We start from the raw sequence: 72,089 nt of genomic DNA, 5'->3' as shown, positions 1-72,089 counted from the left end.
CCACCACTGGCGAGGGTTGAGCCCGCGCCAGGGTGCGGATCAGCTTCGCGTCAACCTTGTGACTCCATAGCTACTACTCGCGGACGCTCTACCGCTCTCTTTCTACCTCAGCCGCACAAATGGCGGACGGCCGCATCGGTCGCCCGAAGACCGGGCACGAGGGCTCGGTAGAGCGTGAACCAGCAGGTCCGGGAGGTTGGGAAGAAGTGGGGATCATGGTGCTCACATCACCACGGCGGGAGAAGCAGTAGAAGGGCTTGGCGACGGTGGTCGTCCGGTCGGGCGGGTGCTCCGGCTCCGGCGAGGTCGTTCCGGTGGTCCTGTTCACGTCCAGGGAGAAAGAGCGAGCGCATGAGCATCGTGGAAACGAGAAGAGCTTGAAACGACCGCTGGCAAGGCGTGGTACCGACTGGAGCAGCGTGTCCACGTGAAGGGTTCCACGGCGGCGATGCCGCCGGAGATGGAGAAGAGGGAGAATCTCTGGCGTTTGAGGGGGTTAGGGAGTGAGCTCGGGGGTGCACTGGATTCGCAAGGAGGTGGCGAACATAGTGGACTGCTTAATTTGGCTCGAGGGGGACCTAGTACGGTGAATTTGAGAGAGGGAGGCGTCGGGTTTCTTCGGCCGTGGACAGCGAAATCGAGCGGCGTCGTCCACGCTGGTGCTCAAAGGGAGGAGGAAGCGAGCCCGGGGCGTCCACGTCGCCTGGCGACGCAGGCAAGCAAGCAGCTGCGTGCCTGCACGCGCATACGCGGTGCTGCGCGCGCGGCGGCCGCGCTGGACAGGGGCGCCGTGATCCATATCGGATCACTGTAGCCGACCCTTATCCCCCCCTTCTCTGCCTTTTGTAAAATTTGGCCAAAATTTGAACTAAAGTCAAAGTGCCACCAAAACAAAAGTTGTGCAAAATTTTGTGAGCTACAAAACATGTTTTGGTGACCAAAGCCAATTTTGAGTGGAACATGGTGATTTTTGACCAAACAGTTTGAAATTCAAAATCCAATTTGGGGAAATCCAAATTTTTTAATTGGGGCAGATCAGAGTTTCCAAAATTACTTTTGTTTTTCCTAAACAACATGAAAAACTCCCAACATGAATGTTGTTCAACTTTTTGAGCTCTACAACTTTTATGTTAGTCACTTTTCAAAATTCCAAACAGATTTTGAATTGGAGATTCAAATTAGAAAAGGGGACACTTTCTGGAAATCTTTATTTTCAAAATTACTTTGAATTTTATATTGAAACTTCAAAAACTCAAAACACCAAAGTTGTACATCTTGACAAGATCTACAACTTTGCTTTTGAACGCAACCTCAAATTTTGCTTAGTTTTTGAATTGTGCAAAAGGGGGCAATTCTAGGGTTCAAAAATTAGGGTTTTCCTCCCTAAGCCTTTCGGAAACCTTTCACCCTAGGGTTTTAGCAACCAACTCAAGCATCAATAAACAAGATAAACACACTTTAATTCCCTAAGAACATTCAACCAAATTAAACTCATTTTAAGTTGATGCATCAAGGTGTGCTTAACAACTATGCTGTGCAATGCTGATGATGCCATGATCCGAATTTTAGTAACCGTAACATCAGGGATGTTACAGTTACGAACCGTTGAATATTCGTAAAATGGAATGACCTGCATGTTATGATGGGAACTATATGATATTCTATGAACTTCTAATATGGACAAGTTGTGAACTGAACTATATAAATATGCAACATAAATTTGGTGAACTCGAACATGTTAGACGGGAACGAGCGGGGGTAAATCATGTGGTATGATTTACCTTGGCAGGATCGCCTAGAGAGGGTTCCTGTTGGAGATGCTCGTTTCGGTCATGTAAGGACCGGTTCATAGGCAATCTCACCTAGTGTGATATGCGTACAACCACATGTCTATATGGGTAGACTTGATCTCACACCCCGTTGGGTAGAAATATAATTGTTACTAGGAGGCCGGGGTGGCAACGGACTATCAGGAAAGGACATGGTTGATGTGTGATCTCCATGGTCTGGTCGGCATGGTTGCAATGTGATCTTCCATGTGAAATTATTGTTGGGCCGGGTGCGAGCCCCTTTTTTAATTGGATGTTGTGTGATCATCCAAACGCTGATAGGATGTCATGTGACCATCCAAACGCTTTGTGGTTACCGACCCCTGAATAGGCCGCAGTAGAATTATATGGAAACCCAAGGTCGCGTCAACCGGGAACGGGATCTCGTTAGGTTAATTCTACGACTGATCATGGTTGGGATTGTGCCTATCATGTGGGGAAAGTGTACACCCTCTGCAAAGAGTAATAAACCTATTCGAATAGCCACGTCCTTGGAATGGGCAACCACTAGGATGAGGTCTCTTATGATTAGTTATCTTTTATGTGAAATGGGACTGTGCTAACATAATTATTTCAATATTTGTGAAACTAACTTGGAAACTGGCGAGAAGAGTAATTCTCTCCCAAGGCCCAATCATTATTTAATTGTACTATACCACCATTCCTTTACCATCTCCACCATCCACTCCACCGTACCCCAAGGTTAGGGCTTGCTGAGTACTGTATGTACTCACCTGTTGATGACTCACAGATATCAACCCCGAGGAGGACTACAACGTCGACGAGGAGGCGGACCACGAGGACTAGGAGCCACACGAAGGTCTACGGATATGCTAGGAGTCTCTAGGGCATAGGGTTTCGGCCGCGCTCAAGCTTGCCTGTGGTTTAGATTATCGCTATGCTATAGAATCCGCTGTAGTATCTACCATCCTGTTGTAATAAATTGTTGCTTTACGACAGCAAAATCTCGCTAGCTATGTAATGCCTATGGCTATACCATCTGAACCATGACTATTGTAAGACCATATATTTTTTTTAATATATCAATAAAGCTCGGTATTTTATATTAAATCTGAGTGCCAATTCTGTTATCTCATGCGTATTTGTGCTCGATCCTAGCACAAATATGTGTACACTTGGACTCTCAAATTGAGGGCCCGACAGCTAGACCAAAATGTTCAAGGGTTTTAGAGAAAGAACAAAGCATGCTGCCGATGAAAAGCTTATGCACTCAGAGGGGCTTGAATTGCCGATATAGCACGCAGTCGAATTTGATCAGCTTCTTCTATCTCCCTGATGTCTTCATCGGTAGAACCTTCCACTGGTTTCAGCTTCTTCTTCAACTGCAGCGCCTTGCGAGCTTAGACATTTCGCTCTTGTTCGAGAGTCTTGATCGTTTCGGGCAGCTGGCTTTCTTCCTGTTGAACTTGGGACAAAGCTTCTTCTACTTGTTTAAGTTCTGCCAACAGAACTTCTCTTTTCGTCGATAGGTCATAAATCTTTTATTTCAGTGAGTCTCCAGAGGCTTTCAGAATGCCGATGCTCTTGTGTTTCTCATCAGCAAGATGCTTTACTTTCATTACCTCCTGTGAAAGTTGAGCATGAGTGGCTCTATCGGCAAGACGCTGAGTGGCTTTTTTTTACTGGAGCTGTCGACTCTCCAAGTGTGCGGCCTTGAAAAGAATCTCCTCAGCATCGGCGGGGATTTGGCCTCTGAAAACTTTGAACGGAGCCTTGGCTGGTTCGGAGTCATCAACCAGTTGGGCTGTATCCTGGTGAAGCAGGGCCAACAAATCTTCCAGCTTCGCTCTGATTTCTGCTGATGAGATCCCGATTGCTTGAGAAGAGCTTGCTTCTTCGCCTTCATCATCAGAGATTTCGATGGCAAAGGAGAACAGGCTGTCGGGAGAATCTTGTTCCTGAAAAAAGAAAAGAAGATAGGTTATTTGATAATAAAATGATTGGTGAAATAAAGGATGATAATCAAATAGCTTACTTGTTTCAAAGCTATCTCTCGCCTCTAGCTAGTTGAGGCCGATGGTGCAACAGGATGATCGGCCGGAGTTGCCGATGGGACGATGTCAGCTAAAAGAAATTAACAGGAATAATTATTGGGTAGAAAGATAAGTCCATCGGTAATGATTTTATGGACAGAACTTTACCTTGAGGGGATGCAATGCTTGTCTGGATTGAGGAGACTACCGATGCTATAATTGGACCCACTGGGTCGACGGTCTGCTCAGGTACATCGGTTGATATCTCCTCTGGCTGAGGTTCTTCTTGTGGCTGAGGTGGAGATGGTACTTGTTGTGTCTGAGCTTCTGGCGAAGAAGGGAATGATTCCACATGAATCGGTGACCCTAGAGGAGGAGGAGGAGGTGATGCTGTCCTTTGACGCTTGGCTTGTGACTTGGTACTCTTGGGACCCTTTCTCTTGGCTTGGCTAGCTTGGGGGGCATCGGCGCTTGCCTTGGCACTTCTGGTCTTTGCCGATTTGCCAGTTTGCTGATACAACAATAAAGGTTTCATGAGTACAAGTGTAACAGAGTATTAATGGAATGATGGTTGAGAAAGTTACCAATGAGGTGCCCATGGCTGCCGATGTATCCTGAAAAAGCCGTATAAGTATGGAGTGGGATCGATATAAATTGAAGAGATAAAAACTTTCTTCCTTGAAAACTTGCGCCAGAGCAGCAGCAGCGACCGATGGAGATGTCTTGGTCCGCTTGGTGGTGATTTTCTTAAAACGCGCGCCCCGGTGCATTAGGGCCATCAGACTTGGAACGTTATTGCCGATCAAAGAAATCAGGCCCGATGGAAGAAGTTCGATCGACCTACCACTTCTACTGACTGACGGTGGTGTATCATCGACCTGTGTAAAATAGAGGAAGTAAGTTGCCGATGAAAGCAAAAATAATAAGATTGAAGCATCGGTTGAAGACTTACAGTGTTATCAGGGACCTTGTACGCGGAGTCGATCATACCGCGGTATGTGAGAGCCGATCTGCAGAACAAATGCTCCTTCCATTCTACCCACCATTGTTTGTACGCCTGGGTGATGAAGAGGGCTAGAATCCAGGCCGATAGATCGATATCTGACGTGTCGGCATTTGGTGGGAGTTGGGCAATTCTGATCCACTCAAGACCACTGGTGATGATCTCCCTTGGTTTCACCACATCAGCATAACAGAGTGCAATCGGCAGCTGTCCAAAAGCCAATTGACGGGCCAATGCCAATGGATTGTAGAACTCATAGGTAAGGTTGGAAGTTTTCCCACTGCCAAAAAAATTCACCAGTATAGCTCTCGAAGTGATGATTGCCATCATCAGATCAAGGTCTTTGTTGAGAGCATTATCAAAAGGATGAAAAGTCAGGGGAAATCTGGTATCTGGATCTTCATAAGGCATCCATGCCTGTTGTTCTTTGGTCAGACCCTCATAAAGAGTCTGAAAGAATCGACTAACCTGGTCTTGATTGCCACCGGTACCAGGCAGAACTATCGCAGCTTCACCGTAGTTCAGAGGGGGACGAGTTGCCGATTCTTCTTCATCCAACTCGTGATCTTCGGCTATGTCTCTAGGGAAGCGCTGTACAAAGAGGTTGAATTCAAGGCGCTTGTGCATATGGACACTGAGCCACATGTTGATAAACCACCAGGGTCCCACTAGATTGCCGATGGACTGGCCCAGCAGGAGTTTCTTAGCTACCTGATGAAGGAGGTGATAAACAGCACAGAGCAAATATCGGCCAAGAGGAAATCAGCCACCTTTGGCTAGTTTCTCTGCTGCCGATAAATAGACAGAGGTTGGTCCCGCCGATCGGCCACAGAACACAAACTTATCCAACCACATGTTTAGGAAAATTGTCTGCTCCCTCTCCCTGACAGGTCCTGTCTTTCGGTACTTCTGAATATATCCAGACCAACCGCCGATAGCGCGAGTTTCTACTTTAGCACTGGGCTTGGTATCAAACAGGTGACTACTATCGGCAGTGGATATGTCTAAGCCGGTGAGCATGAGTACATCGGCAAGAGTGGGTGAAGTAGGGTCATGACCCAATACAAAAGCATTGTGCGTGTCTGACCAAAAATACGAGGCAGCTATCAGCAATGACTCATTTCTCTCCATATTGGCAAGAGATAATCTGATGCACTGGTCTAATTTCCACTCACCCCACTGGACCTCATTTGAATGGCTGACTCTCAGGAACCAATCTTTCCATCTCTTGGTGGGACTGGGCTAGGAACGAAAGGCATCTTTCCACAGATCTAAGGAAAAGTTTTTGGCTCTGAAGGGGATTCTATTTGTCTCTGCGTTTATTAGATCGGTGGGATCTGGATTTCCTAGCGGGCCGAGACATTGCAAGCGGGGTTGATCGGTAGAGATTACAATCTTATCGGCCAAATCCTAAAAGTTTTGAGGATGAAAGAACAAAAAAAAGAAGAAAGAGGGTACTCAGTAAAAGGAATCGCAGATGAACAGGAGTATAGCAAAAGTGCAAAAAGAAAAAGGATGATAGACTGACCTCAGGAACGACGAAGTTGATGGCCATTTCTTCGCAAGGAAGAGGAACGCGGACTTGAAGGATAGATGAAGGAGACTCTTGCTGAAGTTCTTGGGGCTCTCGGGCAATGCCGCTGCCAGGAAAGTAGATTTTGGGCTGTAGAATGATAAGATGGAGGAGTACCGGAGAAGGAAGTATTTATAGGACAAAACGGGCAGGGGCAAATCTGACTTATCTCTTTGCTGCATCTGTGAAATCCGAGGGTGTTCAGGTGGATATGGTAACTGTTCGCACGGTAATCAAGGGATTGTGCAGGTGATTTGACAGCAAGCGGTCATGATTTTGAAGATATTTCACTGTACAAGATCGCATGGTCGGTCCATCGGCAGTTTTCTCTAACGGTAATGTTGCCGATGGGCGCATAAAGTGGGGAGATTTGATTGAGAAGTTGAGAGATTCGAGGAATCTGCAGGAGAATCGGGCCGAGGTTGTTTAGATTTAGCGATTGATTACCAGGTTGGGAGAAATAATTGCGGAAAGGCATCATTACTGCAGAGAATTTTGGAGCATTAATGATTTATACTTCGAAATTGGGGGGCATGTGTTGACACCGTTTTTGGACACGTATCGTTTGATACGCATCTGGAGTTAATGAGATGTAGATCGGCAGATGGAGCAGTGGTGACCAGTCTGCAGGGAGGTTGCCGATGAAGGTGGTTGCCGATGGGGAGACAACCGAATATGACCATGTCCAGAAGTGATGGTATATTCGTGCCGATGACCAGTGCCAGTATTTGCCGATGGCCGTAATAGGTAGTCTGTCGATGACTCTTGAGGAAAGCATGAAAGTTGCCGATTGATTCGTGGCGGTGTCCCGTTCGGTTACGGGGGGTAGTTTAATGTTTTCCTTAGTTATTAGAATTCGTTTTGTATACGATTTCCGTTTAATTTGGAATTTGAGTCCTAGTCGTGTCTGGTTGTAGCTCTTTGGACAGGGTATAAATGTAGACCCTAGGGCAATGTAATGAGGCATCTATCAATCAATCAAACACAAGTTTTTACTCATATTCCAGCATCTACTTTTTGACGATTTCGTCATATTTTCCTTTTTACTACGAGTTCTTAGGAATTCGTCGACTTGAGCTCGGCGTGTTCTCAAGTTCTGCGTGAGCACCTCTTGGCCGTGACATCCGGGCGCATCGCTGTTGTCGGGACCAAAGTGTTCGAGTTACCACCATTGTCGATTGTAAGGTCAAATCGGCTTGTACACCTTAACGTTTGAATCGAGTATTAGCCCTTTGTGTTTGCAAACCAGTTTTTGCACCAACAGATCCCTTTGATGACAATGGTGCCACACACCTCCAGAAACCGCTGGAGATGTGCATTCACATCCTCGTGTGGCTTTCCTTCAAATGTATTGGCTTGCACCATTGAGATAAGTGATGGCTTAATCTCAAACATGGCTTCCCCTACATCCACTCTTGGTCCTCTCATTATACGAGTGACCGAGGGAGTATAGTAGTCAGAGATTGAGGTGGCCATCAACTTTTCGACTGTTGGTGCTGAGCCTCCTTCCTTGAGTGATCCTGAGTAAGATGTGGTAGGTTCGGATTGGATCTCACTCATTCAATGCCTGGCTTCACTAATATAGAGAAGCAAAGGCAATGGGTAAACCTCCTTAAAACTATTTGACACAAAGATTAAGATAGTTTTCTAAATTCATTCCAATTAAAATTTCTAGGCTATGCTTTTGCCGGCAACGGCGCCAGAAATGCTTGTTGGTGTTTCTTAGCAGCACCGCAAAAATAGCGATGTCACTAGAGATGCCAAGTATGTGGTAATTCAAATGTCTGTTGGATGATTTCGCAAGCGCATAGAATGTACCATTGTAGCACTTCACCCGGGAGTAGTCCAAGGTATCGTAATTTATATTTATCCCAAAGGAAAGCAGTAGATAGAAATGGTTCAAGAGGAAAGATATCCCTATCATAATCTAATGGCAACAAGAGCAAGGAAAGGTGATGATGATTTGGATGGAAGGTTGATGATGCTGATCCTAAGACAACTAAAGATAACTAACGTAGAGCTGCTAGGTGGGAGGACAACGAGTGAGTTAAGGACTCCTATGGATTCTACCTCTACTTTTGTGTTCTAGTGTAATTAGATAGAAGATACAAGCTAGGATTGCTACCTCACTAACTTAGTTGCTAGGAGGAAATGAGAGAGAAGGAGACAGAACCCCTGCTCAAGCGAGACCAAACTTATGTACGCCCTGCAGTCTTAATTACTACCCTCTACGTGGTGGGATCTAATGCCAAGCCCAAACTATCACTTCAAGCCAGTGAGCCCATAGACCTTCTGTGAAGACTAGTGGCCTCCAACGATGAGACTTAGTCTAGGCACCGCGCCTACACTAACTCTCACTACTCTGACTAAGAATACGTCCTAGCTAGAGCAACTTGTAAAGATGTTGGTAACAACTAAGGAGTGGTAATAGGATCACAATCTACCTTGTACTACTAGCAAACTAGGCTAAGACACAACAACACTGTTGTAGGAATAATATTGCACTAAGTAAATACTCAGGAAAGTAGAAGAGAAATATAAATTAATGTATTGCAAAAGGAAAGTACAAGAGGAATATCAGACTCTCCACAAGACGACTCTAGAGACCCGGAGCTTCGCTCGACTCGACTCTAACTCCCACACAAGACTACAACTACTAAAGAAACTAGACTTGTAGTCTTGAAAACTATCACATCATGCCTTGAGAGGGTGAATACAGCAGGTATTTATAAGGAGAGGTGGAGTAGGGGCTACTCCATCGCCATGTCATCGATCCACGTGACGTTGCTTTATGGCCATTGGATCAAACCAACCTTGAAACCGCCTTTAATCCAACGTCTTGTATCAAATTAACATGTGCTCAATGTGGGGAAGTCGATGGTGGGCCAACCGACCTGGCTGGCGCTAGGGGGGATCGGCCGATCCCCTTATGACTGGTGGGGCCAGCCAGAGTCAGTTGGTTGGTGTCCCCACTGGTCATAGGCACTAGTTCACCCACTTGTTGCACGTTGTCACCGGTTCTTCTAACATGTGGACCCATGAATCCCTGTGCTCTTGATTTCAGCCGTTGAGAGAAAGCACACTCTGATACGAAGGCAAAAAATTGCTTCTAGGAGGTTGCCCTGGATCATGCCTACGTGGCACCTTGAGGAGGTGGCATAGGGGGATCGGCCGATCCCCCATGTGGGCCCACTTCAGCTCTATTTTGTGCCATTTTGCTAAGTCCTGCATTCACAAGCTCAAGGTACATCTGGAACCAATTATTTATAAAATATGTCTATGTCATGTGATTCTTCCTTGAAACCGAGGTTGTTGACGGTGTTTTGGATGTGCATTTTATGCTATAATTTCCGTCAACACCAGGTTCCTCACAAGTTTTTGATCATCAAGTCATATTTCCGTATAGTGAAGGGACTTTGACAATTTCATCATCGGCAAAAAAACAGAGTGGAGAGGAGAGGGGAGAGTTGTCAAAAAAAAGTAACAGATACTTAACAATCATATATAGAGAGGTGCAATAAAAGCAGCGGCTGCTTCCCAAACATAAAGGATAGAAAGGTGGCACAAAAGCAAGAGCTTCTTATAACTAGAAGGTAGTAGAGACCAACAACTGCAAACATGTAGTTGCATATAAAGATGGTACTAGTAGTATAAACAGAATGGGACAGAATCAAGGTCATATGCATTTTAAGTGTTAATTAATCTCAAACTGATTATGAGCATAAAAAGAAGGTAGTAGAAGAATATGAGCAGCAATATATGAGCAGTAGCAGTAGTACAGGAGTAGTTTAGAATATGAGCATATGTGTTGGACAGAATCAAAAAGCATATACAACCATACAAATACAAGAATTTGACCATGGAGTAGAGCATTAGTAAGTAAAATAGATATTGAGCTTGGAGTGACATAGTGTGCATTAAGTAGAGAAATAGGCAGCAGCACCACCAAATTATCTCAAATTTGTCAAAATTGTTGTAGAGTGACCAATTCCTCTCAAACGGATCCCAATGCATGAGTACAACATATAAGCAGCTAGCAGGAGTAGTAGCAATAAGCATGAGCAGAAAGTTCATAGTTCAGAGTTCAGCATAAGTTCAGAGTTCTACTCCAATTCTTATATAGAGGCATTTCTCTTTTCAAAACTCAGTACATGTGAGAGTGGAAAATGCTAAGTTAAGTTTAGGCATCATTTGATCATGAACTTGGAGCATAAGAATATACTCTAAAAACCAAGTAGTAGAAGTAGTGGTGGCCTCAAAAACATGTCTAGCATCATTTGATCATGAACTTGGAGCATCAAGGCATCAAAATATATAACAGAGGAGAGGAGAGAGGAGAGTTGGTGTTGACACTTCTTAACGACATTATAATTAATGAGGCTAAAGAAATGTAAGGTATGTAAATTACTTGTCATTAGCAACTAGCCACTCATCTACCAATATCCCTAAGCATGAACAAGTTTGTCATCCATCCCTATATGCTATGGAATCAATACAGGCTTATATATAATTCAATTAATGTGACTAGGCAGAAATAAGTAAAGATGAATATGAAATAGATCAAGCAGACAGATAATTATACCATTGTAGCATTTTATATATCTAGAGTATTACTAGGCTGTCGATTTATATTTATACCACTGGGAAGGTCTAGCGGCAATGGGTGTTCTTGATGGTGACTCGAAATTATCCCTTACCTCAACAAACTTCCTCCTTCTTAGGATCTTCTCTAGATCGTCAGTGAAATTATTCGGAAGAGAAAAACAATTCATTCATCACACTGCATAAAATAAACAATGATAAAAACAAGGGTGTGCCTATTTGAATAGAAATCAAATTTGAAATATAATCTTATTCATAATATATAGGTTATCAATATTTTATAAGTCTAATGTGCCTTCCCTAGTAACGGCGCCAAAAATGGTTGTTGACACTTCTTAACGACATTATAATTAATGAGGCTAAAGAAATGTAAGGTATGTAAAATACTTGTCATTAGCAACTAGCCACTCATCTACCAATATCCTTAAGCATGAACAAGGTTGTCATCCCTATATGCTATGGAATCAATACATTATATATAATTCAATTCATGTCAGTAGGCAGAAATAAATAAAGATGAATATGAAATAAGATCAATTCTGCAAGTGGAAAGATAATTATACCACTGTAGCATTTTACCTAGAGTATTACCAAGTTGTCGATTTATATTTATACCACTGGGAAGGTCTAGCTAAACTTCAGTCTATTATATTATATTGATAGAAACTATATACTAAAACAAGCAATCTATTCTACTCTTAACAGACAGGTGTCACAATAGATAAAGATAGATAAATGTATGTGATAACTATAGCCAATCATCATTAAAGATAAACATCAAAGCATCATTCTAGTCATGTTACTAGCTAGCCAATATTAAGATAAGAAAATAAATGTCTAAGGTATTCTATAACTACATCAATGAATAACTCTTAGTGCAATTACATCTAGCAATCATCGTTAGCTTGGTTCCTACATCATCATCACATGCAAAGGACATCATCTAGCAGGGATATTAAGACACGAGGGCCGCCCCATTCGTGACCGTGTCAGCTGGCCTATGTACGGGGGATGGACTACAAAGGAACCAATGCAGCTATCAGTGTGGACTACGTCTACATATTGCCTACCATCTACCCAACAGCTGCTCAAGACCATAATCTCGATTGGGCAGACTCTATATGAGCAATTACACGAATTCAATAAGATCAAACCAACTAAACTAGACATATAATTAAAGTAGACAAAGATTGCAATTAAGAACATATGATCTATTAAGAATAAAGTCTACCTAATCATAATGATGAATACAATAATGTAGAAGAAAGAACTACATCTATTCCTAGACTAAGCTCCAGACAGACGCTAGAAGCTCTGGATCCCGATGAAGAACTAGATCTCCTCTACTTCTAATCTAACTAGACTAGAACTAAGAACTAGAAGGCTCTTGATGAACTTGAAGGCTTCTTGATGATGACTTTATGAATGACTGAATGAACTGGTTATGCCTCCAGGGAGGGGGGTCTGCCTCTCTATTTATAGTCCGATGGGGTGAACGTGTGCCAGAGGATCAAACCGACATAAACACACGGCTTAGATGCATCCTCTAGATGGTAGTAGAAGACTCTAGAAGGCGGAGGACGTTTTCCCTAGGGGGGCACCGGCTGGCGCCATGGTGGGGCTAGGCTGCCCCACCTAGCAGCCCTCAGGCCCGCCTTCTCTGGTGGCTTCTAGATGCTTCCCCCGATCTGATAGTTGTCGCTTTCGTCGTGGATAAGTTTCGTGGTTTTCTTGCATTCTAATCCTCCATTTGCTCCTTTTCTGGATCACTCCCTAGAAAATACATAAACTCCAAAACTCATGGAAATTGTTAGATAAACCCTAGACTAGCAGGTATTTATGTTTCTTTTCATGTCTAGAGTTCTTATAAAAGTTGACATTAATGGCCGTCAACAGTTGGCAAACAACAATGCCAGGTTCCTCACAAGTTTTGATCATCAGCTCATATTTCCATATAATAAATGATCATCGGCAAAAATAGAGAGGAGAGGAGAGGGAGAGTTGGCCAAAAAAGCACCAGCTGCTTAACAATCATATATAGAGAGGGGTCGAAAAAAGCAGTGGCTGCTTCCCAAACATAGAGGATAGAAAGGTGGTGAAAAAAGCAACAGTTGCTTATAACTAGACGGTAGTAGAGACCAACATATGAACATCAATATATGAGCAGCAGAGTGGAGACCAACTTAGAAGGTAGTATAGGAGTAGTTCAAAGTAGCTTGGTTTCAGGACCTAGATTTAGTTTTAGGATATATGAGCAGCAACTGTTTTAAGAATATGAGCAGTAAGTAAAATAGATATTGAGCTTGGAGTGACATAGAGTGGATGAAGTAGAGAAACAGGCAGTAGCCCTACCAAATAATCTCAAATTTGCCAAAATTGCTGCAGAGTGACCAATTCCACTCAAACGAAGAGGAGAGGGGAGAGTTGGCAATAAAAAGCAGTAGATGCTTAAAAACATATATAGAGAGGGGTCGAAAAAAGCAGCGGCTGCTTCCCAAACATAGAGGATAGAAAGGTGAAAAAAAAAGCAACAGCTGCTTATAACTAGAAGGTAGCAGAGACCAACATATGAGCAGCAATATATGAGCAGCAGAGTGGAGACCATGTAGTACAAGAGTAGTTCATAGCTCGGTTTTAGGACCCAGATTTAGTTTTAGGATATATGAGCAGCAATATATGAGCAGCAGTAGTTTTAAGAATATGAGCAGTAAGTAAAATAGATATTGAGCTTGGAGTGACATAGAGTGGATGAAGTAGAGAAATAGGTAGCAACCCTACCAAATAATCTCAAATTTGCCAAAATTGCTGCAGAATGACCAATTCCACTCAAACGAAGATGAGAGGAGAGGTTGGCAATAAAAAGCAGCTGCTGCTCATATAATTTGTGAGCAAAAACACAAAGAACTTCCCATCTACTAGCAACTTCATTGACCAGAGATATAATATGATTCACTATCATTACAATAATCTAAAACTCATAGTAAATGATCACTAACAAGCTGAAAGGCCAGAAAGGTGGGACAGTGTCTCCTGTGAGATCAAGTAAGAGGACGGCCGCAACATCAGATCAAGACTCGGTAGAGAAGGCAACAAAGTTGAAAGCGCGCCACAACCTAGAGATCTCTAATGATAAAGGTAAAAATCTCCTTACACTTTCTTTTATTTCCCGGGATGACACTAGTCTTTTACATTCAGTCAATTCTATAGGGGTTCGGTTAGGGGATGATACTGCTCAGATTCATAATTCATTAGAAAATTTAAGAAATTTAGAATTACAACGTATAGCTGAATTTAAAACAATTGATACTTCGAATAAAGAAATTTTGGATGATGCTTCAGCTTGTTCTTTCGAAGATTCTCTGGATTTGGATGCACTTAATTTAATTTGCTCTGAGATAGCAGAGGGTTTAGGTGATGGAGGTTGTGACCCTAAGGGTCTTCAAACCCCCTTATCATCTGTAAAAGGCTCTAGGAAGAAGAATCACAAATCACAAAGTCGGTCGCAATGAAGGGTATTTTTTGGAATTGTAATGGATTTGCGCTGTAAAAAGTATAGATTTTTTAATGAGTTAACAAAAGAGAAGAACCTAGATTTCATTGCCTTGTCGGAAACTGGTAGAGCAAATTTTCCACAATCCACTTTAAATAATATTTGTGCTGGCAGAGATTATTTATGGCATTGTATGGCTCCGCGGGGACGGTCTGGGGGTATGTTACTAGGTATTAATCTTCTTAACTTTGATATAGGGGAGATTGAGGAAGGAGATTTTTTTTGTTCGCTTTAAGATCAGGCGGAGAGAGGATGACTTTAAGTTTAATTGGATTTAAGTTTATGGCCCGGCGCAAGCAGAACATAAATCTTTGTTCTTATCTGAAATAGTCAATGTATGTTCTAAAGAAGCTTTACCTATAATTATAGGAGGCGACTCTAATATCATACGGCGACCACAAGAGAAAAATAATGCTAATTTTAATAATAGGTGGCCTTTTTTATTCAATGCGGTGATTGACTCTTTAAACTTGAGAGAGATTGAGATGTCCGGGCGTAATTTCACTTGGGCAAATAATTTACCAATTCAGACTTTTGAATAGATAGAGTTCTAGTTTGTACAGATTTTGAATCTAAGTTTCCGCATACCACTGTTCAAGCACTGACTAGGGAAATTTCGGATCACACACCCCTGCTATTTTCTACAAATAATCCGTCCTCAAATTATCAGCCTCAATTCAAATTAGAATTGGGTTGGTTGCTGAGGGAAGGATTTTGTGAGATGGTTAAGGATGTGTGGCAAAGTACAATAGTCAGTGGCTCGCCTATAGAACGGTGGCAAGCCAAAATAAGCAGGCTTCGTCAATATCTAAGAGGATGGGAAAGAAATGTCAGTGGCGTGTATAAAAAGGAAAAAAAAACAATTCTGAATAAACTAGATGCCCTCGATAAAAAAGCGGAAATAATGCTCCTTACTCAGCAGGAGGTGGATTTAAAACATGTACTCAACGAACGATTGTCTGAGCTGTTGAGGGAAGAGGAGATAAAGTGGTACCAAAGAGCAAAATTAAAACACCTTCTAGAAGGAGATGCAAACACAAAATATTATCATTTACTGGCTAATGGCAGGCATCGAAAAACTCAAATTTTTCGGTTGGAGGATGGGGTTAATTTAATAACTGGTGATGCACAACTAAAAGCGCATATTACTAGTTATTATAAGAATTTGTTTGGTCCACCAGAGATCACTCCGATCGAGCTGGATGAGACTCAAACCGGTGATATTCCACAAGTCTCCGAACTGGAAAATGAGTTTTTAACCCAACCTTTTTTGGAAGAAGAAGTGCGGGTTGCGATTTTCCAGATGGAACATAATAAGGCGCCTGGCCCAGATGGCTTTCCTCCAGAGTTTTATCAGGTTTTCTGGTCTGTTATAAAGGATGATCTGATGGCTTTGTTCTCGAAATTCCATCAAGGTAATTTGCATTTGAATCGCCTTAATTTTGGAACTATAATTTTGTTGCCAAAAAAGAAGGATGCAAGAGTCATTCAGCAATACAGACCTATTTGTTTACTGAATGTATCTTTCAAAATCTTCACTAAAGTCGCAACCAACAGATTGACTTCCATAGCTCAGAAAATAATTAGACCTACTCAGACAGCCTTTCTGCCAGGAAGGAATATTATGGAGGGAGCGGTAATTTTGCATGAAACAATACACGAGCTACACTCAAAAAAGAAGAATGGCGTGATTTTCAAAATAGACTTTGAAAAAGCCTATGATAAGATTATGGAGTTTTTTACAATAAACTTTGAGAATGAAAGGTTTTTCACAAAAATGGTGTAAGTGGGTACAGAGGTTTACTGAAGGGGGCAATGTTAACATTAAGGTGAATGATCAATTAGGTTCTTACTTCCAGACCAAAAAAGGCCTTAGACAAGATGATCCTATGTCGCCTATACTATTTAATATAGTAGTCAACATGTTAGCCATTCTAATTGCCAGAGCGAAAGAGGAAGGTTTGGTCGAGGGGGTTATTCTTGATTTACTCGAGGATGGTTTGTCAATCCTTCAGTATGCGGATGACACAGTCATCTTTATGAGCCATGATATTGAGAAGGCAGTCAATATGAAACTGTTATTGAGAACCTTTGAGCAATTATCGGGCCTAAAGATAAACTTTCATAAAAGTGAAATCTTTTGCTTTGGTGAAGCAAAAGACTACGAGGAGTTCGATTCGCAGTTGTTTGGTTGTGTGGTCGGTAATTACCCATTCCATTATCTGGGACTTCCTATGAACACTAGAAAGTTAAATAATAAAGATTGGAAGATTATCGAAGATAGAATTGAGAAGAGACTGAGTGGCTGGAAAGAGAAAATGTTATCTGTAGGAGGGCGACTGGTTCTTATAAACTCGGTGCTTTCTAGTTTACCGATGTTTATGATGTCGTTTTTCGAAGTTTCATGTGGTGTGTTAGAAAAAATAGATTGCTTCAGATCTCGATTCTATTGGCAAAATGATCAGCATAAAAGAAAATATAGGTTGGCAAAGTGGGAGGTGTTATGTCAGCCAAAGAGTCAAGGTGGGGTTGGCATTCAAAATCTGGATACGCAAAATAAGTGTTTATTAAGTAAGTGGTTATTCAAATTCTTGAACGAGGACGGCATGTGGTAGGAATTATTAAAAAAAGTATATTAAAAACAAGACTTTAGGAAGTTATGTTAAAAAACCATTGGATTTGCATTTTTGAAAAAGCCTAATGAATGTCAAAGATTCTTTTTTGGAACTCGGCTCATTTAAGATTAAAGATGGATCTCAAACCAGGTTCTGGAGTGATACTTGGTTGGGAAATAAACCCCTTAAGGATAAATTTCCTTCATTGTTTAATATTGTACGGAGAAAGGATGATTCTGTTGCACAAGTGCTCGGTTCAACTCCATTTAATATTTCTTTTAGACGAAATCTAGTGGGTGCAAATCTATTGGCTTGGCACTGTAGTGACTGTACAGGATCTTCACTTGGTAAACCAGAAGGATGTATTTGTCTAGGGGTTGAATGCGTGTGGGATCTTTACAGTCAAGTCTATGTATGCTGCGTTGATTAACAATGGGGTTCGGGTGTCACAAGATATCTGGCAAACTAAGTTACCAATGAAAATTAAAATTTTTCTTTTGTATTTAAAAAAAAAGTGGTTTTAACTAAGGATAACTTAGTTAGATGTAACTCGAATGGTGACAGAGGTTGTTGTTTTTGTCACTTTCCGGAAACAATTAATCATCTCTTTTTTATTGTGTTTATGCCAAATTCTTATGGCGCGCTGTTCATATAATTTTTGCATTGCCACCGCCAACAAATATAAATGATCTGTTTTTAAGATGGACAAAATTAGGCACTAAAAAGTATAATTCATTGTTATTAACGGCAGGTGCATCGCTCTATTGGGCAATTTGGATAACCCGAAACGAGGTGGTTTTTGACAGATGCAGACCAAAATCTTTCTTGCAGGTACTCTTCAGGGGAACACACCGGCTTCGACAGTGGGCACACTTGCAGCGGCATGACGATCAACGGGAGCAGTTAAATCTCGTGGGGCAGGTCCTAGAAACGTCGGCCTTGCATTTTTTAGTTCCAATGGGTGGTTATCGTCAAGTTACATTGGTCATGCTTAGTTTCAAACTTTACTTCGAATGTTTCCTTTTCCTTCTGGTGGGCTGCAATTCAGTCGTAGCTTTTACTTTTGTCCTTTGTGGAAGTTTTGTAATAATTGGTCTGATTCTATCTTTGGATAGATGAAGCCGGATGTTTCATCCATTATCTAAAAAATATATATCTGACTAAAACATCAATTTTGGTATATAGAGTACAAATGAATAATGAAGCAAACGGACCAACATTAATTGTCATATCATTGCAAAGTGCCATTGGTCTCAGTGCTTATTGCACAAATTCAGCAATGCTACTTATCAGTACAGATTAGAGAATGCAAGCAATAGTTTAGCCATCACAAGATAAACAAGGCACGGCTGCTAGACTCAAAGGGGTGCTCCTTGAGTGTCTACGATTAGACAGATTCACATCATCAACCTAGGCACTTTGCTCAGTTTGTAATAAATCAAAGCATCATCATGTGCAAGCGCAAGAGCAAACCATATGTCCAAAGCTCCAACTGGGGGAGAAAACTGGGGGAGAAGGGGGTGGGCATACTTGTAGAGGAACTAGTAGAGAGGGCTCAGGCGGTGGTGTGCAGGGATCCGGCGATGGTGCGTAGGGATCCGGCTGCAGGACAACCGCCGAGGATGAAGAGAAGGACCAACGATGGTGGAGCACGAATGTTGAGGAAGGAGAGAAGGGCAGGGAAACCCTAGCCACCGTGGTCGGTGCCAGAGATGGAGGTGAGACGAAGATGGGCAGCAACCCTCACCGCGGCGCCCCTGCGTGGTGTCCTTCACAGGTCGTCGACTTCCTCCACCGTGACGCGTCTGACTTCCTTCATAGGCGACCGCAAACCCTAACTGTGACGCGGCCTGCGCTAGAGATGGGGCAGGGTAGGCAGGGTCAGGAGTGGGAGGAGGCAGCGAGCGATGGGTGAGGGCAGAGGGAGGTTGCAGCGGCGGAGGGGTGCCGGAGGGGGAGTTGGCGGTGATGTACGGTACGGTGGTAAAATCCGGCAGCCTACCAGCATCGAAGGGAGTGAGGCGCACGCTCGTGAGAAGGGAGCCACGATCGACTTGTTATATACCTAGAGCATTTGTAAGGGCGGGTGAAGAAGGGAGCCACCCCTATAGTTCCATTTGCAGGGGCGGTTCATGATTAAGCCGCCCCTACAAATGTTTTTTTATTTGATTTTTTAATTTAGAAAATCAATCAACAAGCTTGATAATATTTTTGAGGCACTATAAAAGAGGTCAAATGAAAATGATATGAATACAATGTTTGTTAAGATAATCAAGATCTACAATTATTATATTGGTCCGTTTTGCATTTGAGAAAGTTTGGATAAGGGAAATTTGAATTTCAAAAAAACTTCAACTTAAAACTAGTTTTTGAAACCCTAAATGGTTTCAACTAGAAAAGTTATGAATACCAATTTTGTTACACTCATAAAGATCTACATTTGTTATTTTGGTCAAATTGTCATTTGACTAAGTTTAAATAATTCAAATTTTGAATTTTCAAAAATGATAACTTAAAACCAGGTTTTGAAGCTCTAAATGGTTTCAACTAGAAAAGTCATGAATACCAGGTTTGTTAAACTCATCAAGATGTACTTTGTTATTTTTGTCCACTTTTCATTTGACAAAGTTTGAATGATTCAAATATTGAATTTCAAAAAATGATAACTTCAAACCAATTTTTCAAACCCTAAGTGGTTTCAACTAGAAAAGTCATAAATACCAAGTTTGTTAAACTCATGAAGATATACATTTGTTATTTTGGTTATTTTTGCATTTGAGATATTGTTAGAAAAGTTTAGTTGTAAATTGACAAGTCTCTCATATAGTTTTATAAATTATATGTGAGATTCATAATTTTATGACTAGTGTTTACTAAGATTTCTCAAATGAAAAATGATATATATAACAATTGTAGATCTTGATGAGTTCTAAAACTTTTCTATTCAAAAGTCTTTCATCTAGAGTAACTTTGTGCCTTGAAATCTTGTTCGAAGATGTATAAATTCAAATTTTAAATTGGTTATGAACAAGTGTGATTTGTTTTTTAATCTCTGGCTGGAACTTGTAACAGGTTTTTGTCCCTCATACTAACTTCAAATCTGATGATTCTTTTTCCTAAATGTTTCTAAAATCAAGACCTATTATTTTAGTCAGTTCATCTATCCATGTGAGTAAACTTAAAAGAATTTAAATTGTGAATTTCAAAAAATGACACCTTCAAACTACTTTTTCAAACCCTAAATGGTTTCAACTAGAAAAGACATGAGTACTAAGTTTGTTAAACTCATCAAGATGTATTTGTTATTTTGGTCCACTTTTCATTTGACAAAGTTTGAATGATTCAAATTTTGAATTTCAAAAAATAACGACTTCAAACCATTTTTTCAAACCCTAAATGGTTTCACCTAGAAAAGTCATGAATACCAAGTTTATTAAACTCATCAAGATATACATCTGTTGTTTTGGTCATTTTGGCATTTGAGATAGTGTTAGAAAAGTTTGGTTGTAAATTGATAAGTCTCTCATAAACACTTACACATGACACATAAAAAAGTCATAAATACATAAACATTAGACACATACATGAAATATAGTCTCACACACATACATAAATGTAGTCTCGCACACATACATAAACATAGTCTCACACACATACATAAATATAGTCTCAGACACACACTTACACAAACTAGCTAGGCCCCACCGTAACAAGTTTCCCCTTGCCACCTTTTCATTCCCATGGCAGTATGTCTTTGGATAGGTTCCTTTCCACTGCACTGATCTTGCTACTAAAGTATGTGAATAGTGGCATCTCATCATAGTCATTGTAAGCTCCAACATCATCCACGCCATCAACTCTGATAATGTGTTGTTTCCTGGAGGCAACCATGTGCTCAGTCCTCTTCTTTGGGGGGAGGTTACTTAGTGGGTCAGACATATAGAAAACTTGTGCAACACATGAAGCGAGCACCCAAGGGTCATCATGGTAGCCTACATTCTGGAGGTCCACGACTCTCAACCCAATCTCATTGACTTCATGTTGCTTGATCTAGCAGCATCAAAATAGGGCCACCTTTAGATTCCTTCCATAGTCAAGCTCCCATATATCTTCAATTATGCCAAAAAATGGGACCTTTCGCCCCAGTCCATCGAGAGCCTCTACTCGAACGTTGTTGTTTTGGTTTACACTTTTACTATCCTTTGTGTGGGTATAGTATGAGTACCCATTACTGTCATAAGAATTCCAAGATGTTACTTGTCTCGATGGGCCCTTTGCCAATCTACTGATGGTAGTAGAATCTTCACTTTCTCTAAGCGGTATGTTCTGGTCCCTCAACCATTGAGTCAGGCGTCGCCTATGCTGTCTTATGACCCAATCATCTGAATGACCATTCCTCTCCTCCATAATGAGAGCCACGTGTTCATCAATATACCATTGCATCAGTTTTGTGCTCTACAAAACACAACAATGCGCCTGACTTACTTCTTCATATTCATAGTTGATGAATGTTTTTCTACCACTGTGCGCTTTCTAGCTAGCCTACCCATGTGACGAGAATCGGGATTGCCAATCCCTCTTTGTACTTTCAAGTACTCTTGATAGCATTCGATGAATTCTTCAGTACTATAATCCTCTATCATGGAACCCTCTAGGTATGCTCGATTATGCACGTATCGGCTTAGGACCAACATGGACCACTTGGAGGACCACATTTTATGCAAGTAGCAAGGGCTCAACGCCTCTATCTAATGAACCATGTGAATAATGAGATGTACCATTATATCAAAAAAAAGTAGGAGGTAAACACATCTCAAGTTGGTTCTGGGTCTCCACCATGAAATCATGTAGGTCTCTCAGCTCTGTCCTACGAAACATCCTCTAGAGATATTTGAAGAGAAGTAGCACATGTGGGTGATGGACATCTTCAAGAACTCTGACTTTACAGTCCCGATGACAATTGGTAGGTACACTGTCAGCATCATGTGACAATCGTGAGCCTTGCAGTAGTGAAATGAGAGGTCCTTCATTGACACTAGCTTCTTCGGGTTAGCCAAAAACCTAGTTGGGACTTTGATCCCCCTCATGGATGTGAGTACAGATCTCTTCTCTTCTATGTCTAGGTTGTAGGTAGCCGTTGGCAGAGTGTATTTTCCATTATCTTCAAGTACCAGGTGAAGCTCTGGCATCACCTTTAGTTGCTCCATGTCCCTTCATGCTTTCAGACCATCCTTTGACTTGGTTGTGTCCATCAAGGTATCGATGAGACTCTCGAAGACATTCTTCTCCACATGTATAGCATCAATGGCATGGGGACCGCCAATTCTAGCCAATAAGGCAGATACCAAAAGAAGATCGATTGTTTCTTAAAAGGTACGCCTTTGATAGGAGGTCTGCTTCTATCTTTGATTGTTCCATCTAGATTCTTCTTTCCATATATGATGCATATGGTTTTCACCATTTTGTACACATGTTGTCCATTATGACATCTCTCCGGAGGGGGTTCATCCTCCTAGATGTTGCATAGTATCTTAAGTATAAATTGTTTTGGTACTTGTGACCTACCTTTAAGAAGCTATGATTCCTTAGGTAAACAATCTTCTTGGATCCATCTAGGTATACCCATTTAGTATCATCCAAATAGACTTAGCATCCCATCTTGCCTTTGATTTGTCCAGACATAGCAAACAACATGGGGTGATCATTGATAGTCACAAATATTATTGCTCTTAGTGCGATGTCCTCATGTCGGAATGCATCATACATTGGCTCCCCAAACCTCCATATTCTCTCAAATTCTTGCATGATAGGCTCAAGGAACACGTCTATATCAATTCCTGGTTGTTTAGGGCCAGAAACAAGAACGGTGAGGAAAAGGTGCTTTATCTTCTAACACAAGTACGTTGGGATGTTGTACATGGTTAGGATCATTGGAGAAGTGTTGTGGTCAGTCATCCTCTCATTGAAGGGATTCATTCCATTGGTGCTCAAGGCAAACCATACATTCCTTGGGTCTGAACTAAATAGTTTGTTGTTCTTATTGAAGTCTTTCCACTGACTACCATCAGCTGGGTGTGCAATCACATCGTCATCGACCTTGCGCTCATCACCCCACCATGTCATGAGCATGGCTTCCATAGGGTTCAAGAAAATATGTCTCAAGCTGTCAGTCACTGGCAAGTACCACATTACCAAGGCTGGAACTTCTCTCTTATTTTCATCGTTGCCTAATGGAGTGTCCTCTAGTGGTTGAGATTCTTGTACCGTCTTTTTCCACACCCTTCTTATTCCTCTTGTTCCCCGTGGAGGCTTCTTCCCCACTATAAAAGTCATTTTCCTTGTACCGACTGGTCCCACACCGAGGACATTTGTCCAAACCTTTGAACATATCACCACAAAAAAGGATACAATGGTTGGGGCATGCATGAATTTTTTCAACATCCATTGCGAGTGGACTTATAACCTTCTTCGCATGGTATGTGTTGACAGGAACTAAGTTTGGTTGTGGCAGCACCCATGATAGGAGATGCAACAGATCATCAAAACTGCAGTCGGACCAACCGTACTTAGCCTTAAGGATGAGTAGCTCAAGCACAAAATGGAGCAATGTCTAGTGTGTCCGACAACCCTTCTCAACACCATAAACAGTCTCCTTCGACGCTGTTTTCACCTACTCTAAATTTTCTAGACCTTTCTTTTGTAGTAATATTTCTGGTCCAATGGCCCGAAGCATGTCCTCCAAATTGTCACTGTCATCTTTATCCCCCTCATGTGCTCCACCATTTGTGCCGGCACCACCAACATCATTAGCACCATGTTTATTGCCAAAGTCACCACCTTGTTCATTGCCAAAGTTATAGCCCATGTCTTCATTGTTGTCGTATTGGTGCAGATACTTCAGGGTTTCGGCATCAAGTTCTTGATCATTGTTGTTGTCATCAACAACTATTGTCTCACCATGTTGAATCCACATTGTGTACTCCGGAACAAATCCTCGCATAACCAAGTGTGATTTGATGGTATCCACATCTGCAAATGCCATATTTTTGCAATCTTTGCAGGGACAAATAGTTGTATTTTTGTTATATGTCAATGTTGATGCATGCTTATCAGCGGCTACAATAAATTTGTCCACCTCTTCGCGAAAACCTTCATCGATCCTTGACCAACCATACATCCAAGAGTTCATGTACTCCATCTTTTAAAAACAAAACAACAAAAGAAGATACATCAAATGAATCGAATCAATGATTAATTAACTAATTAACTAATTGCCTATTAATGCATATAAATATTCAACATTATATATTAAATGGCTAAAATATAAAATTTCATTGACACAAATTAGCAACAATTATTATTTTACCCACTACCTTTCATACCAACCCCATTCCAATTTCATGAAACACAAATTAAAAAATTAAAAAACAAGCCCTATATATAGAACTAGATGAAGCATACATGAAACTAAGGTGTAATCTCCACTAAAATCAAGCAAAATCGACTAATAATGGGTGCAAGCTCATTTCTCTATCTAATTTAAACTAATAGCTTCAAAACTAGGGTTTAATTTGCTCCATACAAAGCTCAACCACCATGGAAGTGAGAGAAAAGCAAAACTCAAATTACACACTAGCCAACCATTATAACTTCAATTAAAGGCTTGAAATAGCATTTTCTTACCTTATACAAGCTTTCTACCAAAGGATTTGAGACCAAAACCTCCCCCCTTACTAGAACAATTTTTGGGAGGAGCCCAAGACCTCCCAACCTTTTTTCCTCGGGTTGGAGTGAGTGACCCGAGGAGAAAGAAAGTGGTGGCTGCCACTTATACAACCGTCATTTGTTGGGGTGGCTGGTGATCCAGCCACCCCAACAAATGCTTAGTAAGGGCGGCTGGTGATCTAGCCGCCCCTACAAATGGGTTGATTTGTAGGGGCGGCTGGTAACACCAGTCACCCTTATTGAAGCATTTGTAGGGGCGCTAGTTTACTGGTACCTGGGAAGCCCACAGTAGGGGCGGCTCAATCACCAACCGCCCCTACTATCCCAAGCCCCTAGCACTTATAAATCCTTTTCACGTAGTGGCCGTGTTCGATGCTGAGCACAATGAGTTTGATCCTCATAACCACAACAAAGGTGAAGTAGATTACGAACAAGGGAGACAAGTCGCTGCATGCTAGAAAAATATTCTGTATTAGATATTCAAAGAGCACTAATCGACAACACAGCTAAGAATGACTCACCTGGTCGAGTAGGTATTAAAGATCGCCATCAAGCTCGCTTGAGGATCAAGCACACATCACTACTTGACATGCCAACTATCGACTAAAGATGCTCGGTAGTTCACTAGGCCTAGATGATTTCAATGGTCTTTTTTCCTAAAAAATGTTGGCACATTATCAAAGGCAGCTTCTACAATCTTTGTGATGAGTTTTATAGTGGCATGGCTAATCTGGAATGCATCAAGACCTTGTGCCGAAGTCCAGACTTCAGGCTGATTTTCTTATTGAATAGAAGTCTCAAAGTCCTGGCTAAGATCCTTGCTGATAGATTACAAGAGGTGATTCTCAGTCTTATACATAAGAACCAATATGACTTCATTCGTTCTCGCTCTATCTAGGATTGTTTGGTATGGTCGTTCAAATACATACACCAATGCCACTGTCATTGTGAAACCATCATCCTAAAGCTAGATTTGAAAAGGCGTTTGACACTCCCAAGCACGTAGCCATCATCCTGATGATGCAGTACATGGGTTTTTTGAGCGGATGGATGTTGTGGACCTAGTGTATCCTCGGCTCGTCAGTGGTACTCCTCAATGGTGTACCGAAAAAAGTTTTAAGTGCAAGCTTGGTGTCCAACAGAGCGACCCACTATCCCCTCTTCTATTTGTGCTCGCCACTGAGCTTTTGCAACTTCTCGTCAACAAAGCATCAAAAAGAAATCTTCTCAAGGCGCCAATTCCACAAGCTACCGGCGATTTCCCCATAGTCTAGTACACCAATCACACGTTGCTCATCATGCATGCTGATGCTACCCAGCTTTTCTTTCTAAAGGCTATTCTATGTAGTTTTGAATAGTCCTAAGGACTCAAGATCAATTATCAGATGTTCCAAATGATACCAATCAATGTTGATCAAGACAAAGTTTAGATCTTAGCAAGCACTTTAGGTTGCCAAATTGGCTCTATGCCATTCACCTATCTAGGCTTCCAATGGGCACCACAAAGCCTTGAATTAATGATCTATCACTGATGATGGATAGAAGTGAGAGGAGGCTCTCGACTTGCTCTACCTAGTTATCCATCTCCGAAAGGCTAGAAATGATCAACTCAACTATCACACCTATAACCACGTACACCCTAAGTACCATCAAGATCCCTAAAGGAGCCCTAGACAACATTGATCAGGCCAGGAAACAATGTCTACCGAGATGCAATGATCCAACAACAAAACAGGGAAATTTGGTTGCTTGGCCAAATGTGATGAAACCGAATGACAAAAGGGGCCTGGGAGTCATAAACCTATGGCTCCAAAATGATGCAGTACTCATGAAGCATCTACAAAAATTCTATAACATAGCAGATGTGCCTTGGGTTCGCCTAATCTAGGACAGATATTATACAGACTAGGTGCCCCATGCATCTCTAGAGGTTGGGTCATTCTGGTGGCATGACATATTGCGACTCAACAACATTTACCACGGTATAGCCAAATGCACAGTCGGTAACAGCTCAACGGTTTTTGTTTCTAGGAAGATTGTTGGTCGAACAAAGTGTTGTCCATAGAAATTCTCAGGTTGTATTCCTTTACTACGAATGAAGGAATGTCAGTCCAAGAAGTCATGGAAACAAAAAAATCTAGATGATACTTTCTTCCTACCGCTGGCGGTACAGGCCTACTGCAGCTCTTGCAAGACCACCTCCAAGGAATTTCATATGATGATGATGCAGTAGATTCATGGGAGCCAACCTGGGGCCTCAATATACGTCAAGAAAGTTCTATGCATATGTCTTTAGCGCAGTGGAAGTGCATCTGATATATAAAATGATCTAGATATCTCGTTGTGCCCCGTGTATCATTTTTTTTTCTTTGCTAGTCCTAGTAGATCGCCTGAATACAAAGGTCATGATAAGGAGAAGACATCTGAGCATCCAAGATGACACGTTCTTTTTTATGTGCAACACTGAGATGGATGAGATTATTGAACATCTATTCTTCTTCTGCCCCTTTCACAACAATGCTGGTCTACCATCAACTTCAACTAGGATGCGTCGATCCTGCTTCAAGAAAGGTTTGTAAAAGAAAAGGATATGCAGGGGCTGCCTTTCTTTACTAAAGTCGTGCTTATTGCAGCTTGGGAACTTTGGAAGCTGCAGAATGACAAGATTTTCTAACAAAGGGATCCGTAAACTCGCTTTGGCGCGCTAGCACATTTTTTACGAATCAATGTATTGCTCAGTCCTTTTGTTTCAAGACGGACCTTAGGTCCTCATTTTGTTTTTGGCTTGATGCTTTCAGTTAAGACAAGTTCGTAACTTTATGTAATTCTTAAATCTAATCAATATAAATCACTGTGGGGATCTCCCCTACAGTATTTTTGCGTTAAGAAAATTGCAAACAGCTGTCCATTACACATTTATTCATTGTCCCCAGCACACCGAAACCACCTACCTCCCATGAATAATTGACAACCAAATAACAAACCCATCACTACTCATCACTGTGTATACGAACCTAGAGGATGATGATGCACATGGCAATTAGCCCTAAACAAACAACACACGATCAACTCACGCATGAATGCTGCTAGCTAGCTAGCTCCATCAGTGCTGAATGGGAGGGTTGCAGTAGGTGCCCTTGAGCCAGCCATCGGCGATGGAGCGGTAGGCCGCCTCCGTGAGGTGGATGCCGTCCCAGATGAGGTAGTTGCCCGGGTCGGCGCAGGCACTGGCCCCGGACATGCCACACCGCGCCTTGTTGTTGTAGTTGTACTTGCCCTGCCCACCGGCGCCGCAGCAGACCTTCAGCCCGTACTTGAGCCCTGCAAAAGAGTGTCGATGATCACACTCGCTATCAGGCCTCCCCATCGCTACACGCTGTCTTGTAGCCCCGACGTCCACGTATACAGGCTATGTACAGATCACGCAAAACAGCAGCCCCGCAGTGTGTCAGTGCTGCCTGCAGAGGTACCGTAGGCTTCAGCTGACAATTTGCAGAAGCTCCCAAATAACACGCGTTGAAGGTGGATGAAACCAAACTCTATACAACTTTATTTCTGTCTGTCAGGATAAAGAGAAAAAGGTGAAAGTGACGTTTATGATAAGAGAAGAGACCTGCGTTGAGAGATTGTTAGCTTCATTACCTCTTGGAATACATGGCATGTGATTTTTTTCTCGAGGCATACGATTGTAGTAGCTGCGTTGTGGCTGCCCTCATTAGCTAGGCTGATGGATTACATTACAGTTCATAAAGAAAACCGCCTTGGAATGCGCACTAGCTAGCGTGCTCCCAGTCACGTGAACTAAGTCAGTAATGAGCCTTGAAAACATTTTTAAGATAAAACAGTCCATGCATGGAAAGAATTGTTATGTTACATGTGGGAGTATCTTTGTCAATTACAGCAGGTGGCGGCTTTTGTGACTAGTATATATACTACACAGTGCTTTATAAGATGATATGTATGCATGCATGCCACCACGGTGTCGATGACAGGCTTTCATCCATGTTTCATCATAATTATTGGTTGTATGATGCATAAATAATACGCATGCCAACTGGATCAATTAGGAGGGTATTGATTCCCAAATTGTTTGGACAACGGTCATTCATGCATGGTCCCCAGGGCATAATTGACCCGGATGAGTCATTGGTGGGCTAAGAATCCAAGAGAAAAAAAAATTAAACATGCTCACTATGCATGCACGTAGATAGCTCTCTTTACATCTACATCTATCAAAATCCATGCTTTGGATCTATCCCTTTCCATCCCAGTGCTGCCTACTACACTACACTACACTACACTACACATTCCGTGATAACTGAGACTTCAACTCCCGCACGCCAACACTGGGATATATTCTAGCAAGGACACAAAAGCGAAAGGTTACTCACCGAAGTTGTGAGGTGCCCGGATCATGTGGGTGACCTGGGTGTAGAAGTCGGCGTACATGATCCGGGCGTGCGGGTACGTCCGCTGCAGGCTGGCAAGGCTGCGCTTCAGCAGCGCGTTGTGGTAGTAGGAGAGGCCGTTGTAGCTCCGGAGGCAGCCGTCGCGGTCATAGTCGGCGGCGTTGGAGGTGCCGTAGAGGGTGAGGTAGATGGGGAAGCAGCCGATGGGCAGGACCCCCGGCACCACCACGTCGACGGCGCCGCTCCTGACGATCGTCTCCAGGCCGCGGACGAGCTTGCTGACGACCCGGGGCACGTACCCCCTCACCTCCGCCATGGACCGCCCGGCGAAGAGCGCCGCGTTGTAGTCGTTGCCGCCGAACTCGCCCACCACGAACAGCGACTTGGACAGGTAGCTCTTGCAGTCGTTCCCGCACACGGAGGGCAGCAGCTGCCGGAACCACTGGATTTGGGTGTCGAGTGGGCCGTTGTTCCAGATCTTGTCGCTCAGGCCGATGGAGTTGAAGAAGTCGAAGCTCATGGTGGTGGCGCCGATGATGGCCATGTTCGCGCCCTTCTTGAAGTCGCCGCCGGCCTTGGACGCCGGCGGCAAAGGAAGCCCAAAGTGCTCGGCTGTATATATGCATGTACACCATCACGGTACAAGTCAGTCCAGTGTCCTAGAGACCACAGGTATACACGTACAGCTAGCCAACTAGATGACGAAGCACGTACCCAGGAAGTCGATGATGACGCGGCCGTCGGAGCACCTGCCCGTAGGGCGGCCGAAGAAGGTCTCGCCGTAGGGCGACTGCCCTGTGGTGAGCCAGGAGGGGCACCCGCCCACGCAGAGGTTGCCGGTGTCGGAGATGGAGTCGCCAAAGCTCCAGATGGCGTTGTACCGCTGCGCCGCCCCATGCCGGAGCACGCACAGCAGCAGGAGCAGCCCGAGCAGCAGCGCCGCCGCCTTGCCGCCGCCGGTTGCCATCCTCACGTCAACCGTCACTCACACAGTCACACCTAGCTTGGCTTAGCTACCTGCCAGACACGCCGCAGCCAGGGAACGAATTACGTTACGTGTGCCGGGCAGGGACGACGATAGAGAGCGAGAGTTAAAGCGCCAGGTCGTGCGTGCTCACTGCTGAGCTCGATCGGTGGTGGGTGGCGCGCGCGGGAGACCCGTGTCTGGGCGGTGCGGCCATGTGGACGGCCGCACGGGGGGATTTATAGGCGCCGCGGGGACGGCGGTTGCAGCGTCGCTGTCCGGCTGCTGACACGCTGCAAGATATTCCTGTTCCCTTCGCTGAGGCCTGGGGTGGCCCTTGGTTGCTTCCTTCTCGCGGATCCTCACCTACGTACATAGTATCGTCCAGATTGATTGGCGTCATACCGTGAACCTAGTAATGCTTGTAGTTCTCTTCGGTTCAAACAAATTAAGGGATATATATTTTGGGCACCTTTGTTTCCGAGGCAAAATATCCCTTAGCCTTTATGAAGAAATACTCTCCCCGTCTCAAAGTAAGTCTTCGTATTGTTTCTTGAGGAGTCAACCAATCTTAAATTTGACTATGTTTATAAATATATGACATGATTAATCTGTTTCGCTCCGATCTAGGAGCATTCCCTGATGGCGGAGCCTGAAAAGCTACAAGAAAGGTGCTAGAATAGCAAAAACAGTGCTGCATGATAGAAAATAAATTAAAATTTCATGTTTTTGTTACATTTTCTTTTATAGATAAGTGCTCCCTCACTACATTCCAAATTATGATATACATTTTGTCCTTTTTAGATAGATAGTTTATACACTTGGATATAAATTATGCCTAGATACGTAATAATGTATTTAGAAACGTCTAAATCTCTTATAATTTAGAATGGGGTCAGATGAGGCAAGACTGGCGCTGTAGCCCGTCTTGGCTCCGTTCTGTCTGTATGCATGTTTTGAAACTTGTATTTAGTTACTCCCAAAATTTAGATTACTCTGTGATAAAAAATTGTAATATACTGAGATCGAGTAACAATCGTTTTCTTGACTAGTACTGGTAACAATCAAGTAGTAATGATATGCACTGATGCACACGATGAATGAACACGCTGTCAGGCTCCATACATGTCATTCATTCATTATGTAGACTCGAGGCAGGATTGATGGAGAAAGAACAAAAGCTGGCTTGGATTAGGGAAGGAAAGCTACGTGCAGGTGCCGTCGTGGACTCGTAGCAGATACACCTCTACACGTCTCTACATTACTGTCTGAGTTTCTGTGCTCTGCTGTGCTGGGGTCAAATTCGAGTAGATAGCTAGTGATGCCGCGTGATATTACGCGAAATTTCTTTTTGATCAAAGTTCACAAAAAATCAGTTGATCTAGTGCAAGTCGATCCTACACTAACATATGAAGAGTTCCGTGATCCAACTGGACAGCTCCCTTCTTGGACATGCAACTAGCAATTGCTTCCATGACCTTCCACTTGTTTGGTTTGGGTGACAGCCGTCTACGTTGGTCCCTTAATTACTACCAACTTGCATCCATTTTGGATAAGACTGAAACTATTTTGACGTGGATATCATGCATGCTTGGTGTCAACGAATTTTCAGCATGGATGGGAAAATGCAGCTTCAATGGAACTGTGCATGGACGCAAAGATAGATGTGGTATTGATCGGCCGGCTGATCTTTTCTTTCTGAATTCGTCTGTGTGACCAAAATTGACGGGGATCGCCTAATAACTGGTCGATGCAGAGAAAGTACAGTCGGATGCTGTTATATTGTGATACTATTGTTCATGTTGGAGGGCAAGGGCATATCACGCCCACCTGCAGAGTGGGAAATATATAGACCAAGTACAGATTGCTGGAATTATATACCTTTTTTTACAGCTATATATTTTAAACTTCTCCATCAACTGACAGTTAGGCCTTGTTTAGTTGGAGTATGAAAATTTTTTGGATGTCACATCGAATGTTTCGTAGGATGTCGGAAGGAGTATTCGGATACTAATAAAAAACTAATTACATAACTCGCTTGGAAACTGCGAGAAGAATTTATTAAGCTTAATTAATCTATCATTAGCACATGTAGGTTACTATTGCACTTAAGGCTAATCATGGACTAACTAGGCTTAAAAGATTCGTCTCGTGATTTCCAATCAAATTGTATAATTAGTTTATTTATATATATATATATATTTAATACTCCATACATATGTCTAAAGATTCGATGTGATAGGTGAAACTTTTTGGAATGAGAACTAAGCAAGGCCTAAAATGCATCAATCGAGAAAACAGGCATCTGCAAATGCATGGCGCTAATAAACAAGTCTGCCAATTCTGTAGAAATACTGCTCATGAATCATCAGTACCAAAGAACCTTCCTTCCTTGCAATCTCAATCATCCATATGTATGTCCCCACAAGCAAAAGCAATTTATTTATTTATTTTCTTGATAGGAACATACAAAAGAAAAACTGATAAGAACTAAAGTCACCTTCACTTCAACAATGCACACACATGTGCATGCATGCATCCATCCAATTATTTGATCCAAACGGCATATTCTGCATACATATCACAAACTAACACACATGGACTGTCCATGGCCGTACGTGGAGATAAAGAACAAAACTGAGTGATAGGCTGATAGCAAAGCGATTGGGTGGCCTCACATCGTTGCCTCTTCCAGTGAAACGTCAGTTGCGAGCTCACATAATCTTTTATCACCTTTGTTCAGTTACTAGCTCTTTGCGTGCACCAGTGTTAGGCGTAGTGGTGTTGTTCATTCACAGACCTTTGCTCTTGCTTGTTCTTACATACCCGGGCCAAAAGCTTGTTACATACCCGGGCCAAAAGCTTGTTACATACCCGGGCCAAAAGCTTGTTAGCCAATAGTAACTAGCTAGCTTGGCCACTTTGTTCCACCACAAATGCACAATATATAATAAAGGGAATAAAGTTTAGTGATCATAGAAACATCATATCAAATTAGACACATAAGAATCCTCTTTATTCCTTGACACCCTAAAAGAACCACACTGTACAAGAGTGATCGATGATATACGCATTATATAAAACTTTGTATGAGTTTTCTGTACACAGAAGGGCCAGGGTTCAAATAATCAAGGTAGGGACCAGGCTGCATGAAGCATCGGATTAAATGACGGTGAGAAGTAGTTTATACATCGATCGCCATCACTACAGGAATTTCTTTCTTTGCCGAGCGCCCGCCTCTTTGCCGAGGGCCATGGCGCAGGCACTCGGCAAAGACTGTCCTTTGCCGAGTGCCATGTCAAGCATTCAGCAAAGCCGCCTTTGCCGAGGGCCGAGGACAGGCTCTCGGCTCTCGGCAAAGTGGTTGTCCGTGTAACGGCCCACGTCGCCGTCCCCTTTGCCGCGCGCCTACCGTTTGGCTCTCGGCAAAGGCTAATTCTTTGCCGAGTGCCAGCTGGCCAGGCACTCGGCAAAAAAAAATTATTTGATTTTTGACCTAGTTTTTTTTTTTTTTTTTGAGGCTTTGTGAGACTATTTGAAACTCTATTTCAAAGTTTGAGACCTTTTTGAATTTCTTTGCTATATTTAACTGTTTTTTGTTTCTTCATATATTTCTATATAATTCAAATCGCCTTTTTTTGTGACAAAATTATGAAAATTTCTTAGCATGCACCCTGATTTTTTTTAGATACAGAGGAAAAAAGTTGTATTCAACGGATACTTAAACAAAAGAAAACTTGGAGGGTGGGCAGTGCGGAGCACTCCATCATTTTGCAAACCTTGTCACTAAAATCAGGACCAAAATCAGTTAGCAGCAGGCAGATCAAAAGTACATCAAAACCAAAACGGTATCCAGTGATAACAACATGGAAACTACTAGTCTACTACTAGTACTTTACCAACTACTAGTGGATGGCCAAGGCTCTGTAGTGCCAGTTAAGCTTAGACATAGCCCTTGTCTTGTCTCTCTTTATATCTTTGGTGCTTTGATGTGCAGTTTAGCTTTAGATGTAATCTTACTCCTTTTGCAGTCTCCAGCTCTTGGAGGCTTGTTGTGCTTGTCGTGTGTAATTTGGTCCCCTCACATTGCTTGGTAGCTTGGACTAGAGCATGCATGGGAGAACTTGTTCTTTTCTTTGTTCTCTCATGACTTTGTGTCTTTTTCAACGGAGATTCTAATCTTCTGCGTGCATGCCACATTCCCACTGCTCCAGCATAAGCTTTGCTTATCTACTGAAGCATTTCTAGCTAGGGTTAGACTGAGTAGCTAGGGCTATTATGTAGTAGATAGCTTTTGTTCCTCGGAAAATAGAGGTGATATATACCACTACCCTCTGCAAGATAATTACTGTCAGACTATCACTATGATCAATGTCGAATAGAGCCAAAGTCAACATCAAATTTGAGTACTCGATGAGATCTAGAATTTTGCAGTTAACAATATTTCATTTGAAATTATTTAGAGTGGCAAATACATAATATAAGATTTAGAATTGTATAGTTGTATTAGTTGTATAGTCCCAAGTATCATGTAGCTTAATTAGATGGTATGTGTCGAGTATCAATATTAGCGTCTCCAATCCGGGGGCTAAACTATTGATACGAGGTTCGCTTAAGTAACCACGCCCGATCCTAGGCCTTCACAGAGGAGGTCTGGTTCAAATCAGGTGACCCAATCGGCAACCCCAGCCCAATCTGACAACTAGAGGGTGCGCACTGCCTCCCTCGACCCCTGGGAAATAAGGGAGGTGTGTCTGAGGGTGAGAATATGTCCTCCGTCACGCCTGACGATGGAGCGCGTAGTCACCATCCCTCCCCCTTCCGATCCCTCAAGGGGAGTTTCCAGCTCGCCCGACGGCTCAAGAAAGTCAAGGGTCGAAAGGGGGACAACCCGATCGGAGTGGGGCCTATGTCACCTCCTCTAGAAAAGAAAGCGGACAAGAGGCGTGCCAACCCCGTACCATGACAAGGAAGCTGGCGCACCCCTAGGCTATCGATAGCTAGAGATATCAATTCCTGGGGTGCGTTGATGTTGTGGTTCTAAGCGCGTAGCACTATACCACTTAGTCCTGATACGACCCTAACATAATTAAAGGCCGGAGGGCACCGCAAGCCACGCTACGTGCTTTGATAAAGGGGCCTGTAGCTAAATAGGCAGCACGTCGCCACCGCCAACCACAGTGGCGGCACGATGATATGGGGGACTAGAACACCCTCCCCCTCTAACGGTCGGGCCAATGGGGCCCACATGCAAGGAAGGAGTGGCACCATCCCTAGAGCTCTTTCCCCTACACTCCTTCGTTTCTCCTTCTTCATTATATATACACCAAGGCTCCTCCTTAGAATTTGTAGTTACAACATTTTTTTTGAAATTATTTAGAGTGTCAAATATATAATATAAGATTTATAATTGTATAGTTAGAAGAATTGCATTAGTTGTATAGTCGCAAGTATCATGTAGCTTAGATGGTATGGATGCTCAAAAAAATATGAACTGAGTACAAATTTTGTAAACGCAAATATTTTCTATTTTTTATCACTGTGGTGTCTAGAACCCGCAATTATATAGTAATTTGTGCTAGCTAGTGTACTACTCCCTCCATTAGTGTACTACTCCCTCCATTCTGAAATATAGTGATTGCAAGAAATGCATGTACCACTCACTTACCTTCCTAATCTATTAAAATCTTATTCTATTCCGCATGACTAAAGGGTGAACTCTTAGTCTTTTTATACAAAATATGGCAATTACATGAATTACTTCCTGATACAAACTATCACATATTTTTATTTAAATAAACATTATCTTTTGTTCTTTGAATATACTATATTTTAGGATATATTTCAATCTTCAATTTCAGGACAAAGGGAGTAAGCCATTTTGCCTTCCAGATTCCGAGGTCCTACGCGGTGAATATATTTATCTTCCAACTAAGCCATTCATATATACGTTAAATAGCATAAAAACCTCACAAATGTGTGCATAGCACAAATTATTTATGCATGCAATCAATTCCAAGCCATGAAAACATCTTTACATAATGTGTGCTCGTGTTTTAAATCGGCAGATATGACATTTAGCTATGTGCTTTCATAAATAGGTAATAGCCATTTAAATCACGCTATAGCAACTAAATCTGGAAGTAAATAGCTATACTCTCCTCAAACATCTATATCTTGAGATAGTAGCAAGTATAGCAAGAGATTTAAAACCCTAGCACGTGAAAATTTTTCTTTTCTTTCTCTTAGAGTCCGGCTGTTCGAACGGGATCCACCGTCCGGCGGTTTCCGGTGTGATGGTTTCCGCTGGTTTCAGCGCTGAAAATTATGTTTGCCTCTGCAGCGCGCGTCATTCTCAAACTGCTTCAGCACACTGTTTCTAAATTGAATTTCTGCTGTACTTTTTCTATGGTCCGTGCTCGCACGTATTTCTTCTCATCCACACTAATTAATTTTGGCTCGCGGCTTTTCTATGCGCAGCTGGTGCGAGGAGATAGTGCAGCAGCATATCCACTTCAGCTACAACGCATGCACGCAATGGCTTTCAACAAACAACAAAAAGTCATAACTCCTAAATAAAATATCCAAATTAAATTCAGATTACACCAAAGATTTCTTGTAATAAATCCATCAAAACAAGATAAATATATTTAGATAAAATTTTAATAACGAATATTTATCATATAAAAATAGAACATTTTTATATTGAGCTGAGATGATGTTTTAGGTTTAAAAACAATGTTGCGTCTTCATAAGAAAATATTCTAAGAACTGTATTGGTATTATAATTATAAATAAATAAATAAATACATAGCATAAATAAAAAAAAATAAAATCTAGAGCAATGTGTAAGGAAAAAAATTAAAAACATATAATAGAGAAAAAATAAAAAGAGCATCTCATGGATACTTTTCAGACATTCTAAAATATACTATAGTACTGAGTGAGCATCACTAACTACACTATAGAACAACACTTAAAACATTATAGAACATCACATATATATTACATGAACATCACTAAATACATCATAGAACATCACATGTATATCGTGTGAACATCACTAAAAACATCATCATCATCATTGGTATACCACGAGAACATCAAACATCTTAAAACACCACATGTATACTACTAGAACATCACAAAAAATATCATAGAACATCATTATATACTACGTGAATATCACATCTACACTACATGAGTATCACAAAATACATTAGAGAACATCACATGTATACCACGTGAAGATAAATAAATACCTAACATAAATAAAAATAATAAAAACTAGAGCAGTACATAAGAAAAAATAAAAAACACAATATATAAAAATTTAAAAGAACAATATGGAAACTTCAAACATCCTAAAATATACTTAGAACATCAAATGTATTCTAAGTGAACATCATAAAATCCATCATAGAATATCATTAAAATATATTTTAGAACATCGCATATATAATACATGAAACAACACTAAAATATTATAGAACATCACTAAATACTTCCTAGAACATTGCATATATATTACGTGAACAACACTAAAGAAATAATAAATAGAACCAAAGAAAATGCAGTAAATGTAAAAATAAATAATAAATATATAGGGTAAAATAAAATAAATGAATAACCTAAAGAACAATGGTAAAAATAAAATTGAAAAGAGAGAAAAAAAATAAATTAAAAATTAAAAAACAAAGGAAAATAGAAATAAGAAAGAAAATGAAAATGAAAATAATAAGAAAGAAAATGAAAATGAAAACATATAGAAAACTAAAATAGAAAAAGGAAGAACAAATAGAAGCAAGGAAATAAAACAATAATAATAATTAACAAAACAATAAGAAACATGTGCATAGAAAATAATGATAAAAAGAAATATATAAATATAAAATGAAAATAAGAATGGAAATGATAGAATGAAGAAAAGAAAAAATAAAATTCAAAAATAAAAATAAGCAAAGAAAGAGGATAAAAGAAAAAAGAAAAATCTATACAAAACATTAAAACAAAAGAGAAAGAAAAACAAAAGAGTAAACATAAAAACAAAAATAAAATAAAGCAAACAAATAATTAATTATGCGCGGGAAGAAAACAAAAGAAAAGAAAAGAGAAGAATAATAAAAAAAGAAAAGGCAAAAATAAAAATAAGCAAAGAAAGAGGATAAAAGAAAAAAAGAAAAATTTATACAAAACATTAAAGCAAAAGAGAAAGAAAAACAAAACGAGTAAATATAAAAACAAAAATAAAATAAAGCCAACAAATAATTAATTATGCGCGGGAAGAAAAAAAGAAAAGAAAAGAGAAGAATAAGAAAAAAAAAGAAAAGGCAAAAATAAAAATAAGCAAAGAAAGAGGATAAAAGAAAAAAAGAAAAATCTATACAAAACATTAAAGCAAAAGAGAAAGAAAAACAAAAAGAGTAAATATAAAAACAAAAATAAAATAATGCAAATAAAATAATTAATTATGCGCTGGAAGAAAAGAAAAGAGAAGAATAAGAAAAAAAAAAAGAAAACGTATGTATGTATTACGTACCTGGCGCCTGTTGGGGCAGGAAGCGTCCTTCGTCTTCGCGCGGGATGCGTCAGAGCTTGGGAAATATGCACGGGAAGATCATCGACCTAGCGCTGATGTCCGAATATTCGGACGCGAAGAATTTCACCTTTGTCGATTCTAATTAGAGACACATTCATTTATGATGTGAAATCATCATAGATGTGTTTTGTCTATATACATATGTGATGAGAAGTTATCACAAATGCATTTTGTCGTTATCATTGACACGATTTGTCTTCGTCTATACGTGTATGTAGTCATATAAGAGACAAATTCTCAGACACGTTTGTTACGAGCATGTGATGTAGGTTGAGTCTCGTCTAAAATGAGCTAACCTAATATAGTGTAGGCCGGATACAGTGTGTTTATAGAGATGGATGTGCCTGAGGGCGTGGGTTGAAAAGAAATCCTAACTTATAGTAATGTTGTTTCACAATGCTCTCTTTCCTTAATTAAAAAGCATACTTAAAAGACCATCCTTAGGAAATTAAAGGAATCTCCTCCTTTAAACGCAGACGTGCGTAACACCCACCCCCGCACACAGGTGGGAGGCGGGCACCCCATCCCCATGGCTTGGCGCCACCGTACACGCACGCATGGTGCCATGAACATGCGTCTCCCAGCATGCAAGGCGAGAAAAGCCACCATATCCGATCAAGGGTCAAACCCCCGAATGCATGGTCTCATACTCTCATGCATGCAGGCATGGCTGCAAATAAGCATCGTCCTGCATCCAATTCCAATCGGGACAGGACCACCATGGGGCATTCGTTTTCGGCCTTGTTTAGTTCACCTCAAAAAGCAAAAAAAATTTAAGATTCCTCGTCACATCAAATTTTGCGGCACATGCATGAAGCATTAAATATAGACGAAAGCAACAACTAATTACACAGTTTAGCTGTAAATCGCGAGACGAATCTTTTAATCCTAGTTAGTCCATAATTGAATAATATTTGTCACAAACAAACGAAAATACTACAGTACCATCATCCGAAATTTTTTCGAAACTAAACAAGACCGAAGTTGGCAAGAACCCCACGCAACCCAGCTGGTCAGGTCCAAGTCCAAGGTTCTTATCGCAGGTTCATGCACGTATGGTATGTGAAGGCGGATAGAGCTGGCTGCTGGCCCAAGAGGCCAACTTGGACGACGACAGCTCCAGAAGCCAGAAGCAGAGGTAGAAGCAGAGCATGCAGTGCAGGGGCGCCGGGCACGCACACGGCACACGTGATTTGTATTCAGTAATTAGTGTTCAATCAAGACTAAATAGACTTAAAAGATTTATCTCACGATTTACAGGTAAATTATGTAAATAGTTATGTTTTTTATCTATATCAATGCTCTATATATATGGAGTAAGATTGATAGAGAAATCTTGAAAAGTTTTCGGACAAGGCCGCATGCTTGCTATCCGCCGCCGCTGAACACACTCTCAAAGCGCAGGACCAGCTCCTCTAGAGTGAGGCCAGGCAGACAGCGGCTCCAGCGACTCTTTTGATCTGCTCGTACTTTGCAGAGGACAAACTGCATAAGGAGAAGGCGGGGCCAAACAATCTACACAGCTGGTTGGGATATGTATGTATAATAAATTAATAATATATAATCAGGAGTTGGTATTTTCAGCTGGGGCAGCCGATCCAATAAATTGTGTCCCACGGTGTGACCTGTATGCATGCAGATGCAATGCAATGCAGCTTCGTCCCGCTGGAGTTGGATAATAGTTCATGGTCACAGCGGCCAACAAAGCTTCAAGCCAATGTTCATAGCATGAGAGTGGATAGATGTCATGTCCAGCGGCCAACAAAGCTTCAAGCGAAAGTTCACAGTGACCTAAATTTTTAGTCGCATGTATAGAGTATTACATATAGACGAAAATAAAAACTAATTGCACAGTTTATCTGTAATTTAGAAGATGAATCTTTTGAGCCTAGCTACTCCGTAATTGGACAATATTTGTTAAATAAAAACAAAAGTGCTACAGTAGCCAAAAAACCAAAATTTTTGCGAACTAAACAAAGCCTATATATAAGCTCCAACTCCATGGTCACAGCTGTGCACATGGGGCAATAGTTCATATATAGCATGAGAGTGGATAGATGTCATGTGATGTCCAGCGGCCAACGAAGCTTAAAGCGAAAGTACCACACGTTGCCGAGGCAACGTGTACGACCTTTATTTTTGGGTAGCAGACAGACCGACTCTGCCTGTTCTGGGGCTTTTCTGAACAAGGCTCGGCATCAAGCGCCTGCAATGAGCAGGAGTTCGAAAGGATCTTCAGAATTCAGACATGTATCATTAGACTGTTGACAATGCACTTCTTCCGGCACAGGTCTCTCCAAGTACAGCAGCTCATCTCATGCACACTTTGACAGAACGATACAGGTTCAGTCAGGTATAATATGCAACTGTCAGTACATTGCTCTCATCGATCAGTCATCATAAGGTGGCGGCTAATGAAACGTCCTTGCATCAGGGAATATATTTTACTATATAGCCTCTGGCCAAAGCCGCCTACAGATCTGCAACTCAAATCCACTGTTGCTCGCCCCAGCTGGATTAGAGCGATCAAACAAAAGGCATGTAGCACAGGTGATTAACTGATTATGTGGCTACTGATTTTGTGTTGATGAGAAGACAGAGTTGGTAGAATTAAAAGGACAACGGATTCATGAATCCGTTAGAGGGATAGTTGGCCTGCTTAATGAAAGTTGCCTATGATGGCTATGACTGGTCGGACCGTCGGCCAGTGACGAGCGAATAAAGATCGTCTCGATCTAGGCATGTATGTTCGCTTCGCTAAAATTTAGCTAATACTGATTTGTTGCAACAAAAAAACATTGTTTCTTCAGCTTTCGTTAAAAAGTACTGCTGAAGTGGTTCATATTCAAAGAAGTTAACGTGCCTCTCTCTTTCTCTCTATATATATGTCAAAATGGTCAAGACTGAAGTGCGTCCAGTTAGGTCTCCATAGTCTAGCAAAATCTCTCCAAATAAATAACTGTGCCAAAAGTGTGTCGCATGGTTCGTGTCTATTTAGACTAGGCTGAAATTAGAACAATCCGAAATATTTTTTAGAAAAAGAAACTGTTACTTCAACCTCTATAAAAGTTTTAAAATGGACCATTTATTATTATAAGACTAACAGTAGAGAGATCAAATAAGACTAACAGCAAACTACTAAACACCTCCATCCATTGTATAAGCCCAAGAAATCGTGTCATGCAGTGCAATTGTTGTGCAAGGCATCCTAGCTTCTAACGCCATACATGGTCCCAACTTCCCAAGTAGGCAAGTATAATCCCAGGGAATCATATCATGATGTGCAATTGTGAAGAATTCACTGACCATCGTGCGTGTTTATCCTCTATCAGGCTACCACCTAGCTACATACTCTGTCTATCCCGACTCGATTTCCAGCAGCACCATGCCGTAGCTGTACACGTCGACCTTGGGCGTGACGGCCGTGCCGCTGATCCACTCCGGCGCGAGGTGAGTGGTGGCGGTCTCGCCGCGATGGTCGCAGGCTAGGACCCCAAAGCCATGAGGCCGGGAGCTTCCCTGTAATCCTGTAAGTTTCTCCTTCCTCCTGCTCGGTGCTCCTTGCTGTGTGCTCCATTCTGGTCATGGTTCTTCCAACTCTTCCCTGGCTCTCTTTCGCCCCGGGAGAATCGGTTTCGACTATCGTGGAGCGTTCCCTTGGCCTTCCCATTTCTTCCCCAGTTTCCTCTTCGCGGTCCTTTGCTCTTGTTGTCTCCTTTTCTCGCTGCAAGTTTCGTCTCGACACCTCCTCTGTTAGTATCATCCTCCAAGCCTCCATTGGAGGATGTGCTGCTTACTTTCGTGTTTCTCACCTAGCCGGGCGTGCTTTCAAATTCTATGTCTCCTCCAAGCCTGTTGGCTTCTCCATTGTTAAGCTGTGCTCGTTTTCTTGCCCTGAATATTCCTTATTCTTCCACCTCTGGGGCAATGGCGGCCCTAACTGGAGGCGCGAGCTTTCTCTTTTCTTGTCTGAAGAAAAACGTTCCTGGCTTCCTGCTCGCAACCGTCGTCCGGCCCCCCGCCCGCCGACTTTGGTTCGCTCTAATTTTTCTTTTGCGGATGCTGTTCGTTCATGTGTGGACTCAGCCCCGCACTAGCGTCCTTTGACCTCGCTGTCGATTCGCCGTTCCTCTTTGGCCCCCGGGTTGCCGCTCACCGGCGCTAACACCGTTCCCTTGGCGGCCAAGCGTTCTGTCTTCGGGCGCCTTCAGCTCGCGGTGGTCCGTTCTCCGACCCCTGATCCTGCCCGGTTCTTCCGGGTCTGACAGAGGCAAGCGTTCAGTCAAGGGCGCTCCGACCGTGCAATCTTCAGATGATTACCTTGGGGACACGCCCCTGCTTCCGTTTTGCCAGCGATGTCTCGCGCGCGATCATTACAGAGCACAGTGCCACTCCCCTATCAGGTGCCTTGCCTGCCGTAGATGGGGACACACTGCTGCCTTGTGCGATTTTCACTCTGCTTCTGCTCCGGGATTTTTGACCGAAGGCGGGAAGGGGAGGAGACAGTTTACTGACCTTGGTAAAAAGATGGCCGCTGGTTGGTCTGATAACGCGGTGGTTGGGCCGTCTAGGGCTGGACCAATCGTTTCCGACGAAAATCCGCAAGCTGCTCCCTCCCTCTCCGCCTGGGCCGCTAGGGGAAACGAGCCTGAAGTTAATGTGCTGCGCCATCCCAAGCCCAGCACTGTTCAAAGTCTGGCTCCCTCAAACGATCCCCTCAGTCTATCCCTCGGCTCTTCCCCTTCCTCGGCTCTCCTTGAAAGCCCTAGTTTGGTTTTGGATAATTGATGAAACCCTAGTACTAACCTCTATACTAAGTGTGTGTAGACTTAATGAGGTTGGTACATGCCAAGTGATGGAGCAAGTAATGATCATGGTGATGACCACAAGATGATCAAGTGCTCAACTTGGAAAAGAAGAAAGAGAAAAACAAAACCCTTTGGAGATCAAGGCAAAGGTATTGCTTAGGGTTTTGGTTTTGGTGATCAAGACACCATAGAGGGTGTGATCACATTTAGGATAGATAGCCGTACTATAAAGAGGGGAATTCTTTGGCTAAGCGGTTATCAAGTGCCACTAGGTGTCATTGTTCATGTGCATGCATTTAGAACCTAGTGAGCTAACTTAACTCCTTCAAAGAAAATGATTGTGAAAATGCTAACACACGTGCACGCTCGTTTGGTACACACGTTGTGGTGTTGGCACACTTTGAGAAGGAGGTGGAGTTTCAAGAGTAGAGAGGCGGGATTCGGCGCTTTTCGAGAAAATGAAGTGCATATTTTCTATTGCGCCGGTGGGAAATTTTGGAGAAGTCGCGGGAGTGTTTCTCGCTGAGAAAACACTCACCGGACGCTGGCTTCTGGAGCACCGGACGCTGCGTCTGAGCGTCCGGTGCAGACAGTGCCTGGCCCAGCTAGGGTAAGGCACCGGACGCTGGCTTGAGCGTCCGGTGGTTAGCGTCCGGTGTGCGGGCGTTTTGCGACCCTCTCTGCGCATGGGTCCGGTGAGCACCGGACGCTGAGGGTGCGTCCGGTGGCTCGCGTCCGGTGAACTTGCAAGTTTGCAGAGCTCTCTGCGCATGAGTCCGGTGTGCACCGGACCGTCCGGTGCTCACTTGCTCAGCGTCCGGTGCACTGCAGGTGACCGTTAGATTCTGACACGAGCGTGACACGTGGCTGACGTTGGAGCACCGGACGCTGGTGTTGAGCGTCCGGTGCCCCTTTAAGAGCGTCCGGTGACCCCGTATTTCGCCCAGTGAAAGAGCCAACGGCTCTATTTGTTTGAGGGGCTATAAATACGTGTTTGGCTGGCTTGGGGCTCACACTCCTGGCATTCTAACATACTTGACATCCTTGTGAGCCTAAGCAAACACCTCCCACTCATCTCCTTCATAGATCAAACATCTTTGTGAGATTGGGAGTGATTCCAAGTGCATTTGCTTGAGTGATTGCATCTAGTGGCACTTGGGGATCGTTCTAGCTGCGGTTTTCTTGTTACTCTTGGTGGTTACCGCCACCTAGACGGCTTGGAGCAGCGGAGGAGGATTGGCACGAGTTGGTGATTGTTCGTGGCCATCTCCCGGTGATTGTGAGGGGTCTTGTACCTTCCCCGGTGGAGAGCCGAAAGGTAACTCTAGTGGATTGCTCGTGTCATTGAGTTACCTCACTTGTGGGTAGGTTCTTGTGGTGTCCTAGTGAGGACGAGGTTCATGCTACACCTCTTAGCCACCGAACTACCAAGTGTTGGTCGACACAACGGGGACGTAGCGTGCCGGCAAGCACGTGAACCTCGGGAGAAAAATTGTGTGTCTCCATTGTGATTGATTCATTGGATTTCTCCCGGTGATTGGACTTCATTTTATTGATTGGTTCATCCCCTCTACGCGGCGGTATAAAGTTCAAACCATCTCTTTACATTCCCGCAAACTAGAGTAGCTCACTTACTTGTATAGAAACTTTAGGTAGCTTCCTAGTGTAAGTAGTGACATAGCTCTTGTGTGCCTAGTGATTATATCAACTAGAATTGTTGGATAGGTGGCTTGCAAACACCCCTTTAGAGCTAGAGCAAAAAGCTTCACTTTGTTATTTACTAACCTCTTGCTCTAGTGAGTTTGTAGATTTTTTAAATAGGCTATTCACCCCCCCCCTCTAGCCATATTAGGACCTTTCAAGTGGTATCAGAGCCGTGGTCACCGTTTTGTGAAGGCTTAACAACCTCGGTGCTCAAATTATGGCTCAAATAGTGTTCAACCATGTTGGGGGCAAACCACCGTTCTTTGATGGTACAAGTTCTTTTGACTATTGGAAGAGAAAGATGAAAATGTATCTTGGATCAATAAATGATAGAGTGTGGGAAGTCACCGAAAATGACTTTGTGATTCTTGATCCGGCTAACCCCACCGACAATGAGAGAGCAAACAAGCAATGCAATACAATGGCTCTCAACACAATCTATAATGGCATTGATTCAAAGGTATTTGAACAAGTCAAAGATCTTGAGAAAGCAAGTGAAGTGTGGACAAGGCTAGAAGAAACATATGAGGGCACTACAACGGTAAAAAGTGCCAAGTTGTACATGCTCAAGGACAAGCTATCCAACTTCAAGATGAAGGATGATGAGTCCATACCGGAGATGTTCTATAGGCTCCAAGTCATCATCAATGATCTCAAGGGCCTTGGTGAGAAAGTAAAGGATGAGGACTTCATTCACAAATTCTTGATGTGCTTGCCCAAGAGGTTCAAGACATTGAGAACAATCATCTTTAGAGGTGGATTGACCGGTGTATCTCCCAATGAGGTACTTGGAGATGTCATGACCGAAGATCAATATAATGACAATGAGGTCATGAAGAAGGATGATGATGACAAGAAGAAGAAGAGTGTAGAATTCAAAGCTAGCTCTTCATCCAAGAGCAAGAACAAGGGCAAGGCTAAGAAGGAAGAATCAAGTGATGAGGAGTGCTCTAATGATGATAGTGATGATGAAGCACTAGCACTCTTCGTCCGCAAGTTTGGCAAGATGATGAAGAAGAAGGGCTATCACACAAGAAAGAGAAGAGATCATTTCAAGAACAAGGAGCATGTGAGACTATGCTACAAGTGCAAGAGCCCCGATCATATTGTGGCGGATTGTCCTTACAATAGTGACAATGATGAGCATGACAAGAAGAACAAGAAGGAAAAGAAAGAAAAGAAGGAGAAGAAGATGGTCTTCAAAAAGAAGAAGGGTGGATCCTATGTTGTGACATGGGATAGTGATGCCTCTTCGGATGATGATTCAAGTGATGATGACAAAGCATCCAAGAAGAAGGCACTTGCTAGCATTGCTATCAACAACAAGCCATCACTCTTCGACACTCCTTCATGCTTCATGGCCAAGGGCCACAAGGTACAATATGATGAGAGTGAAAGTGAAAGTGAACATGAACATGATAGTGATAGTGATGATGAAAATGAATTCACTAATGAACAACTCATGGACATGTTAGAACAAGCCAATTCTCTTATTCAATCTAAAAACAAGAAGTGCAAAGAATTGGTCAAGAAGTTAAAAGCTCTTGAGCAATCCTTTGATGAGCTCAATGCTAATCATGAGAGGCTAGTGGAAGCCCATGAGAAGCTTGGCAAGGCTCACACCAAGCTTGAAAAAGCTCACTCCTTGTTATTAGAAGAGAACAAGGAAAAGGTTGTTGTATCATGTGATGTGGGCACAACATGTGACTTAACTAAAGAATCACCCAACCCACCTATTGTTGTTGCCACTAACTCTTCGTGTAGGTCTTCATCCACCACCACCAACTCTACCTCTACTTCTAGTGTTAGTGTCACTTGTGATATGTCGACGAAAGCTAGTCGGCAGTCTACCTTGGGGTATACCCACGGTAGTAGTTTATCGGTAGACGATGCGCAAACTACGAACTCGATGGTGACGCAAGACACGGACAAGCTTTTTATCCAGGTTCGGCCGCCGAGTTGGCGTAATACCTACGTCCTGCGTCTGGTTGTATTGATTTGTGCTGAGAGAATATGATGTGATGTGTCCTCTAGGGGACCCCTGCCCCTCCTTATATATCCTGAAGGGACAGAGTTACAAGCAAAGTATCCTATTTGGTACAATATCTTGTAGCCTTGCGGTGCACGCCGACCAGTCGTGCGCCGCACGTCTTCATCTTGTGGGCCGAGCCACCTCTGATGGTGCGGCCCATATAGGCCCGTGAGGGTATAGGGGTTTATACCCCCACAGCTAGTCCCCGAGCACCATGTATTGTGATGTAACACGCCGTCTTGAGCTTCTTCGATCAGCGAGGCTTGACGTCTTCAATAAACAGGAAAGTCGCCCAAACAGTTGCAACGGTATTTTGACCAACTCAAAAGACAGTTGATCAACATTGACATCGAAGAAGCAGGTTGTTCGAAGAATGCATGGTGCTCTTAATTAAAAAAGATTTCTTTCCTGGTGAAGTGTGCCCACTTTACTTTTCTGAAAAGTATAGTCTTTCCAAAAGCAAGCATATTCACCGCAAGGTGAAGTGTGCCCACTTAGTCCCCGAGCCTGGTAGTAGGTGACGTAGGCACGTGGTGCCAGGGTCAAAAGAAAAGTCCTCAAAGAAATTCTTAAACTGAGATGCATCGCCAGATGCATCGTACCGATGTAGTCCCCGAGCTTGCTGGAAGGCGAAGTATGAGCCTTGTAGCAAGGTCTAAAAAATTGAATTTACCAGTCCCCGAGCATATCATGCTCGTATGCAATTGAATAGACTAATCGACCAGTCCCCGAGCATAGAACGCTCGGTGGTCGGTACAGTCTCCGAATTCTCAAATTGGTGGGCTGGTCGACCAGTCCCCGAGCGTATAGTGCTCGGTGGTCGGTGCAGTCCCCAAGCTCTTAAATTGGTGAGCTGGTCGACCAGTCCCCGAGCGTATAGTGCTCGGTGGTCGGCACAGTCCCCGAGCACGGCGTAGGGACCGGTGGACAAGTCCCCGAGCGTGGTTGGGAACGTAAACGTGCTCGGTGGTCGGCACAGTCTTCGAGCATAGCATAGAGAGTAGTCGACAAGTCCCCGAGCGTGGTTGGGAACGTAAACGTGCTCGGTGGTCGGAGCAGTCCCCGGGCACAGCGTAGGGAATAGTCGACGAGTCCCCGAGCGTAGCTTGTCGACTGGGCCAAACTCCTGAAAAATAAATATAGAAAAATAGGTAGTACATGATGTATAAATAAACTCTAGATAAAAAATCAGCACTGAGATAAGTTTTAGACTTTTTATTATAAAATTAGCACGAGTAGTTAATTCATCCTAGAGCTTGTACCAGCTCTGGTCTAGCCAACAATCAGCATGAGGTGCGGAACCTAGACACGCGTGGGATTGCCAGCCTCGCCAGAGAGCTACTGCCGACCACCCGGAACGCAGAGGGCGGATCTCGTGCACGTGTAGGGAGGAGTCGGAGACAGTACCGGCTCTGGAAAGCTCGTGTAGGAGAAAAAACTAGTCGGCTAAACAAAAAGTTGTTTTTGAAGGATAATAAAAAATATTATGCTAAAAATAAATAAGATATTAGAAGTGTACTTATCTGTTGACACCATTTTTGGGCACGTGTCCAGGATGGCAAGACAGGGTGGCAGTATGATATGGGTTGCTGGTAAGGATGGTTGCCGATGAGGGAAGAGTTGAATGTGACTAAGTCCTCAGACAGTAACATGGTACCGATGACCGAGTAAAAGGGTCTGCCGATGACTATGGCAAGAGGATTGCCGATGACGCAAAGGAGGAGTCCGGAAGTTGCCAGTTGTCATGTGGAGGAGTTTCGGTTTGTCACGAAGGGTGGTTTTATTATTTCCTTATGTTATTCGTATCGTTTTGTGTACGGGTTCCGTGTAATTTGGAATTCGAATTCTAATCGTGTCTGGTCGTAGCTCTTTGAGCAGGGTATAAATATAAGCCCTAAGACCTTGTAATCAAAAAATCAAGAAATCAATCAAACATACGTTTTACTCATATTCCAGCGTTTACTTTCCGACGACTTCGTCACCTTTTTTCTTCTTATTACGAGTTCTTAGGAATTCGTCGACTTAAGCTCGGCGTGTTCTCGAGTTCCGCGTGAGTACCTCTTAGCCGTGACATCCGGGCGCATCGCTGTTGTCAGGACTAAAGTATTCGAGTTATCACCTTTGCCGATAGTAAGGTCAAATCGGCTGGCACGCCTTAACGTTTGAATCGGGTATTAGCCCTTTGTGTTTGCAGATCAATTTTGTATCAACACATCTTTTGGCACGCCCAGTGGGACCGATTCAAGAAATCAATCAAACATACGTTTTACTCATATTCCAGCGTTTACTTTCCGACGACTTCGTCACCTTTTTTCTTCTTATTACGAGTTCTTAGGAATTCGTCGACTTAAGCTCGGCGTGTTCTCGAGTTCCGCGTGAGTACCTCTTAGCCGTGACATCCGGGCGCATCGCTGTTGTCAGGACTAAAGTATTCGAGTTATCACCTTTGCCGATAGTAAGGTCAAATCGGCTGGCACGCCTTAACGTTTGAATCGGGTATTAGCCCTTTGTGTTTGCAGATCAATTTTGTATCAACACATCTTTTGGCACGCCCGGTGGGACAGGATTCAAGATCAAGATCAACATGTCGATCTCTGACCTCGATCAAGACAATGTTATCCCCGTGACGGAAGCTAACCTCAAGGATGAGCAGAAGCAAGCTGTTGCCCAAGCTATGGAAGAATTCAAGCAGCAATGCCTGAAGTCTTTCAGCATAAACAGGAGCGGCGAAGTGGTCCAGAAAGATGCACTGCCGGCACCACGGCAGGTCACCTTTGACGCCAACCCTGGCAAGCTTCAAGACATGGTTGATAATGCCATCAATCGAGCGTTGATTAATCAAGCTGGTGTACTATCTAATACGGTTTTCAACGCCGTGGCAAGAACCTTCAAGGAAGGACAAATCCCGCCGGATTATGTGGGCCCCTCCCATCATCAACCCACGGCACCAGAGGTCACGGTTCCATCGGCTGCTTTGACAAGTGCGAGTGCACAGACTGCCGTTCCTCCGAGTACATTGGGGGCTACTGGTGCACCATCTATGCCGATGGCAACTAACCCACAAATTTCTGTTGGGCAGCATAAACTGACAACAGATATGTTGGCGTCGGCCATGTCGGGGTTAACTCTTCCTCCTAGCTGGTGGGGTTATGGTATGCCTCCAGAGTTGACGCCGGGAACGTCACAGATAGCTGATATGAGGGGCAAAACTCCTATGACATCGGCACCCTCTAATGTGCCGGTGAACCAGAGTCCTCGGTATACCACAACTACTACTGCAAGGCCTCACGCTGGAAATCCTCAAGATCCAATGTTCCAGATGCCTAACGCATCGGCAGAGTCAATGCTGATGCAACAGAGGCCTATGGCCCAGTCAGGGTATGTCAATTCAACGACGGTACCCAATTACCAATCATCGGCAGCACCTATGCCGATGAACGCTAATAATGGATGGCTTGGACAGCAAGCCTTTCCACAGTCGCCCCAGCAAGGTTATCAGACTACAGGGTTCCAGCAAGGACAGGTGTATCCCGGGTTCCAAGGTCAGGGAATTCCCACCCAGCCAATAAATTTTGGACAGCAACTCGGAGGACAGCCAATCGGTGGACAACAGTTTGGTAGTCCGCAGATTGGAGGACAGGCGACCAATACGATGTTCCATACAGGTCACGTCCCGAACAGACACGTGGAGGTTCGCCACCAAATGCCAGATCCGCAGCCGCCTCATCGGCAAGATGCCGATGCATATTGGGCCGATAAGATTGCCGAAGTAATGAGGGAACAATTTGGGATAAAACCCAAAGTCAACACCTATTCTTATCGGACACCGTATCCTCCAGCGTATGATTTGATCCCGCTTCCACATCGGTACAAAGTACCGGATTTTACAAAATTTTCCGGACAGGACGATACGTCAACCATGGAGCATGTCAACAGGTTCATTATCCAATGTGGAGAGGCTGGTAACAGGGACGAATTGAGAGTTCGCCTATTTTCATCATCATTATCTGGATCGGTCTTTACTTGGTTCATATCATTGCCTCCCAATTCAGTAATTACTTGGGCCGATCTGGAGAAGCAATTCCACAAATACTTCTTCTCGGGGGTTCATGAGAAGAAGATCACCGACTTGGTCAAGCTGAGGCAACGTAATGACGAGTCGGTTGAGGGATTTGTGCAGAGGATACGGGAAGTCAAAAATAAATGTTATAGCCTGGTTCTGGATGATCGGCAACTAGCCGATTTGGCTTTCCAAGGTCTGTTGCCACACATCAGGGATAAGTATGCCTCTCAGGAGTTCGAAAGTTTAAGTCACTTGGTGCAGAGGATATCTGATCAAGACATCAAGCCTTTCGAGCCTAAGAGGGCATGGAATAAGAAAGTCTCATTTGTTGACGAGGCAACGAGCTCAGATTCCGATGAAGAACCAGTAATCGGCTTAGCAGAGTGGGTAAAAAACAAGAAGCCGATGTCTTGTCCTTTTGGGCAGAAGGAACCAGAGAAGTTTGCATTTGATACTGCCAAGGCCGACAGGATATTTGACTTTTTACTTCAGGAAGGTCAAATCAAATTGTCACCTAACCACGTGATTCCGTCGGCAGAAGAGTTGAAGAGGATGAGGTATTGCAAGTGGCATAATGCAACTTCGCATGATACCAATGAGTGCAAAGTATTCAGACAACAGCTGCAATCGGCCATAGAGTCAGGGAGAATCAAGTTTGATAGTTCCAAAGCCCAGAAGCCGATGAAGATAGACCAACATCCTTTCCCGACGAATATGTTGGATGCTAAGGGGAAGGCTAAGGTCTTAACGTCGGAGACAGCTGAGAAGAGTGCATCGGTAGATCCTCAGCATCAAGTTACTACCGCTGATGCAAGAAGTAAGGGCTTGGTCCAGGAAGGAGCTAGCTCAGGAAGAATTCCTCGATCTGGTATTGTCATAACTCATAGAAGGCCTCGAGAGAGATGGCAACAACGGGAAGATCGGTATCGGCGCCAGCAGGAAGATTATCAACGGGAAGAAGAAAGACGCCGACAGGAGTGGAATCGGCATAGGGATCATTGGAATTGCCCATTCTTCATCCATTGTTGGGAAGAAAATATCAAGCTCCCTACTGTCAGAGACTGTCCTGAATGCAATGGTTATGATAGGTACGATAGGAACGATCGGCGTTATCATGACGAGGAACGACGATTTAATGGGCCGATCAGAGGAAGGGCATCAGTTCATGATCGGCTGGGGGGCAGGCTTAGCGTTCACGATCGGCTTGGTGACCGTGTCCAGTATTTTCCCAGGAACCAAGAGGAGCTTGAAAGAATGGCTGATGCGCGGGTTCCCGATGAATTCATATTTTGCAGGGATGCCAATACGCATCGTATGGAGTTAAGAGAGGACCAACGTCCGACGGCAAGGCAAAGGCCACTTCCTCCATGGTGCCCTCAAGGATTAACTAAGACACAGAAAAGGAGATTGCAACGTGAAAGGCAAGAGGAGTTAAATAAAGGAGAGAGTTCTGAAAGTCGGCAGTCGGCAGACACTAAGAGGGAAGGTCCATCGGCAGGCGTCAATATGGTATTCATGTTGCCGATGGAGTTTCTTGCACCAGCCAGTGACGATGAGTTGGGATTTTCTGATCAGATAGCTCAGTTGGCTCTGGATCCGATGACGGCTATCTTTGAGAAACCTGCCGATAACGAGAGGCAGCATCTTAAGGCTTTGTTCCTCAAAGGAAGGGTTGATGGGCAGCCAATGACGAAGATCCTAGTTGATGGTGGAGCTGCTATTAATATTATGCCGTATGCAGTATATCGGAAGCTTGGGAAAGGGGATCAAGATTTGACCAAGACCGATATGATGCTCAAAGACTTTGAGGGAAACGTGTCTCCAGTCAAGGGGGCGATATGTGTAGAGTTGACCATCGGCAGCAAAACCTTGCCGACAACTTTTTTCGTGATCAGCGGAAAAGGTGCCTACAATTTACTGTTGGGGAGAGATTGGATTCATGCCAATTGTTGTGTCCCATCCACGATGCACCAGTGCTTGGTTCAGTGGGTAGGTGACAAGATTGAGATCGTCCCAGGGGATTCTTCTTATGTTATCGCATCGGCAGAGGCAGATACTTATGAAAAGACTAGGTGCATTTCAGGAGAAGTTTGGGAGAAAGATTTTCTCAAAGTTGCCGATTATGAGATTCCACCGATCCAAGCAGTCGGTTCTGACGACGGTTTTTAATGGATAGATTCGCCGATGACGGGAAATTAGGCCAGGGATTCACATCGGCCGATGATTTGGTAGAAGTAGATATAGGTAGTGGTGATAAGCCTAGGCCTACTTTTATTAGTGCTAGATTAGATCCTGAGTGTAAACAGCAGTTAACTAGTTTGTTAAAGGAATATAAAGATTGCTTTGCTTGGGATTATACAGAGATGCCTGGTTTAGACCGATCAGTTGTTGAACATCGGTTACCCATCAAGACTGGGTTTCGGCCACATCAGCAACCAGCCCGCCGATGTAATCCTAACATTCTACCTGATATTAAGGCCGAAATCACTAAACTTATTGAAGCTAAGTTTATTCGGCAGTGTCGGTATGCCGAATGGATTTCCAATGTTGTTCCGGTTTACAAGAAGAACGGGAAGCTTCGGGTGTGCATTGATTTCAGGAATCTCAATAAAGCTACGCCGATGGATGGATATCCAATGCCTGTCGCCGATCTACTAGTTGATGCTGCGGCTGGCCATCGGGTCATCAGCTTCATGGATGGTAATGCGGGTTACAATCAAATATTCATGGCAGAGGAGGATATTCCAAAAACCGCATTCAGGTGTCCTGGTCATGTTGGACTATTTGAATGGATAGTCATGACTTTTGGGTTAAAGAATGCTGGTGCTACTTATCAAAGGGCCATGAATTTTATATTTCATGAGTTCATCGGCAAGATCGTAGAAATTTATATTGATGATGTGGTGGTTAAGTCTGGAGATTTCTCAGAGCATCTCGCCGATTTACGAAAAGTATTGGAGTGCACCAGGAAGAATGGATTGAAGATGAACCCCAACAAATGTGCATTTGGCGTATCGGCAGGTCAGTTTCTTGGTTTTATGGTACATCAGAGGGGTATTGAAATTAGTCGAAGATCTATTGAAGCCATCAATAAAATAGTGGCCCCTACCAATAAAACCGAGCTCCAATCCTTGATCGGCAAGGTGAATTTTATCAGAAGATTTATATCGAATTTATCTGGGAGAATTCGTGCTTTTAGTCCTCTCCTTAAATTGAAAGCCGATCAGGAGTTTGTTTGGGGAAAAGAACAGCAGTTGGCTCTAGATGAAATCAAAAGGTATCTAGTAAACCCTCCGGTTTTAGTTCCACCTCAACAAGGGAAACCCTTCAAATTATATTTGTCTACCGATGGATCGGTTATCGGTTCAGCTTTAGTTCAAGAATTTGAAGGGAAAGAGAGGGTAATTTATTATTTGAGTAGGAGGTTAATTGATGCTGAAATCAGGTATTCGGCCATTGAGAAGCTGTGCTTATGCTTGTATTTTTCATGCATCAAGCTAAGACATTACCTGTTGTCAGCCGAATGTGCTGTTGTTTGCAAAGATGACGTGGTCCGATACATGCTATCTATGCCGATTATGAGTGGTAGGATCGGTAAATGGATTTTGGCGCTGTCGGAGTTCGATTTGCGTTACGAGTCGGCTAAGGCGGTCAAAGGGCAGGTCATGGCCGATTTCGTGACTCAGCATTGCGGTCTAGTGGAAACCTTGGAAATTGCACCCTGGACGCTCTTCTTTGATGGATCTACCTGTGACCGGGGAGCAGGAATCGGCATTATATTAGTTTCTCCTAAGGGGAGGAAGTATGAATTTTCCTTGCCGATTGTTGCTACATCAACAAATAATCAGGCTGAGTATCAAGCTCTGATCAAGGGATTGGAGTTGTTAAGAGAGGTTCGTGCCGATGCTGTTGAAGTATTCGGAGACTCCATGTTGGTTATAAATCAATTGGCTGGAAGCTATGAGTGCCGAAGTGAAGTTCTCATAACCTATTTCGAGAGAAGTATGCAACTGTTGAAAGAATTCAAGAACTTCCGATTGGAGCATATTCCCCGATTGCATAATGAAGACGCTAATCGGTTGGCCCAGCATGCCTCGGGATATCAGCCAATGATTAATGCAACATCGGCAGTCACTGCCGGTGATTGGAGGGAAGAAATTATTGATTATCTAAAAGATCCGTCCAAAAAGGTTGAAAGACGGGTTCGATTTCAAGCAACTAAGTATGTGATCCTTGAAAATGAATTGTATTATCGAACTATCGACGGAATTCTTCTCCGATGTCTGGGTAATGATGAAGCCAGAAGTTTGATGGGAGAAATCCATGAAGGAGTATGTGGAGCGCATCAGTCAGCTTTTAAGATGAAGTGGATGATTCGAAGGAATGGATATTTTTGGCCAACCATACTTGAAGATTGTTTTAAATATTTCAAGGGATGTCAAGGTTGTCAAAAGTTCGGTAATATCCAGAGAGCACCGGCATCGGCTATGAATCCCATAATAAAACCTTGGCCGTTCCGGGGGTGGGCCATCGATCTGATCGGCCAGATTCATCCACCATCTAGCAAAGGGCATAAATTCATTCTAGTTGCCACTGACTATTTTACCAAATGGGTCGAGGCTATTCCCTTGAAGAAAGTCACATCGGCTAATATGATTGATTTTGTGAAGGAGCATATTATTTACCGATTTGGGATTCCTCAAACGATTACCACCGATCAGGGCACCATGTTCACGTCGGGGGAGTTCGATGAATTTGCAATCGGTATGGGAATTAAAGTGTTGAATTCTTCTCCCTACTATGCTCAAGCCAATGGGCAGGCCGAAGCGTCTAACAAGGGAATTATCAAGCTTATTAAACGAAAAATTGAAGAAAATCCTAGGCGGTGGCATACATTGTTGAATGAAGCACTGTGGTCTTATCGGATGGCTTGTCATGGATCGACCAAGGTGTCACCTTATCAATTGGTGTACGGACATGATGCAGTTTTGCCTTGGGAGATTAAGGCTGGATCTAGGCGATTATCTTTTCAAGATCAATTGGCTGCCGATGATTATGCCACTTTAATGACCGATGAGTTAGATGATTTAGCAGGGCATCGGTTAACGGCTTTAATGAGTATAGAAGAAAATAAGAAGAGAGTTGCCAGATGGTATGATAAAAAGGTGAAGGCTAAGGAGTTTGCCGATAAGGATTTGGTATGGAAGTTGATTTTGCCAGTCGGAACTAAAAGTTCGAAGTTTGGGAAGTGGTCTCCTAATTGGGAAGGTCCTTATCGGATAAAACGCTCAGCTCCTGGTAATGCCTATATTCTAGAAACTCTCGAAGGAGTTGAATTTCCCAGAGCATTGAATGGCAAATATTTGAAGAAATACTACCCCAGCATATGGATCGATGCATAAAAAGTTAAGTGCCGATAACATTCCTATCGGCTGAATTTAAATGTTCAAGGGCAGACTTAACGTTTCAAAAGATGCCGATAACAGTCTTATCGGCTAGACTAAAAGCTAAAAACGAAGAAATGAAGATGTGTCATTGGTGAAGGCTTCAGGTGTTCAGCAGTGCCTGGATTGCAGATATGGCGCGCAGCCGAATTTGGTTGGCTGTCTCTATCTCTTTGATATCATCATCGGCAGAACCTTCAATCGGCTTCAATTTCCTCTTCAGTTGCAGCGCTTTACGACCATGGATGTTTCGTTCCTGTTCAAGATGCTTGATGGTCTCCGGCAGCTGACTATCTTCCTGTTGGGCTTGGGACAGGGCGTCTTCCACTTGCTTGAGTTCAGCCAGCAGAGCTTCTCTTTTGGCCGATAGATCGGATATTTTCTGCTTCAGTGCGTCACCTGAGGACTTTAAGATGCCGATGTTCTTATGTTTCTCATCGGCTAAGAGTTTTTCTTTTACCATCTCCTCAGAAAGTTGGATTTGAGCAGCTCTGTCGGCAAGGCGTCGGGTAGCTCTCTGGTACTGTAACTGCCGGCTTTCTAGATGTGCAGCGTGGAAGAGTGCTTCTTCGGCATCGGCAGGGATTTGGCCTCTAAGAGTCTTGAACAGGGCTTTGGCTGGGTCAGAATCATCGACCAGTTGAGTTGTGTCTTGGTGAAGTATGGCCGATAACTCCTCCAACCTAGCTTTGGTTTCTGCCGATACGATTCCAACTGCCCGAGAAGAGCTTGCTTCCTCGCCCTCTTCTTCAAAGATGTCAATGGCGAAGGAAAATAAGCTGTCGGGAGAATCTTGTTCCTGAGAATGAAATAAGTCAATTTTATGGTCAAGACGTCAGCGGATGATACCGATGGAAAAGTGGATGACTTACTTGCTTCAGGGCAATTTCCTGCCTTTGACTCAGAGAGGCCGATAGAGCTGCAGGTTGATCGGCAGATGTTGCCGATATAATGATATCGCCTGAAAGAAGACAGGAAGGATTATAAGAAGAAATGAAAATAAGTTTATCGGTAGGAGTATTGTTGGGATATGTTACCCGGAAGTGGAACAACAGTTGTTTGGATTGAGGAGACCGCCGATGACATAACTGGACCTGCCGGGCCAGTTGTTTGTTCGCCTACGTCAGATAATGCGCCTGCCGTTGGAGGTACTTCTTGCTGAGGTTCTTCAGTCTGTAGTGCTTCCTGTATTGATTGGGGAGATGTTCCTTGCTGTGCTTGGGCTCTTGGAGGAGAAGGAGAAGATCCCACCGGGATTGGAAACACCGGAGGAGGAGGAGAAGTTGCCACTTTCTGACGCTTTGGTCCAGTCTTAACACCTTGGACGCCTTTCCTCTTTGGCTGGCTAGACTGGGGGAGATCGGTACCTTGACGTTTGGCTTTTGCCGATGTACCAGTTTGCTGCAACAACAATAAAGAGTTTATGAGCACAGATAGCCGATATAAAGATAAGTCAGCATAAATAAAAAGGGGTTTTAAACAGATTGCCTTGAAAGCTTGCGCCAGAGTGGAAGCAGTTACCGTTGGTGATGTCTGAGTTTTCCTGGTAGTAACTTTCTTGAGACGCGCACCCCGATGTACAATGGAGGCCAGAGTGGGAGCATTGTGGCCGATTGAGGAGATCGGACCTGATGGGAATAAGTCGATCGGCTTGCCACTCCTGCTGACCGATGGGGGGGTGTTATCAATCTGCAAAAGGAATACAGGGGTAAATTATCAAATGGGAATAGTATTGGAAAATGAGACATCGGTTTAAAAGCACTTACAGTGTCGTCAGGAACTTCGTATTCGGGGTCGATCATGCCGCGGTATGAGAGAGCCGATCTGCAGAATAAATTCTCTTTCCATTCTGCCCACCATAGCTTGTATGCTTGAGTGATAAAAGCAGCTGGAACCCATTCTGACAGATCTACATCTGTGTCGGCATTTGGTGGTAACTGGGCTACTCGAGTCCACTCGAGGAGGTTAGCGATGGGTTCTCTGGGCTTTATTACATCGGCATAAGGAAGTGCAATCGGCAATTGGCCGAAAGCCAGCTGGCGAGCTAATGCCGATGGATTATAGAATTCATAGGTCTAGGGAGAGGTTTTCGTGCTGCCGAAGAAGTTCACTGGTATGGCTCTGGGAGTCACGATTGCCATCATCGCCTCATTGTCCCTATCAAGAGCGTCGTCGAATGGATTGAAGGTCAGGGGGAGCATGCTGTCTGGGTCGTCATAAGCCAACCATGGTCGTTCATCTCTGGCCAGACCCTCATACAGCGTTTCGAAGAATCGGCCGATCTGATCCGGGGCGTTCCCTGAACCGGGTAAAACTATAACAGCTTCGCCGAAGTTCAGGGGGGCACGTGTTGCCGATTCCTCTTCGCCCAACACATGGTTCTCGGCTATATCTCTTGGGAAATGCTGAGAGAACAAGTTGAGATCAAGGCGCTTGTGCAGGTGCAGATTGAGCCACATATTGATAAACCACCAAGGACCTCCCAAGTTGCCGATAGGTTGGCCGAGTAGGAGTTTCTGAGCTACCTGATGAAGGAGGTGATAAACAGCGCCGAGCAAATAGCGGCCGAGAGGAAATTGACCACCGCTAGCCAGTCTTTCTGCTGCCGATAGGTAGACAGAAGTCGGTCCTGCCGATCGACCACAGAATACAAACTTGTCTAGCCACATGTTCAGAAAAGTGGTTTGTTCCTTTAGGGTGACAGGTCCTTTCCCGCGGTACTTCTGGATGTACCCTGACCAGCCGCCGATAGCGCGAGTCTCCACTTTGGCGCTGGGGGCGGTATCGAAAAAGTGGGTGTTATCGGCAGAAGATATGTCTAACCCAGTGAGCATGGCTACATCGGCAAGGGTAGGAGAAGCAGGGCCGTGGCCGAAAACAAAAGCGTTGAGAGTGTCTGACCAGAAGTAAGATGCGGCTATCAGCAACGACTCGTTCCTGTGCATATCGGCAATGGACAGCCTAATGCATTGAGCTAATTTCCTCTCACCCCATTGAATTTCATAAGAGTTGCTGACCCTCAAGAACCAGTCTTTCCATCCTACAGTAGGGCTAGGCCAAGAACGAAAGGTGTCTTTCCATAGATCTAGAGCAAAGTTTTCAGCTCTAAAGGGAATCCTGTTGGTTTCTGCGTTGATGAGGTCGGTTGGATCTGGATCCCCTAGAGGGCCGAGACATTGAAGATGTGGTTGATCGGTAGGGATGACAATTTTGTTGGATAATTCCTGGTGTTTTGGGGAATAAAAATACAAAGAAAAAGGGGAAGGAAAATATTCGGTAAGGTAAATCGCAGATGAACAGGAATGCAGGAAAAAGATACAACGGATGAGATGAAAGTCTGACCTCAGGGACGACGAAACCGACGGCCATCTTGTCGTGAGGGAGGGCGCTGGAGGATGCCGGAGTTGACAAAGAAGGATGCTTGTCGGAGATCTTGAGGGTTGAGAATGGCGCCGCCGCTGGAAAAGTGAAGTTGGATGGCAGGACGGTGTAATGGGAGAAGAGTACCCAAGAAGGAGCTATTTATAGGGCAAGATGGACAGGGGCAAATCTGACTTATTTCTTTGCCATATCCGAGAAACCCGAGGGTACTCAAGTAGATATGGTAACTGTTCGCACGATAATCCAGGGATTGTACAGGTGATTTGACAGGAAGCGGTCATTATCTAAAGATATTTTACTGTGCACGATCTTTTGGTCGGTCCATCGGTAATATTCAATAACGGTCGTCCTGCCGATGGGCGGATAGAGGGGAAGTGACCGATTTTGCGGACATCCTGGGCAGAGCATCGGCAGGTCTTTGTAACGGTATTGTTGCCGATGTGCGATTAATAGGGATGCCCGTTTGGGAAGTTGTGGATTTCGAGGGATCTGCGGAGGATTAGGATCAGAGTTGCCCAGATTGAGGTTGTCGGTTACCAGATTAGGAGCATTAATTGCGGAAAAGACATCATTACTGCAGAGAATTTCGGAGCATTAATGATTTTATACTCCGAAACTGGGGGGCATGTGTTGACACCATTTTTGGGCACGTGTCCAGGATGGCAAGACAGGGTGGCAGTATGATATGGGTTGCTGGTAAGGATGGTTGCCGATGAGGGAAGAGTTGAATGTGACTAAGTCCTCAGACAGTAACATGGTACCGATGACCGAGTAAAAGGGTCTGCCGATGACTATGGCAAGAGGATTGCCGATGACGCAAAGGAGGAGTCCGGAAGTTGCCAGTTGTCATGTGGAGGAGTTTCGGTTTGTCACGAAGGGTGGTTTTATTATTTCCTTATGTTATTCGTATCGTTTTGTGTACGGGTTCCGTGTAATTTGGAATTCGAATTCTAATCGTGTCTGGTCGTAGCTCTTTGAGCAGGGTATAAATATAAGCCCTAAGACCTTGTAATCAAAAAATCAAGAAATCAATCAAACATACGTTTTACTCATATTCCAGCGTTTACTTTCCGACGACTTCGTCACCTTTTTTCTTCTTATTACGAGTTCTTAGGAATTCGTCGACTTAAGCTCGGCGTGTTCTCGAGTTCCGCGTGAGTACCTCTTAGCCGTGACATCCGGGCGCATCGCTGTTGTCAGGACTAAAGTATTCGAGTTATCACCTTTGCCGATAGTAAGGTCAAATCGGCTGGCACGCCTTAACGTTTGAATCGGGTATTAGCCCTTTGTGTTTGCAGATCAATTTTGTATCAACATTATCTTTGGATGAAAGTCTGGTCGGTGACGACAAAATTGTCTGGCCCTCGAGCTTTTGGACTTGTTATCGTGACGGTGGTCGCGGTTGTCGTAGCGCCGTTCTTCGCGGCGATTATTATTGCGACTAGTGGTCAGAGCCAGTAGGCCAAACAACTTGGTCGTTAGCCCGAGCAGATCGATGTCGTCGATCTGCCTCTCTTTGTAGTAGGGAAGCAGGTGACGCATTGTCGGCGTGGTCGGAGACGCTGCTGGTGTGGTCGAAACCGTAGCCAGCGCGGTTGAAGCCGCCGCCGACGTCGATGAAGAAGTGGTTGGCGCAGATCGGATCTACACCTCCTCCGTGGTTATGGCGGTGAAGTTGTTGAGGCTGACGGTGAACGTGAAGTCGCCCGCCATGGCCGCGAAGTCGGGGATGATGGCCATCTTGTTCGTCGGGAGAGCTGTACGCATACCCCCTACCTGGCGCGCCACTGTCGACGAAAGCTAGTCGGCAGTCTACCTTGGGGTATACCCACGGTAGTAGTTTATCGGTAGACGATGCGCAAACTACGAACTCGATGGTGACGCAAGACACGGACAAGCTTTTTATCCAGGTTCGGCCGTCGAGTTGGCGTAATACCTACGTCCTGCGTCTGGTTGTATTGATTTGTGCTGAGAGAATATGATGTGATGTGTCCTCTAGGGGACCCCTGCCCCTCCTTATATATCCTGAAGGGACAGAGTTACAAGCAAAGTATCCTATTTGGTACAATATCTTGTAGCCTTGCGGTGCACGCCGACCAGTCGTGCGCCGCACGTCTTCATCTTGTGGGCCGAGCCACCTCTGATGGTGCGGCCCATATAGGCCCGTGAGGGTATAGGGGTTTATACCCCCACATGATACCTCACTAAAGGTTGAGAATGAGACTCTCAAGAGAGAGGTGGATGAGCTCACTCACGCCCTAGGCAAAGCCTATGGTGGTGAGGCCCGCCTGCTAAAGTGCTTGGGTAGCCAAAGATTTTCTCTCAACAAAGAGGGATTAGGCTATACCCCCAAGATGGGCAAGAAAGCCTTTGCAACTCATAAGCCTAGCTTTGTGAAGAGCAATGGTTGGTATTGCAACAAATGCAAGCAAGTTGGGCACCTAGAGCATAATTGCAACAAAATAAACAAGAACAAGAAAAATGCTAATGTGTCTTACATTCCTTTTGATTCTTGTTATGTGCTTACCAAGGGTGAGAAGGGTGTGCATGCTAAGTTTGTTGGTACACCAATTGTGGGTCCAAAGAAGAAGGCCATTTGGGTACCAAAAAGCTTAGTCACTAACCTCCAAGGACCCAAACAAGTATGGGTACCTAAGAAACATTGATTTGTTTTGTAGGTAAACTATAAAGTCGGAGGAAGGCATTGGGTGCTTGATAGTGGGTGCACACAACACATGACCGGTGATTCAAGAATGTTCAATTCAATCAAATCAAATGATGACAATGGTGTTGATAGTATCACATTTGGTGACAATGGCAAAGGCAAGGTCAAAGGGCTTGGTAAAATTGCTATATCCAATGACTTGAGCATTTCCAATGTGCTACTAGTAGAGAGCTTGAACTTCAACTTGTTATCCGTAGCTCAACTTTGTGATCTTGGTTTCAAATGCATATTTGGTGTTGATGATGTAGAGATCATAAGTGTAGATGGCTCTAACTTGATATTCAAAGGCTTTAGATATGAGAATCTATACTTGGTTGATTTCAATGCTAGTGAGGCTCAATTGTCAACATGCTTGCTCACTAAATCTAGCATGGGTTGGTTATGGCATAGAAGGCTTGGTCATGTTGGAATGAAACAATTAAACAAGTTAGTCAAGCATGATCTTGTTAGAGGCTTGAAAGATGTCACATTTGAGAAAGACAAGCTTTGTAGTGCATGTCAAGCCGGAAAACAAGTAGGCAACACTCATCCAAAGAAGAGCATCATGAGCACATGCAAGGCATTTGAGTTGTTGCACATGGATCTATTTGGACCAACCACATACACAAGCATTGGTGGAAATAAATATGGATTTGTGATAGTGGATGATTTCACAAGATATACATGGGTATTCTTTCTTAGTGACAAGAGTGATGCTTTTGCAACCTTCAAATCATTTGTCAAGAGAATACACAATGAGTTTGAAACAACCACCAAGAAAGTAAGAAGTGACAATGGGAGTGAATTCAAGAATACTAGAGTTGATGAGCTTTGTGATGAATTTGGCATTAGGCATCAATTCTTGGCCAAGTACACTCCACAATCAAATGGTCTTGTTGAGAGGAAGAATAGAACCTTGATTGACATGGCAAGTTCAATGTTGAGTGAATACAATGTGAGTCATTCTTTTTGGGCCGAAGCAATCAACACGGCTTGCTACTATAGCAACCGACTCTATTGTCACCCAATGATGGAGAAGACACCATATGAGCTCTTGAATGGAAGAAAGCCCAACATTGCATACTTTCGGGTTTTTGGTTGCAAATGCTACATATTGAAGAAAGGCACTAGATTAAGCAAATTTGAAAAGAAATGTGATGAAGGCTTCCTGCTTGGTTACTCCACTACTAGCAAAGCTTATAGAGTGTGGAATTTGGCTAGTGGTACTCTTGAGGAGGTGCATGATGTTGAGTTTGATGAAACCAATGGCTCTCAAGAGGAAGAAGAAAATCTAGATGATGTGAGAGGCACTCAATTGGCCGATGCAATGAAGAATATGGACATTGGTGATTTAAGGCCTAGAGAGGTGATTGATGTTGAAGATGATAAAGATCAAGTGCTTCCTACCTATAATGTGCAAGCTAGTGGTTCTCATGATCAAAATCAAGCTAGTACAAGTGGTACACAAGTGCAAGATCAACAAGCTAGTACATCATCTCATGATCAACCAAGTGCAAGCAATCAAGTGCAAATACTCCAACCAACAAATATTGCAAGAGATCATCCATTGGACCATATCATAGGTGATATTCAAAGAGGAGTGCAAACTAGATCAAGACTAGCATCATTTTGTGAGCATTTCTCCTTTGTGTCTCACATTGAGCCAAAGAAGATTGATGAAGCATTGAGAGATGTTGATTGGGTCAATGCTATGCATGAAGAGCTTAACAATTTCAAAAGAAATCAAGTATGGGAATTAGTTGAAAGGCCTAGTGATCACAATGTCATTGGTACTAGATGGGTCTTTCGCAACAATCAAGATCAAGATGGGATAGTTGTAAGGAACAAAGCAAGATTGGAAGCACAAGGCTATACTCAAGTTGAAGGTCTTAACTTTGGTGAAACATATGCCCCGGTTGCAAGATTGGAAGCAATTAGGATCTTGTTGGCCTATGCTTGTGCTCATAACATCAAGCTATACCAAATGGATGTCAAAAGTGCATTTCTCAATGGCTATATCAATGAAGAAGTATATGTTGAGCAACCTCCCGGTTTTGAAGATGACAAGAAACCCAACCATGTTTACAAGCTAAGAAAGGCATTGTATGGTTTGAAGCAAGCACCTAGAGCATGGTATGAGAGATTGAGAGATTTCTTACTCTCTAAAGGTTTCAAGATGGGCAAGGTTGACACCACTCTCTTCACCAAGAAGATTGGCAAGGACTTGTTTGTGTTGCAAATCTATGTTGATGATATCATATTTGGATCAACCAATCAAGAATTTTGTGAGGAGTTTGGCAACATGATGGCTAATGAATTTGAGATGTCAATGATTGGAGAGCTTAGTTACTTCCTTGGTCTTCAAATCAAGCAATTGAAGAATGGCACATTTGTTAGTCAAGGCAAGTATATAAAAGACATGCTCAAGAAGTTTGGTATGGATGATGCAAAATCAATTAGCACTCCAATGGGAACAAATGGAAGCCTAGATAATGATACAAGTGGAAATATGGTGGATCAAAAGTTGTATCGGTCTATGATTGGAAGCCTACTCTATGTGACCGCATCAAGACCGGATGCCATGTTTAGTGTATGCATGTGTGCAAGATTCCAAGCCTCACCAAGAGAAAGTCATTTGAAGGCAACAAAGAGAATATTGAGGTACTTGAAGCATACACAAAATGTTGGTTTGTGGTATCCCAAAGGTGCAAAGTTTGAACTTGTTGGATATTCCGATTCGGACTATGCGGGATGCAAAGTTGAAATACATCGGGCACATGTCAACTATTGGGAAGATCACTTGTCTCATGGTCATCCAAGAAGCAAAATAGTGTTGCATTATCAACCGCCGAAGCGGAGTACATTGCGGCCGGTAGTTGTTGTGCACAAATCTTATGGATGAAGGCAACATTGAAGGACTTTGGAATCAACTTCAAACAAGTGCCCTTGCTATGTGACAATGAAAGTGTCGTGAAGCTCACCAACAATGCGGTTCAACACTCAAGAACAAAGCACATAGATGTCCGCCATCACTTCATAAGAGATCACCAACAAAAAGGGGACATTTGCATTGAGAGTATAGGCACCGATGATCAACTTGCCGACATCTTCACCAAGCCACTTGATGAGAAGAGGTTTTGCAAGCTAAGGAATGAATTGAACATACTTGACTTCTCAAATATGTGTTGATGCACCCCCATTACATGACATGCCTCTCCTTCGAGCAAAGCAAGGTAAAATTGATTGACATGTCATCCATCTTTGCTAAGGACTTGGTTAGTGCATTTAGTCATTCCTTACATGTCTTAGGATCATTCATGAAAATCAAATTAATTTTATGCTTGTATGGTACCACTATTGCTTTTTTGCTTGACTTGATCTAGTGGTAGCATATGACATGTTTGTGGGCTTGCAATCCTAGTGTTTGATCTAGAATATGAGTTATAAGTGTTTAACTCAACATGGTACAAGATAACCCTTATTTGGAGGTGTGAAGAAGCTTGTCCTTGGATCAAACCGAGTTAAATATCTTAGGCAAGTAATCTAGATTGAACAAAATTGGTAAAATGGTCTCACTTCACATGGTCTCACACTAACCTTTCTAAAATTTGAGCTCACCTTTTGTGGTCTTTGATGACAAAGGGGGAGAAAATTTCCCAAAGATTAAAGATAGGGGAGTAACATGATAAAAGAAGGGGATCAATTAAAATTTTGAAGCACACAAGTAGGGGGAGCAAGCTCATAAACTTGTATGTTGCATTTGAATGTGCATAACATATGGTTGCTTGCATTTGCATTAGATTTAGAAGTTTTCTCTTCAATACCTTGCTTGTGTGGTGTATGCTAGTTGTAAGTTTGATTGATGAAATGAAAAACTAGCATGCATAGGTAGTGTAACTAGACTTTTAGTTGTTTCACAAGTGATACTAGAACCTTGTTTATAATGTTGATCTCACGGGGTGTTCTAGTTTTGTGAATGTCTAGTTACTAATGGTGCTAAGGATGGTATACATTGGCAACTCCGATTGGTATCACGCTTCAAAGGTCCATTATTTACACCTTAGCATCATTTGGTAGAAATTGACTCCTATATTTCCTATTCAAGCATATGTGCAAGCTTTCAAATCCAAACTCTTAGCACATATGTAGGGGGAGCAATTGCTACCAATATGGGTTTATGAAACTTGTCGATAACCTTTGCACATGGTAAAATGCTTGGGCAAGCAACATGAATCCTAGAAAATTTTATTGAAAATCTTTGTAAAAGGGGTTGTCATCAATTACCAAAAAGGGGGAGATTGAAAGCCCTAGTTTGGTTTTGGATAACTGATGAAACCCTAGTACTAACCTCTATACTAAGTGTGTGTAGACTTAATGAGGTTGGTACATGCCAAGTGATGGAGCAAGTAATGATCATGGTGATGACCACAAGATGATCAAGTGCTCAACTTGGAAAAGAAGAAAGAGAAAAACAAAACCCTTTGGAGATCAAGGCAAAGGTATTGCTTAGGGTTTTGGTTTTGGTGATCAAGACACCATAGAGGGTGTGATCACATTTAGGATAGATAGCCGTACTATAAAGAGGGGAATTCTTTGGCTAAGCGGTTATCAAGTGCCACTAGGTGTCATTGTTCATGTGCATGCATTTAGAACCTAGTGAGCTAACTTAACTCCTTCAAAGAAAATGATTGTGAAAATGCTAACACACGCGCACGCACGTTTGGTACACACGTTGTGGTGTTGGCACACTTTGAGAAGGAGGTGGAGTTTCAAGAGTAGAGAGGCAGGATTTGGCGCTTTTCGAGAAAATGAAGTGCATATTTTCTATTGCGCCGGTGGGAAATTTTGGAGAAGTCGCGGGAGTGTTTCTCGCTGAGAAAACACTCACCGGACGCTGGCTTCTGGAGCACCGGACGCTGCGTCTGAGCGTCCGGTGCAGACAGTGCCTGGCCCAGCTAGGGTAAGGCACCGGACGCTGGCTTGAGCGTCCGGTGGTTAGCGTCCGGTGTGCGGGCGTTTTGCGACCCTCTCTGCGCATGGGTCCGGTGAGCACCGGACGCTGAGGGTGCGTCCGGTGGCTCGCGTCCGGTGAACTTGCAAGTTTGCGGAGCTCTCTGCGCATGAGTCCGGTGTGCACCGGACCGTCCGGTGCTCACTTGCTCAGCGTCCGGTGCACTGCAGGTGACCGTTAGATTCTGACACGAGCGTGACACGTGGCTGACGTTGGAGCACCGGACGCTGGTGTTGAGCGTCCGGTGCCCCTTTAAGAGCGTCCGGTGACCCCGTATTTCGCCCAGTGAAAGAGCCAACGGCTCTATTTGTTTGAGGGGCTATAAATACGTGTTTGGCTGGCTTGGGGCTCACACTCCTGGCATTCTAACATACTTGACATCCTTGTGAGCCTAAGCAAACACCTCCCACTCATCTCCTTCATAGATCAAACATCTTTGTGAGATTGGGAGTGATTCCAAGTGCATTTGCTTGAGTGATTGCATCTAGTGGCACTTGGGGATCGTTCTAGCTGCGGTTTTCTTGTTACTCTTGGTGGTTGCCGCCACCTAGACGGCTTGGAGCAGCGGAGGAGGATTGGCACGAGTTGGTGATTGTTCGTGGCCATCTCCCGGTGATTGTGAGGGGTCTTGTACCTTCCCCGATGGAGAGCCGAAAGGTAACTCTAGTGGATTGCTCGTGTCATTGAGTTACCTCACTTGTGGGTAGGTTCTTGTGGTGTCCTAGTGAGGACGAGGTTCGTGCTACACCTCTTAGCCACCGAACTACCAAGTGTTGGTCGACACAACGGGGACGTAGCGTGCCGGCAAGCACGTGAACCTCGGGAGAAAAATTGTGTGTCTCCATTGTGATTGATTCATTGGATTTCTCCCGGTGATTGGACTTCATTTTATTGATTGGTTCATCCCCTCTACGCGGCGGTATAAAGTTCAAACCATCTCTTTACATTCCCGCAAACTAGAGTAGCTCACTTACTTGTATAGAAACTTTAGGTAGCTTCCTAGTGTAAGTAGTGACATAGCTCTTGTGTGCCTAGTGATTATATCAACTAGAATTGTTGGATAGGTGGCTTGCAAACACCCCTTTAGAGCTAGAGCAAAAAGCTTCACTTTGTTATTTACTAACCTCTTGCTCTAGTGAGTTTGTAGATTTTTTAAATAGGCTATTCACCCCCCCCTCTAGCCATATTAGGACCTTTCACTCCTGTCCCGGCCGGTGGAAACCCCGCTTTGCTACAGTCTACCCCGCTGAGTGCCTCTCCGTCGGCTCCTTCCGAGGAGCTTGCTCCTTCGGCGGCGCCCATGGCTTTCCAGCGCGCCGACCCAAGTCCTTTTCTGCCGCCAAGCTTCCAATGGGTCGACCTCTCCAACCGCGAGTTTATGTGCCGGGCGGTGGCCCATATGCGTCCGCCGCCGGCAAATGAAGACCTCGCAATCGTCTCTTTTGATCCTCTCCCTGGTAATGTCCTAAACTTTGGTGTTGTGAGGAACATCATTAGGGAGTTTCTTATTAGTCGTCACATCAACCCGAAGTATATCCTGCCCTGTCACCTTGGACAAGCTTCTGTTAGGTTCAATCACGCCTATGAAAGAGATCAGATGGTCAATGAGAGCCCCATGGTCTTTGGAAATGTGAACATCTCTTTTGTGAAGCATAATGAGGGTAGAAATTGGAGGAGGGTCTATTTTAATGATGATTGTTGGGTCATGATGTTGGGCTTTCCTGACGACTATAAGACTGAACGTCACATTCACAATGCTGTCAGTGACTTTGGAAGGCTGCTGCTTTGGGAGGAGAGTAATGCTTTCCCTGGGAGAATCATGGCTAGGGTCAAAGTCACTAGTGCTCAGGGTGTCACTCAGTTCATCGTTTACTCTGACTCCCTGAATATCAATGGGGACTCTTGGACTATTCAGTGTGAAGTTGTCCAACGTCAAGACCTGGGAGATGAGCCTCCAGAAGAGGACCCAATGCCAAATGAGTTGGAAATGGGGAAATTTGTCCCTTTTGATTTCATGGGACTTGGGCAGCCAGTTGTTCAGGAGGAGCAAGCCCCCCAGCAGGTCCCACAGCAAGGAAATGAACTGAATCAACTTCCTCAGCAGGGACAGAACGATCAACCAGGGGAACAGCTGATGCCACTACCTGATCACCAGCTCGGCCCACAGCAACAGGAGCAGATACAAGGTCAAGGCCAGAATGACCACCTTCTTGGGCAGCCGATTCAGTGGGAGCCCCAACAGCTTAACCCATGGGATCCGTGGCCGGCCTGGCCTGACCAGAATCCAGCCCAGCAACTAGCCCAAAATGTTCCAGACCTCAACTTGGCCCCTTTTCTACAACAACAGGCTCAGATTCACCTCAATGACCCAGCTGATCCAGTCAAAGTAATCATCAACCCAGCTAATCCTCCCAATCAGGATTATATTGAGTTAAATGACCTCTTAGAAGTAATTGAGGAGAACATACCCCAGCTCCACCAGCCAGCTGTTAATCCTCTTCCAAATGGAGGATTCAATGATCAGCAAATCTTGGGCTTCCCTCTGCCACCCCTACCTGATGTGCTTGGGGAGGAGATCCCCATGGATTAACTAATTGAACAGGCAGATGCTCCATAGGAAGAACACATGGTTGAGCAGGAAGTCAATAATCATATGGATGAGGAAGAACCAGTTGAGGACCTCAATCAAATGGAAGTGGATGGGGAGGACGACCTCGATCTGAACCTACTGGTCGGCCCAGGAGAGAAAGGCTTCCCTGTCCTTCCTAATGGGGGCATGCAACTGCCACATAATCAAGCTGAGATGGATCTTATGGCTTTAGCTTATGAGCACTTGCAAGAACAGATATTAGCACAGCAACATGTCTTCCAACAGCCAGCTTTGCAGCTTCAACAAATTCTTCCTGGGCAAGCTCCCATGGGCCAGGCACCTCAGAACAACCAGCCTGAACAAGGCTTACCTGATCAGGCTGACAATCACCATCTGCAAGTTGGGTTCGCTCTGATGCCTGAACTGCATTGGGACCCAGTGTTCATGAATCAAGGCTTTAAGGGGACCGAGAATACTCCCACGGCTTGGCAACCCTCCAACAACCAAGGTAACAATGGGGCCCTCCTTGTACACATCCCCAATGCCTGGATACCTTTTTTTAACAGATTGCTATCATCAACAGATAAGTTTGACTGGGCAAGAGATTTTTCTGAAGTCTGGGGCCTCAACCTTCCTAGATGATGACTCTGGTATGTCTCCTGTCTCTATACCAGACCATTGTGGCACCAAGCGCACCAGCCACTCTCAGTGTTCTGATTTTCCATCATTCTCTTCTCCAGGAGAAAAAGGGAAAGAAAAAGAAGAACTTGGAAAGAAAAAGATTGATCATGAGGGAGCTCTGGAAACCGAAAGAGGAGGGTGCAAGAAGAAGAAAAGTGGCACCAAGAGGATCACACCAGTGATTGACACACAGGTACGCAGAAGTGAAAGAGTAAGACTGGAGAGTGCAGGTTTTAAATACAATGGTTGCACTAGTAAAAAGTGTTCATCTTGCAACCCCCCCACCTTAACCAATAAAGTAATTAAGAACTTGGGGGTTCAGTTTTGCAGCCTGGATGCTTCTGTTCTGGAGGACGAGGCACTTTGCAAAAAGGGGGAGATCAAGGACGCTGTGGTAAAGAAGAAAAGCAAAGCTCCCAAACCCTCCAAGGAGACCAAGGAGAGTAGGGAAGAAGGTGGGGAAGAAGAAGATGGCCCTGCTGACCACTAAACCAGTTGATTTAGGCCCCTAGCTTTTTAGCCTGCTTCAGTCTTTTTTCAGTAGCTATGTATCAGTCTTTTGCGGTTGTAAGAGGGTACTTTCCGAGGATGCAACCTCTGCTAAAACTGCTATGTTTGCTCAGAGATGGATGTTATGCACCACTTTAGACTTTATCAAATCCCTAAATGAATAGTTTTCCTACTAGAAGCTGGAATGTTCTGTCTTGGAATGTTAGAGGAATCAATTCCTCATGGAAATGGGACTCGGTTAGAAACAAGATTTTTGATTCTCTATGTGATATTGTTTGCCTTCAAGAAACCAAAAAGG

At 43.6% G+C, this 72,089-nt stretch overlaps 1 protein-coding gene across 2 annotated transcripts; it reads right to left on the bottom strand.

The window, feature by feature from the left end:
• On the bottom strand, positions 27,727-30,496 carry LOC110430289 (GDSL esterase/lipase At5g45910-like). 2 transcript variants are annotated; one of them, XR_002447624.1, is made up of 3 exons: positions 30,015-30,496; positions 28,534-29,912; positions 27,727-28,450 (listed from the first exon to the last, which is right to left on the bottom strand). XR_002447624.1 is itself a non-coding variant. In XM_021447711.1 (3 exons), the coding sequence occupies exons 1-3, from the start codon at positions 30,265-30,267 to the stop codon at positions 27,995-27,997; spliced, it is 1,101 nt and encodes a 366-aa protein (XP_021303386.1). In that variant the 5' UTR covers positions 30,268-30,495; the 3' UTR covers positions 27,727-27,994. The 2 variants fall into 2 exon arrangements, 1 of the variants encoding a protein (XP_021303386.1); XM_021447711.1 differs by having other exon boundaries at positions 27,727-28,212; positions 29,283-29,912; positions 30,015-30,495.

Source organism: Sorghum bicolor, chromosome 9, assembly GCF_000003195.3.
Source record: "Sorghum bicolor cultivar BTx623 chromosome 9, Sorghum_bicolor_NCBIv3, whole genome shotgun sequence".
Taxonomy (NCBI): Eukaryota; Viridiplantae; Streptophyta; class Magnoliopsida; order Poales; family Poaceae; genus Sorghum; species Sorghum bicolor.
This window is presented reverse-complemented; position numbering and strand designations above follow the sequence as displayed.

Coding starts and splice junctions, on each gene's coding strand:
- LOC110430289 (XM_021447711.1), bottom strand. CDS start 30,267: ATGGCAACCGGCGGCGGCAAGGCGGCGGCGCTGCTGCTCGGGCTGCTC. Junction 29,913..30,014: donor CGTCATCATCGACTTCCTGG/GTACGTGCTTCG, acceptor GCATATATACAG/CCGAGCACTTTGGGCTTCCT. Junction 28,213..29,282: donor CCGGGCACCTCACAACTTCG/GTGAGTAACCTT, acceptor ACTCTTTTGCAG/GGCTCAAGTACGGGCTGAAG.